The 72,089-nt window shown below is 37.4% G+C and overlaps 4 protein-coding genes and 1 long non-coding RNA gene across 5 annotated transcripts; 4 read left to right on the top strand and 1 right to left on the bottom strand.

Moving 5' to 3' along the window:
* Window positions 1–10,138: 10,138 nt before the first annotated feature.
* On the top strand, window positions 10,139–11,767 carry LOC115921377. The gene is made up of 2 exons (XM_030978808.1): window positions 10,139–10,317; window positions 11,588–11,767. The coding sequence occupies exons 1-2, from the start codon at window positions 10,147–10,149 to the stop codon at window positions 11,765–11,767; spliced, it is 351 nt and encodes a 116-aa protein (XP_030834668.1). The 5' UTR covers window positions 10,139–10,146.
* A 1,824-nt stretch (window positions 11,768–13,591) lies between these two features.
* LOC105446216 lies at window positions 13,592–31,279 on the top strand. The gene is made up of 3 exons (XM_030978809.1): window positions 13,592–13,765; window positions 26,455–26,552; window positions 27,873–31,279. Exons 1-3 carry the CDS (start codon window positions 13,592–13,594, stop codon window positions 29,200–29,202), a joined length of 1,602 nt encoding a protein of 533 aa, XP_030834669.1. The 3' UTR covers window positions 29,203–31,279.
* A 1,541-nt stretch (window positions 31,280–32,820) lies between these two features.
* LOC100891652 (kynurenine/alpha-aminoadipate aminotransferase, mitochondrial) lies at window positions 32,821–51,219 on the bottom strand. Its single transcript, XM_030978272.1, has 12 exons — window positions 51,116–51,219; window positions 49,622–49,721; window positions 44,533–44,601; window positions 43,771–43,900; window positions 42,949–43,023; window positions 41,581–41,696; window positions 40,917–41,076; window positions 40,077–40,159; window positions 37,377–37,473; window positions 35,849–35,975; window positions 35,189–35,397; window positions 32,821–34,416 (listed from the first exon to the last, which is right to left on the bottom strand). Exons 1-12 carry the CDS (start codon window positions 51,180–51,182, stop codon window positions 34,345–34,347), a joined length of 1,305 nt encoding a protein of 434 aa, XP_030834132.1. The 5' UTR covers window positions 51,183–51,219; the 3' UTR covers window positions 32,821–34,344.
* Window positions 51,220–56,919: 5,700 nt separating this feature from the next.
* Window positions 56,920–61,348, top strand: LOC115921501. Its single transcript, XR_004062912.1, has 3 exons — window positions 56,920–57,064; window positions 59,667–59,852; window positions 61,266–61,348. It is a non-coding gene; the product is annotated as an uncharacterized LOC115921501 (long non-coding RNA).
* Window positions 61,349–61,930: 582 nt separating this feature from the next.
* LOC115921378 (protein NLRC5-like) lies at window positions 61,931–66,201 on the top strand. The gene is made up of 3 exons (XM_030978810.1): window positions 61,931–62,059; window positions 63,288–63,577; window positions 64,850–66,201. Exons 1-3 carry the CDS (start codon window positions 61,968–61,970, stop codon window positions 66,199–66,201), a joined length of 1,734 nt encoding a protein of 577 aa, XP_030834670.1. The 5' UTR covers window positions 61,931–61,967.
* The last annotated feature ends 5,888 nt before the right edge of the window (window positions 66,202–72,089 follow it).

The raw sequence follows: 72,089 nt of genomic DNA on the forward strand, positions 1-72,089 counted from the left end.
ACAACAGCCGTACCAAAAGAAGCTGTAGATTCAACAGGCTTGTTGTAAAATTTGTCAAATGCCTTTTCAATTGCCCATCCGGCTTGTTTAAGGATGTCCGATATCGGTACACTTTCAGCCAAAGATGTGGATGCTTTTGATAGGTGACAAATAGATAGTAGTGCACTACACAAATGCATTTGTGTACTGCGAATAGGCATTCGATTCAAGGGCTATTTCAATATTTCCTTGTCTGCTTTGCTTAAAGGTAATACAAAGTTTTGGTATGGGGTCATGAATTTGGTTCAAATGAACATATTAGAAGCATATGCGATCCTACAACGTTCAGTGATCGTTGTCGCGGTTGAAATCGAGCCTAAAATTATGAAATTGTAAATAATAAACTCTTTATGTTATAGCTCCCTCTCAAGGTCAAGATATTAATTAAGCTAATTTCTTGACTAAAATCGACCAATTAGCTATTCCGGTTTGGAAAATATATATCACAACTAAATATTCTGAGATTTTCATGGTCGCAGCTACCATTGTACGGCCGTAGGCGCTATTTGAAATTTATCAAGATTTACCGGGAGCACCGGTAAATTTTTATATTCAATTTTTCTCGAAAACAGAAGTGTTTCAGGGGCTAATTTTTCTAGTGCTTATAATACATCCACAGGGGCATCCAAATATATCAAAATTGTTAAGAATCACTATCTACCCAATTTTCAAAATTTACCAAAACTTTGTATTACCTTTGAGCAGTTTATCAACAAAGATTTCCTCTGAATCAGTCTTAAAGTTCACATTGTCAACATTCGAGTAATGAAGTGCAATCCCTGTGTTGAACTAATGCTAGCAACATGCTGAGTTTAAGTGTCAATTCACGTAGAGGCAACTTATGAGCCGGTGTCACTTGGCGAAGATAATCTAAGACGGTGCGGACATCCCATAGGCTGCTGTATCTAGGCGTGGGTGTCCTGACGAGTTGGAACACTCCTTCAAGTATCTGCAAACCAAAGGATGCGTTAAGACTGTATACAGTATTTGCCGGCGTAAAGGCCGCAGTATTTTTGGAAGAGAAAATATCAAAAAGTCGGGGTGCGGCGTATACGCCGAAACAGTAAAAATCGCAAGTCAAAACAGCACGTCCATTATTTGTAGGCAACTTCGTACAAAAAAATATATTAACAAAATTGACTTGAAAACACATCGGACAAGATCTAGTCTGAACCACGTCAGCAGCAAATTTGAAGAAGTTATCTTTTTAATCTTTGTGCAACCAAAGAAATAAGAAGAAAACTGACCAGAAACTCGTACTAAAAATCGTACTTGTAAAAATGTCCTTGGCTAATAATAGACAGCGCATGGCCCGGTAACCAAAATCATACCTCGCTCACACACTCTGTGGTGGGGAGCTACCGGGCTGGGAGTTGCAACAAATTCAACGCAGCTCCGGAGATTCACAGCGCCCAATCGTCGGTGTTCTTAACTTTTCAGTAAGATAATTCTGAATTATAATTGAGACTATCTAATTAATTAAAGCGACAAACTAACCTCGGTAGATCTCTAATAACAATACAAAAGCTTGTTTATTTTCTCCATTTGGCAGTACGATAGGGGTAAGACCGGATAACATTATGGCCACAGCTTGGTTATGGCAGGCCATTCATGTTTCTGTATGCATGCGAAGCGCCCTCTGGTGTCCAATGAATGTGCTAATCTGCCTAAAAATCGATGAAGATTTGCCAAATTATGATCATTTTTTAGGTAAACTTCCTGTAAATTTATAAAATGATTGATAATTTTGGTATTAGTTCGTAGGAAAAATAGAGTTCTACCAGAAAATTATGATTATTTTCTTTGGTCCATTTTTTTTTTGTTTTCCTTTTTTTTTTTTTTTTTTTTTTTTTTTTTTCTCTCTACGAAATGTCAAAGTTGGGGGGTGCGGCCTATGCGCGGTGCGGCCTTTACGCCGGCAAATACGGTAGCTGCAATCATCCAAAAAAATAAAAGATGCAATGGCGCTTCTTGCAGTGTTGATGGCACTGTAGCCATAATTTTCTCTGAAGTACATTTGATTGAAAAATTCCAGCAGTCTTTTCCACCTTTGTGTGGGTCCATGGCAATTTCTGAGATTGACAAAACTTTTCCGTTTCATTAAATAGGTGTTGTAGTGTTTCTTTGTGGAGTTCCTCCAAGAAGTTCCTAAGATTTTAACTGACTCCATTTTTAGTCTGTGTGAAGCGAAGTGTCTGTTCCAAGCCTGCAACACAAGATATATTGGTTCATTGATGCGGCATACCAGATACTGGTTGTGTGAGTAATGTTTTTCGACCGTGGGAGGTGCAACGGTTTGTCAAGCAACTTGTCGTTCAAAATTGGGTTCCAAGCTTGAGTTGGCCAATTTGGTACTATTAACTTGGTACTTGTGCCCTATCTTGCCTTATTTTGTGTAGGCATCTGGGAACAAGGCTGAGCGGTGGAAATGCATAGGAATTCATGCAGCCCCAATCAAGTGTGAACGCATCTACTGCCCAAGCATCAGGCATCGAAGAAACATATGTAGGAAGTTGTTCATTCAGTCTTGATGCAAATAGGTCAATTTTGGGGAGACCACATTTCCTCACTATGTTGTTGAATACATTCCTGTCAAGCAACCACTCAATATATTATATAATGATTTATTTATTCAAAAATCACATTGCAGCCCAAAGGCTGAATTGCACGAATTTTTTACAAATCTTTGACATAAAAACAAAATTATAATGAACATTGTAAAAAGCATTACACAAGATAATAACTGCATACAAAATTAGTATCGTAATATATTCAACAAATATTCTTTTACATTTTAAACCGAAATAGCTCGGATTATCAGATGGTTTAAAGGCACATAGATTAATAGCTGATCAGATTGAGAGAGGGAGAGAGAGAATCAAGAAGGGAGAGAAAAGAAGGTGCGAGTCAGAGAGGAAGAACTAGTGTTGGAAGGAAAAATATCATAAGGGAAAAACTAAGAATCAGGAGTGACGAAAACCAGAAAAGGGCTTAAGGTATGTGTTTTTGAATGCTTCATCGTCAGATGAGATAGCAAACCAGGTACAATGAATACATGATATATTGATATGTGAATATTGTAAACAAATAAAATACTATTCATCATTAAAAAAGGTTGTATGCTTAAAATAATACTTAAACAGTGAAATTAGATAAATTATACACTATACAGAGTCCACAAATAGATACAAATAGGCTATTATTTACATTTAAAACATTATATGTTGGATGCGAGGAATTAGGCAATAAAAAAGCAAAGGCAGATGTGTATATCACAATATGTTGATGAAGTTGGAAAGCGAGAGAGAGAGAGAGGGAGGGGGAGGAATAAGATAGAAAAGGTAGTATGTGAGAGAAGGAATAACAGAAGGAGAGAATTAGTAATTTAGTAAAAGAGAGAAAATGGAAGGAGGTGAAAGAAAAAGTCTCAAATTTCATCAATATCCAAATCTAAGGTATGTGTAAATTGAACATCATCCCAAATAACCAATACATCAATAACAATGTTCACCAATATCCACAATCATGATATCATCAATGAATTTTAACAAAACAAATTCATCAAAGGCAATCATATGATTATTATTATCAGTCTTATTAGACTTTTCATGAGGTATTTAGTATGTCAATCAAGAAAGGGATGGGGCTTTTTCTGTACCTTTCTGTCCTACAGCGCATTTGTTGGTAGTGGGTTTTATTTCTAAGTGATCGGGAACCTTCATGTTGTCGCCTAAGGGGTAACCAGCTATTGAAGTGGCTAGATTTCGTGAGGGCCTGGGCAAATTTCTTACAAAGATGAACTCTTCTAACTTCAAGTTTCTCAAGACGTGTGTAGTCCAGCGCTTCATCGTAAGATGAATAAGCTGAACCCATGATCAAACGAAGGGCTCGTTTTTGCACTCTCTCAATTTGACTACTTTGGAAAAGGGTAAGACCTGGGTGCCAAACAGGGGTAGCATACTCAACGAGGGGGCGAATGAAACCTGTATAAATGGTCAACAAATCACAGACTGGGAGCCGAAACGGAAGTAGGGCGCTTAACATATACATTCTCTTGTTTGCTTTCCGCACCATTTCCTGAACATGTTCTCCCCATTTCAAATCTGATTGTACCGTGACCCCAAGTATTTTCACTGATTTAACCTGGTTTAGAGAGTGATCCGCAAGTGTTACGCTTAAGGGGAGTAGGTCAGTCTTACCAAAGTACACCCTCATAGTGTGACATTTCTTCACATTGAGACGCATGTTATTTTCATCACACCACTGCACCAGATTATCGAGTGTAGGTTTTACCTCACTGATCGCTACCCGTGTGATAGATTCAGCGATTGTCATGTCATCCACGTATTTCCAGTGGACCAGGCCGGATGATGTAAGAGCGTCATTGATCAAAATGAGAAAAAGAACCGGGCCCAGCTTAGTTCCTTGGGGGACTCTCTAGCGGTGCTTTCTACTTTCCTTGCTCATTGTGCCTCATTCAGTCATTTTCGTGATTTTTAGTAAATGTAAAAATGAAAGATCAGACTTTTTTCTTTCTAAAAATATAAGTTTTGTTCATCAATACGAAAAAATAAGGTCTGTTATTTTTGAGGGAAATTGCCGTCTTATTTTGCTGAAACTTCACGTCTTTCCTTTTCAATACACAATACAAATTGCGTAATCACCTCCGCACGCGCAGATCGGTCGATACCTCCATTCATTCTCAATCATTGTCGTCAATCATTGTCGTCTGCTAAAGCTCGGCCAATTATCAACCGAGCCATAAATAATAGGCCTAAGCCTTCGTTTTACATGGGTTTTCGACACATTTTGTAACTATATTCTGTCCAACATTATGCCATGATCTACACTAAATGCCCTTTCTTTTAAATGTGCAAATCAAATATAGGACTATTTGGGAAATGAATTTTTGAGATGAACATTGTTTTATTCTCGAAAACAAAAATAACTAGAAATTTTATTCATCATGGGGACGAATTAGGTAGTCTCAATTTTTTATGATCATTGAAAAGTCAAAAAGAAAAAAAATTGAAGAAAAAAAATTGTTGGAGACGCCATGATGCCTTTGTCAAAATGAAATATCGTGGAGGCTGCATTTGTAGAGAATTGTCTAACCTATAACATATCAAAATTTGGAAGAAAATCAATCATCATTTACAGAGATACAATCAATTTTCCAAAAATATGCTGACGTCATAATATGCAAATTGAAATTTTGAGTTCGGAGGCCATTATGATAATGTCATGAGTTAATTGAGGGTCAAATGAGACATGAAATCATATCTCCGATTCATACTCTATCAAAATATGAAAAAAAACTTGGGTTCACCTTGCATCCTAAAGCGCTACAATGGATTTTGTATAGGCATGTATGCTATGTATTACAAGAACTCGCACGCACGGACATTATCTTAAACGGACGCTCATTCCGTTATTAATGGGCAGAAAAAGGTGAACAAGGTATCAAAATGCTTGGAAAAATGTGTCAAATATGATGACAGAAAAAATTGGCGATTCTATGCTGCGAAATGCTATTTTGCGCGGAGACGCACGTGCATGCGCGTTTGCACGTTTTTTTGCGAAATGCTTTAAATGGCCTGGAACGTATGCAAAATGAATTTCAGACGATTTCAAGCATTCGGACGTACGCATGCGCGCGCGTTTTTTTGACCTGAAATTGACCGAACGGATATTGATCTTAATCATGATAAATATGAATAAGAAATTACTTTCCGTTATGAAGATATGATCATGAGTTGAAAGTACCAAAGAAAACACAAAATGGCGCCTAGATAACATCATGAAGACTTGATGACCTTGAAAATGTTCCTGTCACGTCTCATGACAATGACCTATGACTGCCAAAATTGAAAGAAATTGACTAAACTGATCTTGAGTTATCCTCGCAACAAAAAAGTGTGGAGAAATAAAAATAAATAATAATAATAATAAGAAGAAAGAAAATTCTGACAAAAACAATAGGTTGTCTGTCGTTGACAGACCACCTAATAATTGCTTTGAATGCTTTCGACTTTGATTCTCATAATTTGAAATATTCATTTTGTTTTAGTTTTTGCCTCCTGCTTAAGTTTGTTTATTTTTTCTCTATCTATACATCTCTTAAAACCCTATTTTGATATGAGGTTGCTGTATCAATAAAATATTTATTGAATTTTGCACGCATATTTGATTTGTTTTGTTTGCAATGGAAAGAGCTAAATGATTGACAGAGATAAGAACACAACCATAATTCATCACAATCATCTCTCTCTCTTTCTTTCTATTTATCTATCTATGTCGGTCTCTGTCTCCCTCCTCCCCCTCCCTCTCCCTCTCTGAATACGTCAGGAATTTCGTGAAATTGGGATTGTGCTTCAGTGTTTTTTTTTTCAGCATCGCGTGGTTATTGTGCGTTTTTTTTTTAAAGGGTGTGGCTAATACGGAGTTAATCGCTGTAGTCTTCTATTTATTCGAAAATAAATGATATTGAAAATATAGTAATTCATTATATGTTACGTAACAATAAAAAAAGACCTGCAAACAAAAACACAACAGTTGAGGTGGACAATGATGAGAAACATAGGCATACTAAAACAATACCAATATGTATAAAACAAGTAACCGCGATTCGGGGGCAAGGAAAAAAATGATAGCAATCAATAATAAAAAGCTAGTCGTACCACCACCCCCCCTTTCCGGCCGTGACAAGAAATCGATAATGGTAATATATCATGTTAATAGAACACATATGAAAAAAAACAAGGCGAAACATTTTAAAATCTGTATGGGCCTTTTATTTTTGGCAATGGGGGGGGGGATCATGATTATTCAGATAGAACTGCCATCTGAAAAAAGCCGTTGTGTGCCGTATCATATTACCATCTCATCACTATTGCCTAAATATATTTTATGGAATAAAATGACACACAAATCCCATTTATCAGGATAACCATTGAACAGCTAGACTGGTTTTGGTTATCCCTCGTGAGAATTCAATTTATTTGTCTTCGTCTCCATCTGTGTTCTCGTTCAACCTATCATGTCAATAAAACTTTGTTAATCCTCGTTTCATGATCAGTGCTGTAGATGACATGCACATGTATACATGAAATGATGATGATGATAATGATGATGCTTACATAAAAATTATTTTCTTCATCTTGCACTCGCTTTTCTTCATTGCCAGAAAACTTGTTTTTATGTTGCCTTCCATTTTTTTCAACAATGGCCCAGGAAAAGTCTCATATTCGTGGCTATACCGCCGGAGATACTCAAGACAAGAGTGATATTCTGTGGGGAGAGAGAGGAAGAGTAAGGGATCGTTTTTCATAACATAACAATGGAACATTTCATATGCCCGCTCAAACCAAGACCGGCTTTAGGTTAATCAAGATATTTTACTCAAACCTGCTTTAAAATGGTTACATGCCCTATCTAAGTTAGAGTGGTTGTTTGTATTGTCATGTAGATTGACCTACGTTTAGGCCTACATCCTCTTCTTTCAAAACGGTAATCTTCCAGAGTAGTTACTTCTTTACATTCGTTTGTTCCTCTTAGGGTGGGGTCCGGTCCAGGCAGCTGAGATAAGCGTTTCATAAAAGAGGAGGTCCATACATGAATGATTCACTAAATTGGTCAAGTTGATAACATGAAAAGCGTATTGTCAAAGTTCCGGCACTGGTAATTATAGGGAAGAATAAGTACCAAGTCCTTTTATCAATGCATATTTTATACTTACACAGTTGAGAGTAAGGTCGGTTATTTGAAGCGTATCGCAAATTTTATTTAAAAGGAATAGTCCTAGGTCTTTATGAATAGGCCTACTATAGGCCTAATAATATTATTATATGAATAACTACAAAACATCTATGGAAATGTGAGGAAAACAACGCCCTCTCATATTGCCCAGCAAAAATCATCCAATCACCGATGGAAAATCGCCATGTAATCATCTTCATCAACAAAACCAACAATCAAAAGCCTTGAATCAAGGCAAGAATATAGAACGGATGCGCGATACGTGTCCTTCTCTAGCTGTACAGGTATTTCGAGGGCCTTTTTTCGATCCGAACACTAACTTAGGGTAAAGTTGAAAAGATATCACCCTTTTCTCGATTTTTTTCCACGTAACTTTATTATTCTTTTAATAGATGAGATGAATGGATATATCTAAATGATACTTCAAAGTACTTTAGCACATAAAAGCTAATAATAAGCTGGAAAACTTTGTCAAAATACTAGGGATATATCCCGGCTTCTGTAGAAGCCTGTCGTCACAGACTAACAACTCGCTCGGCTTCTGTAGAAGCCCGTCGTCTCCAAAGTGTTAAGGCAGCATGTGGTCTCAGCCGGCTAAGCTGGTACAAGGAGTTTGTGTTTAGGTCTCCAGACATTCTGGCTTTCTTTGAGCCCAATTTTGTTTTCACCAGATCTCATTCCCCTTGAGACATCAGATGTCAGTCATCAATGAGCTAACTTAAGAAAGTGGTATGTATCTTTGCCGAAGTTGACCACCTGTAATAATACATGATACAATAGCAACATACAAGTTGCTATGTCAGACATGCTGTAACATCACCAGGAAGACAAAAGGCAATGATGATGTATTGTACATATGTATGGAAGCATGCAATTCTTTTATGAACATGTGCTAAGCTGGGGGAAATTACATACGATTGTCTATTCTAGAATATTAGTTTAGTCTGACATGTCTGACATAGCAACTTAAATGCTGATATTGTGTGTGGTATTGTAACAGGTAGTCAACTTTGGCAAAGTTACATGCCACTTTCTCAAGTTAGCTCAAAAAATATTTTAAAAAATCTATGAAACAAATTCAGAAGTTTACATATCAAAATATGAGATGTATGCAGGACTGCACACCAACAGGAATACACTTGTATTTCGATGTCATGGGCCCTTTAAAGCTAATCTTGAGCTCTGGTATGGATTTGTATGTCGAGAGAAAATAGCTATAATTCATTCTGGATTGTTTATCCTGCAGTAGATTGATTGACCAGTAAAATAAAAACAAACTCTCATTGGCACATAGTGGCCTGTTTGAAGCACATGGTGTTGGGCCTTCCTACCTTGATTTCCTTATCTTTGTATGCTAATTTCTCAGCTCCTATACATTTTCTACCAAAATCATTGGACACATGTTATTAATTTGTAATCTTGAACGTTCAGTGCAAGTTTTGTTGGATTCTGTGAGAATTAATTTTCTATCATTACCGGGGGCGGTATTCTGAACATTGTTGTTAGTTTTGTGTTTTCTTTTGTTGTATCTTCCGGAGATAATACAACGCTAATATTGGGGTAAGTTGGTATTCTGAAAATCATTTCATCCCTGTGTTATCTCTTGAAGGACCGCCTCTATCGTATCTTTGACACGCCCATTTTTATGGACCCTACCAATCACGATCTATTTGATATAAGCATGATAAGTAGGTTAACCAATAGGAGTACTTTATGCCACATTTAGAGATGCGCCCAGCGCATACTAATCTTGGGCGTAATTAGTTAAGTGAGTGCTTATTATGCGCGTCATCATATGCCCCGTGGTACGTGGATCATGAAGACAAGTCATGCTTTCACTTAGTAGTTAAGAAACATCACAGAGATGAGCATTAAAATTGTCATATCCTAGCATGTAATTCCTTAGAAAGTTCTCATCTGTGATGTCTCCGGTTAACACATAATCTTCTTCTTACTCCTCTATTGGCACAAATTGGTTCTGGGCAAGGAAGATTGCCAGCATTATATCACCATGAAAGATACAACAACCCTACCTATTGTAAATATTGTTGTAAATACCATGGAAGATAAAAGATATAACAATTTTCAGAATACCAACTATCTTGTCATATTATCTCTCGTGTGCATATGCAAATGAGGATTAAGCACATTTTCATTAATAATATGCTCAATTACAAGCGCACTAAAGTTTGAGCGCAGACGGGGCCGAAGAGATGAGAGATAAGATACGACAAAAGTTACAACAATGTTCAGAATACCAACTTTATCTTATCTTGAAAGATACAACAATATTAGAGATAACACAGGGTTTAGAATACGGCCCCAGAACTCAAGCTTATCTCACAAACAATGCAGGTCAAGATTCTCAAGCTTCATGTTGTCCAGAGTCCGACACTAGCCTCGTCACATCACCTAGTAGAAGCATTATGTTCCATGCCAAACCTGACTGACATGATGCTTGGACTGGATCTCAATGAGCAGTTCTACTCTGCATTGAAAGCAAAAGCATCATCAATACAAGTATGTGTGTACTAATGTAAATGACACGGAGAGGGTCATTGGTAGACAGAAAGAGCAGAAATGGTGATATTGTGCACATGTACATAGCTGCCAACTGTTATGAAAAATTTGGGATTGTTACGAATTTCCCACCCTCGTTACGAAATTACGAATATCCCTTCTATTACGAATTTCAACAATTTGTTGTGTGGTTTGTTTGTTGTATTAAGTGTGTGTGTGTGTGTGTGCCATTTTCAACAGCAACATGCCCATTCTGTCCTGTAAAGTATCCTACAAGCATCTCCCATTGGCAATTTGGGGATGTTAATTGGTTCATTGAACACACACGTCATGACGAAATCATGCATAATATATTCAACCAATGATCCATTAAAACAAATTCTTCCTGTATGTAGTAACTGTAAGAGGCATATATTGATCCTTTTTTTTTTTTGTAATACAATTTTTGTGAGTAAAATACAATTTTGGGGATTAAAGAATACAGTTTTTGAACTCCAGAGGTTGGCAGGTCTGACATAGATGTGCGATTCGCACACATCATATTCAGTTTTGCTTTAAAATGTTACTAATTGCACATTCCAAATGTTGGCAGCTATGCATGCATATACGTTTGTTTTTTCCAAACACAGTGCCATTCACTTGATATATCGCATTAGTAATGAAACATGGAATGAAAGCACACTACATATGTGCTGATTCAGTTGAAATTCAAGGTGTATAAGATTTACATTGTTTTGATTAATAAGCAATATCCAACTATTTCCAAGTTTGTTTGATAGGGAAAATATGTGATTTTTTTTTTTAAGAGCCAATTTTAAAATAGACTTGAATTAACTAAACTCTGTCATAGCAACAAACCTCCTAAATTTAGGGGTCTCGTGCACACAAAATCCAGGGTTAAGAATACCTTTAATACCTTAATACCAAATGCATATTTCTGGTTTTATCAATTTCAGTGTTATTAGGAGTACCGGTAGAACTTATCAATGCAAATAGGTTAGACGCCCTATAAAGAATACATAAAGGATAACAAAAATGCTATAACTAAAATGATCCTTTCCATAGTAACTTTGGTGTGTTCTTTTATAAATAGACAAGAATTGAATTTGAATATAACATCTATTTAATCTTTTTGGGTGAGAATGTTATTATGAATTCAACTATGTGATTAATGGAATTTGTGTGAAATGCAAGAATACAGTGAGAAATTAGTAAATGAATCATAAGCATGTATATATGAGCTACTTGAATATATTCACAAACAATGCAGGTCCAGACTCTCAAGCTACATGTTGTTCAGTGTCCCACACCAGCCTCAGTACATCATCTAGTAGAAGCACTTTGTTCTATGCCCAAACTGACTGACCTGACACTTGGAATAGATCTCAATGAAGAGTTCTACTCTACATTGAAAGCAAAAGCATCGTCATTACAGGTATGTGTGTCCTAGTGTGAATGTCATGGGGGTCATTGATAGACAGGAGTAGTGATGATCATATGGTGCACATGTATATGTTTTTTTTTAAACACCCTTTTTTATAGACCATTCACTTGATTTATCGGAATAGTCGTGAAACATGGAATGAAAGCAAACTACACATGTGCTGATTCAGTTGAAATTCAAGTGTGTATAAGATTGACATTATTTTGATTAAATAAACAGTATCCAACCTTTTCGAAGGCCTGGGAGTCCCCCCCCCCCCCCCTCGACATTTTCGGAGATTGCGCTGCAACCGCTTGGAATTTTGAATTGTCGTTTCATGACCTTTTTTTCCTCGGGTCTTACGCACATTCTGATACCATTTTCGTTGAAATAGGATATACCTGTAAGGTGTTACATAACAATTAGTATGCGCATGTCATCAAAAATATGCTATAATTGCATATATTCATGAACAAGCAGAAATGTGAATACTGGTTTAGATGTATTTCTTCCAAGTGGGAGATATGAATTGATATCAAATTGCTTTTATACGTTTCTCAAAGTAACTTGATGTATTCCAGAACAAAAGAACACATTAGAAATAAAACAATATATATAATAAGAAATAAAAAACAATAAAATACCAAAGAAAATAAATATTTGAAAATTGCATCAAATTTGCATAAATTATCATTATTAATTACATCAAAAAAACCTATTTTGTGTTAGAAAAGAAGTTTCATACGACTAATGAGTTTCAATTAACATTAAAAAAGTGGAGTCTGACAATTTTTGTAATGATTCTAGCTTTCTGTATATTTCCAAATTTGATATTCATGAATGCGTATTCATAATTTATGCAAATTAACCTATGAATTTTCAAATATAAAAATAATGTAACCTCATGAATTTGAGATGAAGGAAACATTTATTCAATACATTTTCAACATTCTTCACATGTCTACAGACAAATATGTAGAGTTTTCTGTAAAATGCATAAAATTAGCATTTTGCATAATTAATTAGGCTATATACACACACATTTGCATATTAGGTCAAAACTAAATATACCATCTTGTTCCTAACGTAAATATCCACAAACATGCAAATTTTCGTGTTCAGACTTTCGACGGCCAAGATCATGGGGGGGGGGGGGGGTGGGGAGGCCTCCCAGGCCCCCCCCCCCCCCCCAGTCATTAGGTGCTCAAAATAGCCCAGTACAGTAAGGATTAAATATTTTGAAGGAGATAATTTGTTTTGTATGCAATGATAAGCATAGCAAAGTTGTTTGTTCTGATGATGAATGAATGAAGTTTACTAAAGTGGTCAATGTCCATAGTAATGCTAGCTGATTAGTGCTACTTTTAGACTTGCAGCAATACACAGAATTCACTATGTTGGGACCTGGTGTTTGAAATATTGTGTATGGTCATGCACGAAGGTGATTCACTCTTTAATTGAATCACTTACCTTGGAGCGGTAGATGTATCCAAAATATGTTGCCTGATATATTGCTTCTTTAATGATCAGATTTAGTTCACTACAAATGAATTTCTCCACTGGAAATGGGTTACCTCGTATCTTGGGCTTTGGGCTTGATGACGTCACAAACTTTTGGCCAATCATAATCGTGGGAGACTGCAGATTTTCTCAGACGATTTTTGAAAGGGGGGCCCCTGGGTATAAAAGGGACAGGAAATTGGAGGGGAAAATACTTATGGACAGGCTGCTCCCATGTCTAGCCTTCAGGCAATTTTACCAGTCAACAGAAAAGTGAGTCAAAAAAAGTTTCTAATGTTTATCTCTTGTGCATCCATGTATAGATGAGCTTTGAAACAATATTCACATAAAATGCAGGTCCAGACTCTCAAGCTTCATGTTATCCGGTGTCTCACACCAGCCTCATCACATCACCTAGCGGAAGCACTGTGTTCTATGCGGAAACTGACTAACCTGACACTGCTTGCAAGGGATATCAATGAGGAGTTCTACTCCACATTGAAAGCAAAGGCATCATCCATACAGGTATATGTGTACTAATCATGGAGAGGGTCATTGAAAGAAAAAAGGGCAGTAATGATTATATGGTGCACATGTTCATACGTTATTTTTTTATTGTAAAATTGGTACAACAAAAAACATCTGCTAGATATATTACTGTATCTAAATTTTTTCATAAACAAGGTTAGATTTCATTATTTATAGCAGCCACATCCTTGAATATGCATGTACGCCTTGGCTAATATTGGAATATATCTCATATACAATTATTTTCATCCATGTTTGGTAGTGTAAAGTATTTTTCTTTTAAACTAAATACCTTGTGTTTCTTTTAAAACCTGATGTAGGCCAAGAGCATTAGGTCAAAATAGGCCTCAACCTGGACATTTTCCATAACAAGCTGATTTTTTCAGGATAGCTCCGGGAATATGTCTAGAATAACATACTAAAAGTCCTCATGAATCCTCCTTGAGCGTTTTCCGCAATCCAAGATGGCGTCCAAAATGGCCGCCATTTCCTAAATTTCTTATAGCTTTGCAACTAGATAACCCAAATACAAAATGTAAATGTCTAAATATATGTTTTCTAGCATAAGGAACTCATTAAAATACATGTTGATAAATTTTGAAACACACAAGTAGCTTTAAACCACTTTAGCCCATCCCGAAATCCAAAATGGCGCCCAAAATTGCCGCCATTTCCTGTATTTCTTATAACTGTGCAACTAGATAACCCAAATACCAAATTTAATTGTCTAAATATATGTTTTTCAGCATAAGGAACTCAACCAAATACTTATTAACACAATTTAAAACACACAAGTAGCAGTAAAACCACTTGAGCCCTTCCCGTAATCTAAATTGGCACCCCAAATGGCCACCATTTCCAATTTTATCTCATTGTATTAAAGTAGATAAGTTATGAATGCAATCAAATGTCTATACTAGAAAAGCACCATTGAAATACATATCCAGAGCTGCCAAGTCTCCCGGATCCTGCGGGAGACTCCCGGATTTTGACCCAATATCCCGTTTTCCCGACCCCATGCAAAAATCTCCCGGATTTCCAGATTTTAAGTTGTATTATTTTCATAAACGACTGTTTCACAAGACTAGCATGTTGAGTTCGTACGTACGTATACAAACACACGGCAATTCTGTAATATGAATTTTCCTGTTATCCAGTCGTCGAATATAAATTTACCGTGATATCGTACTTTATTTAACAGCGTAATAAATGAGAGTTACGCCGAACGACTGGCGGGCTAATCTAACAAACCATTGGGAACATGTGATAATGTGAGTGGTGTTTGTGTGATAGCAATTCGCCTGCTTGCTCTGCCGGGCGGCTTCCTCGCCGGCCCCCGTAGCGTCCCGGTACGTTGGTGCCGGTTTCCGATCGGTCGCGTCAGAGCAGCCAGAAGTTGCACTGATACAACAAGCAGACTTTGTCTGCTGCGATCGGCCCAAAAAACTGCACATTTCAACATCAGTTTTTGGATTGATTTGGGGACTTTTGCGATGTGATTTTTAAGTGGATTATCATTTGATACCAACATGGCAGTGTTACTGCAGAGTGGATTTTGAAGCCGACTTTTTTTTTCTGATCTCCTTTGCCGTTGGGAACGCATCGATATAACTTGCATCTTCCGAAGGCGTAAGTCAACTTTGTCCAAAACAAGGCTGTATTTTGCTCTCTGTTTGAGTATTAAAATATCATCCAGGACAATGTCGAAGTCGAAATATTATCAGAAATATAAAGATGACTACCACTTGGAATGGCCTTGTGTTGGGAAATCTACGAAAGGCGAATACTACGCATTTTGTACAGTTTGCGGCGCAGATATCTCCATCAAGAGTGGGGGAAGAAATGATGTATTTCGCCACATCACATCTGACAAACACAAGCAAACCGCGAAAGCGTGTCATTTTCATCTGTGCAATACTTTGTTGAAAAGTACCCTTGCATTTTGAACAGACAATCAGAGAATGGAGACCTGGACAAGCTTGAGCTGGAATTTGCACAATACCAGGTTGAAGACTTTTCAGGGGAACCAGAGATCCTGAACAAAAACTAGAGAATAGACAAGAAATGGTCTGCAATTTCAAAGATGGAGGATGGCAATGGCTCAAAGAAATACACACTTCTGAGCAAAGTGATGAAATCTTTGCTTGTGATACCACATTCCAATGCTTCATGTGAAAGAGTTTTTAGCATTGTTAGGAAGAACAAAACTGATTTCAGGGGATCAATGAATTTGAAAACACTTCAAGCACTCCTAACAGAGAAAATTGCCAACACAGATGTCCCATGCTACCAAAGGGAGTATAGCAAGGACCTCCTTAGCAAACTCAAGCAAGCAACCTACCAGTCACTTCAAGGAAAACCCTCAAGCACACCCCAGTCCTTGCCTTCCACAAGTACATCCCCCATTTCACAATAGAGGTAACAGGAGTTCATAGTCTGAAATATGATGTGAAGTTCATATGTTATCAATTGTATGCAAATAAAATGTGCCATATCAAAGCCTTCCATTTTGAGAAATCATTGAAAAAATGTGTTCTAAAAGGGTTTCAAAGAGGCTTAAAACCAAGAGCTTTTGGGGGCCTGCCCCCTGCCCCCCCCCCCCCACCAGGGGCACTAAAAGGCCATTCTTGGTTCCCGCCAACAATGAAGTCGTTCGATGCTGCTCTCTCAGAAATCTCCCTGATTACCCAAATCAAATGTTGGCAGCTCTGCATATCAGTACAAATAAACCTTTCAATAAATAACTAAATACTTCTTATACATAAAGTATACACACACCCACCCACATACACACACACACATATGCACACATATGGCTGCTTCCATCATCCTCAACAACATCAGACTGACAGTGTGCAACCGTGAAGAGTACTCAACGTCAGATGCCCGGGTTAGATGGAACTGAAAATGGAGACACATTAGTACCAATGTCGCAAAGGCAAAAGTCACACGGTTTCAAACAGGAAATGCACCTCAATAGCACATGCCGTATCATCACTGCTAGTAGACCAGGTCATTTCTGTCGCCAATATTGTTGGAATAGCTGTGTATAAACACCGGAAGTGTGGCTCACGTGAACAGATAGACATCTTGAGCAACATGTCCTTCATGGAGTGGTTTCATGAAAGTGGCCATGCAGAGTGACTAGTACGAGAATTGAAACTCTGCCCTTCATAAATTTAGACCCCTTTTATCTGAGTACCATCTACACGGCACTATACTTTGCACATTCACAATGTGAAAAACATAACTTAAGAATATGTGCAGAAACATTTAACCAGCCCTCGTACATCAAGGCAGCAGAGATTGTAGCTTCTTCTCAGGACCTAGGAAAATTAATTGTCCGTCTTGGTGGATTTCACCTCCTCATGTCATATCTTGGCAGCATATAGGCCACGTCATGGGCGGAAGTGTGCTTGCAGAGCTATGGGAGACAGTGTACGCCAAAGGGTCTGTCATACATATGCAATCTGGTCATGCATTTTCCCCTTCTCTTCGTGCTCACATTTTTACTTCAGCTGCCCTCATTGGCCTGTTGATGGGTAAACCTGGCATCTTAGACAGCATAGATGAGGACCATTTAGCAAATATGTATGGTGCACTCCTCAACCAGGACACGAAGGTGACTGATGTACCTGAGAAGGAGTGTGTCAAACAGTTAAAGTCAGATCATTTCACAACTCATTGCCGGGCAGCAGGACAAAGTAGGATAGGATAACTTTGGTTGCAGTATATCCGACAATTATGTGTCTCTTCTGCAATGTTTCATTCCAGCTGAAAGGACAGGGGACCATCTCAGCTGTGTGAGGGAAATGATACAAAATTTCCATGCTGCAGGCTGGACATCTTCCCTATGTCAAATCTGCCAGGTTATATTTACAACAGATGGAAGCTCTAGAGCAAACCATGCCAGGAAATGAATATACACAAGTCACAGAAAAGTGATAATTCACCATCCGCCATGTGGATTCATTCTGGGGTGGAAACTCCTCTGATCAGACCATTGAAAAGTTCCTGATGCGGCAGCTGAAAACATCTAGCAAAATGACTCGTGGACGTGGAATCACAGACAGTACATTGGCTAAGTGGGTTAATGCACTTCCTCGCTGTGTTCATACCTGTGATGAACTGGAACAGTTCACCGGAGTACACACTGGTACATCAGAGCAGCATAAAGACATACAGCAAAGTACCAGGTCAAGAGACAATAAAGATAGATGTATCTTTGTTTGATGGTTGCAGGCACATCATCATTTGCTGGATTTGATACTAATTGCCTGGTCTTCTTGTCAACTGGCATCGTCTCTGGCTCATCTGCTAATTGTCATTAACCTGTACGAATCGGCCTAGTAGCGGCATCCGAAACAAATGCATGGAAGGAAGTTTACAGATATCAAGCTACGTACATCGTAAGGACAAGGTAAAGACCATTGATGCCAAGAGTAAGAGAGAGAAAATCAGGGGACAAAGCACATATTAAAAAGTCAACCCAACACTACTGTTCAACAGAATCACACGTTTCCTGAATAACAACACTGAGATGGATTAGTTCTTTGCACACAGGCACTTTCCCTTTCAGAGGTGGGGTGATGCGAAAGCCAACAAAGAGTTCTCTAGGTCTCCTGCTGAATTCGTTCACCAAGCAATCCAACCTGCCAGAAATGGTCTCTTTGTTTAAGATGGTGGTCGCTTGCTGCAATCAGTTGTTTGGCCACAACTGTCAACCTATGCAGGAGGCGAGTTGACTCAGTCGGTAAAGCGTCCGTCTGTCGAACCAAAGATCCCGGGTTCGACTCCCACCCAGGCGGATGACTGAAGCCTGCATTGTGTCTTAAGGTGCCCCTTCCCTTGTTCATAGACGCAGGTTATGTCATTAGAAATCGCCTGATGTGTCTTTATGCTGTGACAGGGTGTAATACGGTTTCGGCAATATGGTCCACAAGAAAATTGACTATGACTTGCTTGATACATTCGCAGTGGAAGCACCATGACGAGGTTAAAAAAAGAGCTGGGGAAGCCTTTATGCGGCCAGCAGTTTTGAATATCTTGATGACTACCGTCACACTGCATACAAACGGGCAATTGGTCGCAGTTCTCTGAGTTCATCCTTTCAGTTAGAAAGTCTACCTCCAACTAGTGCTGCAGCAAAGCAACATCCATACCGCACCTATCTACAGTCATTATGTATAAAATGCTTTAGCGACCTTGGTACTAATGTGTCTCCATTTTCAATTCCATCTAATGTTGAATACTCTTCATGATTGCACACTGTCAGTCTGATATTAGGGACTTTTAGATTTGCACGTCAACAGCTTTGACTGCAACGTGTGACGTCATTTTAAGGCACTGCGCATGCGTTACGTCGTCTCAGTCGATGATCGAGAATGCGTCAACCTTGATTTTCCTAAATCTAGTACATATTGATATTTATATAGCGCCTTTACATGCTCAAGGTACTAGCTATGCCGCGTGCGCATAACATATACAGTTCCACAGGTAGACAAAGGAACATCCCTTCCCTGCTATTATGTAAAAAATGTGTAGAACAGGTGTCACATGCATAATCACCTGTTCTACACATTTTTACATAATAGCAGTGAAGGGATGTTCTTTTGTTGAGGGTAGAATGAGGAACTGGATATTTTGTCCTCTTTCTTTGTCTGTGATGTTCATAGTGTTACTTCCTGCATGCATGTATATCATTGAGTGCAATATAAAAGATTTCTAATTGTAGTCAACATGGGCAGTTAAGTACGTTGACACGCATGATCAGTCGGCGTTCGTCGTGTTCTCGTCCACTCAATCTAAAAGTCCCTATTGTTGAGGATGGTGGAAGCAGCCATATGTGTATGTGGGTGGGTGTGGGTGGGTGTGTGTGTGTGTGTATACTTTATGCATAAGAAGTATTTAGTTATTGAAAGGTTTATTTGTACTGATATGTATTACAATGGTGCTTTTCTAGTATAGACATTTGATTGCATTCATAACCTATCTACTTTAATACAATGAGATAAAATTGGAAATGGTGGCCATTTGGGGGTGCCAATTTAGATTTCGGGAAGGGCTCAAGTGGTTTTGCTGCTACTTGTGTGTTTTAAATTGTGTTAATAAGTATTTGGTTGAGTTCCTTATGCTGAAAAACATATATTTAGACAATTAAATTTGGTATTTGGGTTATCTAGTTGCACAGTTATAAGAAATACAGGAAATGGCGGCAATTTTGGGCGCCATTTTGGATTTCGGGATGGGCTAAAGTGGTTTTACTGCTACTTGTGTGTTTCAAAATTTATCAACATGTATTTTAATGATTTCCTTACGCTAAAAAACATATATTTAGACATTTAAATTTTGTATTTGGGTTATCTAGTTGCAAAGCTATAAGAAATTCAGGAAATGGCGGCCATTTTGGACGCCATCTTGGATTGCGGAAAACGCTCAAGGAGGATTCATGAGGACTTTTAGTATGTTATTCTAGACATATTCCTGGACCTATCCTGAAAAAATCAGCTTGTTATGGAAAATGTCCATGTTAAAACTAATGCTCTTGGCCTAATGTATTTACTTATTAATAACAACAAGTTTCGATACACTTAGCTTTTGCAAGGCAAGTTTGAACTAGTCACAAAAGGTAGTGCGTTAGCTGTATTACATGCTGAAACAAACCCAAACAAACACGTGATCGTACCTAGATATCATTCAAACTCTGAGAGCATAATGAAAAAGATAACGACTCGACATTATGGTGAACAGAAACATAACTTGGACAAAGTATTCAATAGTTGTCTGAGAAATTCCACAGAAATAGTGATACTCAAGGAGTTACTAGGTTCATTTTTTAATTTTATCAGAATGAGCCTGCTGCAATTTTCTTACACAAACACTGTTCATGTTGATCACTACGCTTGAATCCACTTCCACTTCGTTTTTTGGAAACCGACGCTCCGAGAAAAAAAAAAAAAATATGTAAGAAATTGCAGTTTTGCACACCACTAAAATGAATCCACCTTAAAACTTTAATTTTTACCAATAATATTCTAGCTCATCCTGAATCAATCCGAACTGCCGTTATAAATATGGGTTGCAAAGCAGTTCGCTGCATGGGGTTGTTGTTGCCAGCACAGCTAGCTAGCTACTGTACTGGCTGGGTCTCTCGGCAGGATTAATAAATCAGGTTGAAAGAAACATTAATGTTCGAATAATAAATCGGCATTCTAAAAAATACTTCTTTACAACATACCGATCAAATAATTTTTACAAGACAAAATAAATATTTTTATTTTATTTTGAACACTGCATGTTTCTTTTAAAAGCTGAAAATTACTTGGTAATCACAAAAAGTTTTGAAACTGATAGCTGTTGCAAGGCAAGTTCGATCAGACTAGTCACAGAAAGAATGCGCAGTGCACTTGATTAGCTGTAATGGTGCCAAAACGAACCCAACATATACGTGATCGTAACAAGAAAAAAATCATTAAAAACTACGAGAGCACAATTGGAAAGACAACTACTCAAAATTACCTTAAGCAGATACATAGCTTGGAGGAAGAATACAATAGTTGTCCAAGAAAAGCCACAGAAATAGTGATATTTAAGGTGTTACTATAGGTACAATTATCATCGGAATGGGCCTGATACGATGTCCGTGCAGAATTACGTGTTTAAATTGAGCACGAGGCTAGAAACAATATACCGCTCTCTACGGTAAAAGCAGTATAACAATGGATTCGAGTAGATATCTGCAGCAGGCCCCTTTCGATAAAAATGTACCCAGTTGCTCCTCGATTATCACAATTTCTGTGGCATTTCTTGGACGACTATTGAATTCTTTGTCCAAGTTATGTATCTGATTATGGTAATTTTGAGCAGTAATTGTCTTTCCAATTGTACTCTCGTAGTTTTGAATGATTTCTTGTTACGATCGCATAATTTTTTTAGGTTCGTTTTGGCACGCATTACAGCTAATCAAGTGCACTGCGCATTTTTTCTGTGACTAGTCTGAACTTGCCTTGCAACAGCTATCAGTATCGAAACTTGATTTGATTACCAAGTAATTTCTAGCTTTTAAAAAAGCATGCAGTGATTAAAATAAGAGAAATATTTATTTTGTCTTAAAATAATTATTCAATCGGTATGTTGTAAAGAAGATTTTTTTTGAAAGCGGTTTTATAATTCTAACATTCATAGTTTTTGACCCGATTTATTCAACCTGCATGAATCAAAATGGCCGCTCGAATGTTGTGTTTCTATTTTTGCCCCAGTTTTTTAACTTTAAGAAGCATGATAACGGCACTAAACATCGCCAATCATGGATGAAAATAATGTCAAATGGGAGAATATACCGATCTGAGCCGAGGTATGCATGTGTTGATTTATTTGATTGATAAAAAAGGTCACTTATAAGCGACATACTCCTGATATGCGCTTTTTATAGAGGCAAGTGGCAAATCCTGTGAGCTGATTTCGGGATACCGGGTCCCGATCGGTGCGAGGCCGTCGGGACCCGGTTTATAAAATTCCTGACATGACTCAGGCCTACTCGCATTAAATGGTTTTAACTTATAAATCGCACAATTTTAGACGGAATAACATTTTTTTTAATGGGATTGCATTGTCCATGATCAAAATTCGGGTCAGAAAAAAGACAAAATAAACATATTACGTACCAATTTGGTCGCTAGCAGTTCAGCATTCGTCACTCGCAAATACTTATTTGCTTTATACTATGAGCGCGCGCGCCGCTGGAGCTGAGCTAGTTTCTGTGTATTGTGAATGTGTGCGAACTGCGTATGCATTATCTGCACGAAACTACTGTGTACTCGCCGTATTTGGCGGCCTGGGCGCCTGGGAGCTTAGGCGGATACCGCTGCAATCACAAGACTTTTAAAATGTTGATGGAAGTAGCTGGTAGTTGGAACAGAGATTTCACTCAGACACATCAATAAATTGATTTATTAAATCCTAGGGAATATCAATTTATGGCGGGGGCGATTTTTAAATATATATCGATTTTTTTCTTTTTCTTTTTTCGCCCTCGTCTTGATTTTTACCGTGGCGATTTCAGAGGTTTAGGGGGCGAATCGCCCGTCGCCACCGTGTATTTTTTTCGTTGGTGTGTGTTTGTGAGTGACTTTGCTTCTAAAAAAGCATACCGGTATGCAATGTATCTCATTTGATACTTTCAATTCATTCTGTCACTTTCATACTTTTGCGTCGATTTTTGCACTCACGCAAATAATGCCTCCTGTTCATCCAAGCGTGGACACATACCACACAAAATGATACCAAACGATTTGGTGTATAGCACTCTTTCAAAACATGTATGATAACCTTTCGTTCATAGCTGACTTTTATAATAAATGACAATTTTCTGGGTGTAAACTTTTTTGAGCTCATGGTATAGCCCAGGCTATTTTTAACCTACATAGCCTGGGAGGGGGGGGGGGGTCTTTTAAGGCCCCCACCAAAGATCTCGGCCATAAAAAGGCTGATCCCCGCGAAAATATGCATGCATGTCCAGTGTATGGTAATTTCCATTACGGTATTTGATAAAATCACTCATTTGCATATTTATGGTGATTTATGCAATTAAGGTCATAACCCATTTTTGTCTCGCCTGCGTAGCAAAAAAGCGAGACATAGGCGCCGCTTTTCCGGTGACGGCGACGACGACGTCGACATCAAAAACTTAACCTGAGGTTAAGTTTTTGAAATTGTAGTATAATTTTGAAAGTATAAGTTCTTAGTCAATGAAACTTTGACTATAGGGTACCGTAATTAACGTTGTATAAACCGCCCTCGTGTATCAACCGCACCCCTCTTCTTATTTTTGCCGAGATTTTTGTTGTTGGTGTAAGATCATTACCGGTAATGTAAATTAAAAAACAGTAGGGGACCTAAGATAGAACCTTGTGGTACACCATGTAATAGAAGAAAAATTGGAGGAATTATTATTATAAACTACATATTGAGATCTATCAGAAAGATTACTTTCAAACCAAGATGACAGACAAATTTGAGTGTTGTTCTAGTTTCCTAGTGGCGAGTCAACACCCCGATTACTGAGCTGGGAGACATTGCCAGGCATAGCGCTAGGTGGAGGGGGAATAAATCGAAACTTAATTTTTAATTTTTTTTTTTTTAGGTGTACCGTGTATAAACCGCACCCCCGACTTTGAATTTTTTTCGGCGGCAAAAAGGTGCGGTTTATACACCGTTAATTACGGTAATCAAGTATACCCAATCATGTGAGTAGAATTTCAGATCACAACGTTAAGGTCAAAGGTCATTTCAGGTCAACAGTCTTGGACTATGTTGTAGCATTATCATCGAAAACTTAACCTAAGGTTAAGTTTTTGAATTTTTGATATAATTTTGAAAGTATAAGTTCTTAGTCAATGAAACTTGGACTATAGGGTTATCAAGTCTCCCCAATCATGTGAGTAGAATTTCAGGTCACTAAGTTAAGGTCAAAGGTCATTTTAGGTCAAAAAACTTATACTTTGTTGTGGCATCAACATCAAGATTTTCAAAATGCTTCTACTTCGTTATTTTTCAACCGATTTTGATTCTGATTGTTTTATATGATAGGGCTAGGAGGGGGATTTAAAATTCTACACAGAATCGTGAAATATATTATCTATGCTAATTTATGCAAATCTATTCGAAATCACAAAAAAGGCTTCTTCTCCTTCATTTCTCGACCGATTTTGATTTGGTTTGCTTTATATCGTAGAGCTAACTTTGGTACACTAAATTTCTACACAGAATTTTGAAATTGTTCTCCATTAATTAATTATGGTAATTTATGCAAATTTATTCCAAAAATAACAAAAATTGCTTCTTTTCCCTCATTTCTTGACCGATTTTGATTTGGTTTCCCTTATCTGGTAGAGCTAAATTTGGAACACTAAACTTCTACACAGAATTGTGAGATTTTGCCCCATTGATTATTTATGGTACTTTATGCAAATGAAATGAAATTATGTCCCTTCCAGCCTTGTTCCAGGGCATCAAATTTTTATTTTTTGACCAGTTCAAAAGTGTATCACATAAATTTGTTGTTGCAGGATGCGGATGAGCGCTACGTCATTGACGTTCTGGTTTATCATATTGAATTGCGTTATGCAGGCGAGACCGCCGAGAGCGTTTCCCTTGTTACCCATAAATCATACATTCTTCATATTTAAACATTCGTTTTCACAACATGTATTATTACTCCAAATGAATTAAAGAATATATGACAACAAAATTTGGAAGAGCCAGGTTTTTCCTTATGTTATCTATTGCTTTGATAATTTCTTTTGTTTTTCTTTTTGTTTTTTTTAGGTTATGACAAAAGGTCACGTAACTCTGTAACCGTAGGTCCGATTTTTGAAAAATTTGATCCCCAACATACAAACATTCTCTGTGTGGCCATGCCATGAACCATAATGCATGGCCGTACAGAGGAATTTTTTCCTGTTGGGGACCGTGGGAAAATGCAATGAATTATTGATAATTTGTTGCATTTTATTTATTTATTTTTTATTAGTGGGGGCTGCCCATACGCTAGCCCCCGCTGCGTACAGTCATGATTCAGTGGCAAAGCAATGGCCTCGTAACTGAGGCCCCAGGATCAAACCGAGTCGATGTGATATATTAGTGCCCTTTTGTGAGGCATTAATCCTCATTAGTGTCAGAGGAATAAATCATTGTCAACATCATTCCATAAATTGTGGTAAAAAATAATTATTCCACCTTTATGACCAACAGTGTAGATCATATAATAGATATATCGAGGTCTAGAAAATTTGAGACACTGTCTATTAATCATCGCACGAAAGAATGTTACAGTCATTTGGGAATCCCACACACCCTGCACTGTATTGTATCCGCGCTCGCTCAAAGGAACTTTATACACATAAACCAATAGGGATTTCAGCAGAATTTGTTATGCAGCCTGTGGCGTTTTCTAAAAACTATTGACCGTTAGGCGTCATGGCTAAAATCACGACTCCAATTTTGACTAATCAGATGACTAGATTTCTAAAGAGAGGTACTGTATTTGCCGGCGATAAGGCCGCAGCGCCGCATAGGCCGCACCTCCAATTTTGACATTAAAAAAAAATTGTCGGAGGCGGGATATGAACCCTCCCGTACAAATGTAGATGCGACACAAATCACCGCCTTAGACCGCTCGGCCATCCCGTCCCTGATGCTACCCTTTGCACCTTTCTCTTGTGTATATATTAGTATATAGCTCTATGATTGCGCCATAGCTTTGCTCGCGCGAGCGAGAGGATTCAGGTTGCTTTAGCTATGGCAAAAACTTAAATCTAGATCTACCAGTAGAGTTTGGTTGGTAAGTTATGAATTTTATTTACGAGATTGAAACCTTCATTCCAAAAATATATTAAACACATAATTGTCGGTAAGACATGTGTTACTCTAGACAATTATTCTAGAAATGTCCATCACCTTTCATTGTTGCCCCATATGTTCAAATTCGTGTCTTTGACTTGCAATTTTTTAATTTTTTTTTTACTCTTTCGCCGCAAAGGCCGCACCCCAACTTTTTGATATTTTCTCTTCCAAAAATACTGCGGCCTTTACGCCGGCAAATACGGTATACAAACCAGAATGAAATAGATCCACTCACTTATAACTGATACAAGGTTTACAAGCAATGTTGCTGTTATATGTTACAGGGTTGTTTTCCTCAGATCAGGAAGGGAAACTTCAGGTTCAATGGAGCTGCTCAAGCTGACTTGAACTCATTTCTTCACACCCTCACATGTTCACAAAGGTCAGTACAGTATATATGATTTGAAAATAAAATTGAGATAACAGCATGTATACTTTTCATAAATAGTGCAATACAGAAACAATATAAAGAGCCTCTAATGGAATACTAAGAAAGATACAATTACTTAAACCCCTGCTGGGAGAATGCAATAAAGTGATACTGTGTGTACCTTAACACAATTTAAGATTTCTTGTCTGACAAAACTAAATATTCAGTAACAGCTTTATTGAACAAATTCCCTCTGTAAAGTGCTTTCAACCTTAAATTTGTAGATATTTTAAGTACTCGTTTTTCTTGTCTCGCCTGCGTAGCAAAAAGCGAGACATAGGCGCCGCTTTTCCGGTGACGGCGGCGGCGTCAACATCAAAAACTTAACCAAGGTTAAATTTTTGAATTTTTAATATAATTTTGAAAGTATAAATTCTTATTCAATGAAACTTGAACTTAATGGTTATTAAGTATCTCCGATCCTGTGAGGAGAATTTCAGGTCACTAAGTCAAGGTCAAAGGTCATTTCCGGTCAACAAACTTGGACTTTGTTGTGGCATCGGGTTAAGATTTTGAATTTTTATCATAAATTTGAAAGTATACATTCCTATTTCATGAAACGTGAAAATAAGGGTTATGATTTATCAAGTATCACCAATCATGTGATTAGTCTTTTAGGTGTCAAGGTCAAATGTCATTTCAGGTCTGCAAACTTAGACTTTGTTGTGGCATCAACATCAAGATTTTGAATTTATAGCATAATTTCTAAAGTGTTTGTTCAAATTCCATGAAACTTGTACACAAGGGTTATCAAGTTTCACAAATCATATGACACAAATTCCAGGCCACAAAGTCAAGGTCATATGTCATTTTAGGTCAGTAGACTTGAATTATGTCTTTCACAACTTAATATGAGAATTATTACATCAATTTTGTGTTACCGTATTTGTTCATATTTCATTAAAGTTATCAATCTTGGTACAAATAATAGTAAATAATTCTTGTGATGATTCTTAGTGAATATTCACTTCAAAATGCTGATTATATTTAAAGGATTTTTTTTTTTTTTTTTTTTTTGGGGGGGGGGGTCTGGTTATAGGCCACCCTGCCTATAAATAATGTCCCAATCTCAATTTTTCATGATATCGAATTGCGTGATGCTGAGAGCGTTTCCCTTGTTTTGTGTGTGTTCTTGATATTTTTTTTCTTCTTCTTCATTCATTGATCAAAATGTTTCTTGAGACTGGTACTTTCAGTATTACCAATAGCAGTTCGATTTTTTATTTCTCATCTTTCAAACAGATAATAAGAATAAATCTGTTTCCTTTACAGCTTACAAAACTTGGCCGACTTGGACAACACTAGTGACTCGGATGGCTCAGCTGACTTGGGCTACTCAAATGACTCGGGCAACTCTGCTGACTCAGACAACTCTGCTGACTCAGACAACTCTGCTGACTCAGACAACTCTGCTGACTCAGACAACTCGGCCGATCTGGGCAACTCTGACGTTGTTCAGTTTCCCAGCACTCCTTACATTCCTGATCAGCCTATATTGACGTCACCTGGCCAACCATTAAGAGGCAGTTATCATGGCAACACATACAACACAAGAAATGTCTCATCAGAGCAATCAAGAGCAATGTACCAAGAAACCATGGCAAGCACTAGTCGTGTGAACTCGGTACGTGCCAACATCAGTGGTACCTCAGACACCCTACCAAGGGGGTTAGGTGCTAATATTCCAGTCTTGCAAGAGTCTCAGGACAATGTCAATGTGGGGCAACCTTTGCAACAGCCACGTACATTGAGGACTCAGTCTAGTTTTTGGCCTGTCTCTTCAGAGAATAATGCACTACCCCGGAATCCTGGGCCTAGTCAGCCCCAATTTATGCCTTCCAATCTCCAATCAGGCATGTTTGCTGGGTACCACACCCCTGCTCCAAATGAGCCATTCAGTGGTTATTATTACAGTCCTGAGTATAGAGAGGCTTACTTCAATCCTACCTACCAGCCCATTATGTCAAGTTCTACTCCGTCTCTTCACCCTCCGGTCTCAAGACATGATCAACCTGCCATGTTCGCAGGGTACCTTTTACCAACACAGTATCAACCACCGGTTCATAAGAGCACAGGTGCTACACGTAACACCATGCCTTGGTCAAATCAGGATCACTACACTCAATCCTACCATGCCTCTACATCCAGCTCTGCTTTGTTGTGTAACCCTCCAGTCTCTGGATATCATCAACCTGCCATGTCGAGACGGCACATTTCAGATACACCAGTCCAACCAATGATTGTAGAGCAGGCAAGATATAGCAGAGCTCAGCCTATTCAGGATTACTCCACTACAGGATTCCATTTAGCTTCCCAAGATCGACCAAGTGAACGGAAAAGAACAAGTTCTTCAAGTAGACAAGGTTCTTCCAGTCAGGTATCACATTCAACCAGCTTTTTGTCTCCATTCCAAAGTACAAGCAGTACTGGTAGAGATCAAGACTTTTATGTTGGCAATACATCAGATACTGTATCTCAGACACACAGAGAAGGTAGTAACAGTCGGAGCAGGCATTATAAGAGGCATGCTCCTTCTACTCAGTCAAGAGCTCCACAGGATGATCCTGAAATTCCAGAGAAGCAGTCAAAGTATGAAGTCTAGTTGATATGGTATCGGAAGAGTAAGACAGTGTCCCACTAGTAACACTTCATCATGTCTCTGTGTATGCATGATACAGGGCTTCACACTAACTTTTGTTGGAAAAGACGTCGAGATTTAACTTTTTACAGTCTGTATGCATGAGCCCTAAGTAGGAACTTCCAAATTCAATGGTCCAGACCTAGATTTTGGGTGACCATGTGTCCCAGGTGCCTCTTGGTTTCAAGCCCTCAAATGATAGCAACACATCGGGGATAAAAAGGGATAATTTTTGGCGATGTTTCCAAATGTTCGAATATTTGTACAAAGTTCTCTTTTTCACCATGGAGAGTAGAGTCCACTATTTAGTGTTGGTGTATGAATTTTACGAGAAAGAGAACATAATATTGTCACAATGTTCAAATAATGTGAAAGGCCTAATAATGTAGAAAGTGATGCAATAATAGGATACCTTATGTGAATGTGTACTCAATAAGCCCAAAACAGAGTTGCATCAATAGCCCATTGTGTATTTGTTTTATGCAGGAAGGGGGTATGTAGTATGGAAAATATTTTTGAAAATACTCGATACATCTCAAATTACTTATCAAAATGTCACTGTATTTAAGTTGATGTCATTGCACATGTTGAATAAAAATATAACTAAGGAGAATCTAAAATAATTTGTGAATTTGTTACCAGAAGTGACTTGGATGTTAAGAGCCATATTGCTCTAGTTATCATGTCAGCAAACTTGATAGAACTCGGTATACTTGAGAATTAGCTTTGCTTGATAAAGGTGTTTGTCATAGGCCTGAGTTATCACTTACATTTTATCTGACATGCATTGTTTTTTTATTCTGCAAATATGAAAATACATCTAGTTCTAGATTTTAAAATCCATTTAAGGAAATATTTTCCAGGATTTTCTTCACATCACTCCAGTTTTTTTGTAAACATGCTGGGGCAACGGGCATCTTTCTCTTAAACTATTGACCGTTAGGCGGGCATGGCTAAAATCACGACTCCAAAATCAGATGACTAGATTTATCTAACATACTAAAGAGAAATATATTTACTTTTATTGTTTATGCATGTTATAACTACATGTACATCCACCAGTACTATATAATGAATCCAGTTGAGGAAATATTTTCCCGGATTTTCTTTACATCACCCCAGTGTTTGTGTAAATATGCTGTTATAATTGTACGATACATGTTTGTTCTAATTGTATTGAGTACTGGATTTCAATAATATTGATGATACGTTTTTCCGGCGTTTCTTTGCATCATTATGTTTATGATTATGCAATGGATGTTATGATACATGTATATTTTGAACTTGTATATGTTTGCCATACTGCCTTGTAAATATGTTTAATATTTTAGTAAGTTTGCATTTCTGATTGGCCTATAAGATACAAACGTAGACACTAAATACGCTTATGAGCATTCTGTTACCTGGCCTCTTTATCACCATCGTCTTCTGAATAAGTAATGTAAATTTTTATAATCCACTCTGATTTTCATAATCATTGCGAATCGCTCAGATCTGTGAGTTTATTCTGAATTATGTCATGCAAACGGATGTACTAAATAGGTCTTTCTATGTATATTGGATGATACATAATTATACATGTATGTATTGGTAATCTATGCAAATGTGATTTACTTAATTATGATATGATAATTTCCTCGAATTGATAGATGTGGGTTAGCAATATGCATCTACTGCACAAATATTTTATTTGTCATAATAGGCCATTTTTGTGATGCAACCAAATTTATACTTAAGTGCCTTGAAATTTAGGAATTATTTCATGTACCTGTTACAAATAATTGCATTTCAGTAGCCAGAATGGAAATTCCATATATTCCGTGTTGTTAGATAGGGCAAGCCATAATGTTTGTCGTACCAAGCAACAACTAATGTATGCAATTTGAATGCTAGCTAGTTTATTAACAGGTGAATAAAATAATTCCAAAAATTTCAAGGCACTTAAGTATAAATTTGGTTACATGACAGAAAAGGCCTATTGATGTGTTTGTCATGAGCAGTCATGATTCTAAATTGAATAAACAAGGAAGATTTAAATATACCTTCTGTATCTGACTGACTGATGTGAAATCTAGGAGAGACATGGGAAGACGTTGAGAGAGAGAGAAAGAGAGAGAATGAAAGAGGGCTAGAGAGGGAGAGAGAAGAAGGGGCAAGGGAAGGAGAGATGAGAGAAACAAACGCACACAAGTATTTAGTTTCAAAGGGAGTGAGCAAGAAAAACATAAATATAAAGGATCGGAAAAGGGAGATGCCAAGATGAACAAGGATTGAAAAAGATGAGATCAAAAGGGGGATGTTTAAAGAAAATCGCAAAGGAGAAAACATGCCGGGAAATAGTGATAGCTAGATGACTTTGGAGGGAGATTAATTGAGGAAAAACTGGAGAGGGACGACAGAAAGGCAGATTGAATATAGCGTTATGAAGACTGATGAAGGAGGTTGGGGGTGGGGGTAAAGAGAACGAGGACGAGAAACGGTAAAAGGGTAAAAAGAGATAAGTAACTTTAATGATTGTAGAGAGACTGAGAGGAAAGAGTAGTAGGCCTAGAGGGATTTAACGAAGGGTGTAGAAATAAGGGAGATATATACTTGGACAAAAATAAACAGCAATATGAGCTAGAGAGAGAGCAAATAGTAAGAGATACCAGCAGAAATTAATGGAAATCGGAAGAAAGAGAGAGAGATGGAGAGAAGCAATATAGCAGAGGTAATGAGAAGGAATGGAAAGGGAGAGGGGGCAGAAATTGGACGGAGCCGTACCAGGACATAAATAAACGGAATAGTGAAGGATTTAGACGAGAAAGAGAGAGGACATTATAATAGGGATACGATTACGACATGATATATATATTATTTAGATAGATAGCTAGATAGATAGACACATGATAACCCGTACACCAAAACATTGTTAAAATTTTCGCCCTCTGGGCTTTGTCAAGTAATGATTTTTTTTTTTTTACTCTGATATTGCTATGCGGATGTCTAAGCTTTAGTTTAAGTTGATATCAGATTTGGCTGTCCGATTCAGCCCGTTATTATGTTAGAGCCGATTTTTCTTGCAACATTGCCCCGAAAATGTGTTTATTTTGGTCCGCCATGTCAGAACAAGTGTCACGCGCGCCGTAATTTATGAACGCGAATCCTTCATGATTCAGCCGCAGACCAAAAAAAACCTACACTGTTTCGGTATATTTTAAGATATTTTGTTTCATCACTTTCGTCAAATAATGAGTGTCCATCCATTGTGAAACTGTGTAAGACAAAACAAAAAAGGCGACTTGTAAGTCATATGGCTGTAATTTTTTTTTAATGAAAATACAACATTATATAAAGCATAAGTAAAATGGATGTAAGTGAGTAATAAGTATTAAACATAGATATGGAATATTATGATAACTCTGAAAAATCTCACAATATAATACAAGATAATATTCCATTTACACTTCCAGTTAGTATGAAGGGGTGACCAAAGTTCGCGGACATTTTAGAACATATTACAAAATGTGATATTCGATCTATGATTTCTCACATTCTACACAACTTTATTTATTTCAATTATTACCAAATGGACGGCAAATATGGAATATGATAATCTCACAATAATATACAAGGTAACATCCCATTTACCATACCGGTTAGTATGATACATTCCATTTATCATTAGTTAAATGTCTTAATAATGCTCAGTCCTCCTTATATTAACGTAAAGAAAAAAACACCTTTTTAACATAATTAAATATAATCCCTTTACTTACATATAAAACTGGAGATACTGATCATCATGTAATACTAGTAATACCTGATTTATTCATTACATTTGAGATTTTTTTCTAAAAAAACACACACACAGATAATATACCACAAATAAATCAAGGCTTCTTTTAAAGTGCAACGGCTTTGACTTATGGTAGTGACAACTCAAGATATTAAGGCTGAATTGTAATTCAGACTTTGTCTATACTAATCTACACATGAAATACAATTGAAAGTACTGATAATGCATTTCAAACTGTTTTCTGTTATCGTTTTAATTTCAAAAAGAATATACGCTTAAAATGTCAGTGCATTGTATTGTTGACGGCCCATGGTAAATAAAGGTCCATGAAAAATGAACTCACAAACATTAAGCCGTATTCATAAAAATGAGTAATTACTAACTATTAAAAGCTTTAAGTAAAACCATAAGCTAGATAAGTAAAATGTGTAACTTAGGTAATTGCTAAAAATCTTATTCATAACCTTTCACTTTGAATATGATAACACATATAAATTGTAGGCTAAATCGGAATATAAGATTTAGAAATATCGACTTTAAAGATTAGTTATCAACCCCGTTATTGAATTAACAAAATATTGGAAACAAATATGTTGGTAATAAATTGAGTAAAAACGGTAATGCGCTTCACCAGACAAAGGGTATGGTATGCCTTAAAAGGTAATAGGTATACGGGGGTAAAGACTACTACTTGCATTATAAAAGTAACATATTTTCATCAATGTACAGAAGTTTGACTTTAAAGTTGAAAATCGAGTACAAAAATTATAAATAGATCTGCTTGGAAAAACACTAGATACTGCTGAATTATCACTTTGGTTAATAAGCATTCAAGCATTTACTAATCTAGAAACATATACTTATTAGAAAGTAGTAACTATACTTCGGCTTAAAAATTTGGAATTGTTTACTTTTTGTTATCATTTATTAAAATCAATCATATTAAAGTGGTATATTTTCAGTCGTAATATGAACTGCTTCCGGAAACGGGATTAGCAGTGACGCCACCAAGACGTCTCCATAGATGCATGAATGTGTTGACCACGCCGTATGGGTCGCGCAAGGAAATACGCGCGCGAGTAGACAAGAAGACGCGATGACTAACGCGGGCGCGCATAGACACCTTTTAAGTTTAGGCCTGCTGAAAGAAGAGATGTATTCCTGCCGTTTGATGTACAATATTCCTTACTAAAGTGTTCAAGAGATGTATACATTAAGATATTAATGGCATGATGTAATGCCTTTTAGCATAAATAAAGCAATGCCCTTCTAGTTCTCATCGGATTGATTGGATTTTCCTAAGTTTAAAAAAAAGAGAGACAAAGAAATTAAATCGAAATCCCGACGTTCTGCTTGAACTTCCCCTCCTCTTTCAGCAGCTCAGCTAGTCTCCGAATACCCTAGGAGGGAGAAAGTAAAAAGACAAAGAAAGATATGATAAAGGAAAGTAAGACATCAATCAATTAGGCTAGATATATAGAACACATAAAAAAATTGTTGTAGTTAAGAAATATCCCTAAACACACTCTTGAGTGCAGAATTAGTTTAATTTAGCTTTATATCATATCAACAACGGCCAAACTCATCCACAGAGTATCATATCACATACTTAGCTTCCAAAAAGGTTTGGATCATTAACTGCAGGCTCTGCAGTGCCCTGTTAAACTGCTGAAGCATTCAAACAATTTGTCTTACCACTACTAATAAGTCACCTCAACGTCATCAAGTGTGATTAAAACAGATTGATGGCGTGACAAAGGAGCTTACTGCGGTTGCTGGGAATCAACCTTAATTGTACCTTATCATCAATAGTGGTGTTGGTTATTTTACCTGACTGCTAAGAAAGCATAAATGCTTGTTAGTTAGCAACCAGACGACCGACGGCTCTAGGTCCTCTCCGAGGGACCTGGTAATGAGGATTAATACCTATTACCAAAGGGCACTAGCGCATCGCCTTGGTTTTGAACCCGGGTCACCGGATTGCGAGACCTCCGCTCTACCAACTGAGCTGAGCTATCGCGCCTCCTGGGACTAACCCACTAGACAACAACACGTAAGAGAGGGACTAGATTACTAGACCACAACACATCTAAGAGAGGGACTAACCCATAGACCACAACACATCTAAGAGAAGGACTGAAATGGTATTGGAACACATGGTGTCTTTCTCACCTCATCCATATTTTCGTCGGAGCAGACAGAGTAACAGGCCCTGATGAATGGTGACGGTTTAGTCTTGTCCGGGTAGAACGCTATACCAGGTACAAACATGACCTCTTTCTCCATAGCCTTCTCGGTGATGAGTTCATAGGAATCCTCAACACCAGTCAGCTCGATCCATATAAACATGCCACCGGTAGGGACATTCCACTTGGCCAGACCTGTTAAAGCAATCATAACAAATACATTTTGAACCCATTCTCAAGAAGTTTTAAATGGTCTGAATGAACCAGATTCACCCGCAACATTCGTATTTCTCTTCAAAACAATTTAATTCTACTAAAAATTTAACTTTCAAATGTACATAATGTAGCTAACAAGGAGTGTCAATTTGTATTAAAAGGAATATAAGCTATGCATTTGAGAACATCTTACCAACTCATGTATTCTAATTAACATGTGTGTTTAGGAAATGTCCAATTCAACAGATGTCATTATTGCAGCAGAAATGAATTCGCAACATGAAGTGATCTTTCCATTACATGTTGAATATTTCTCACCAATTGAAATGAAGCATTAAATACAACATGTGTTCTCTTGTTTTCCTTCGCCTTTCAAAATCATTGAGTTGGTCATTTTAGATGCTCTATTGTGATGTCATACTTGACAGACCTGTTAAGTGTTTGTCCATAGCAGCAAGTAGGACATCTCTTTTGCGTTGGTAGAAGGCAGCTACCTTCTCTGCATGGTTCACGAGTCCATCAATACCCCAGTGGTTGAGCAACTTGTACAAGGTGAGCTGTACAGACAGAAGAGAGAGAGAATACATCTTCAGAATCATAGAGTTTGATAAAAGAATTTCAATAAACCGATCACCAAAAGGGTTATTGTGTGATTGGTTTCTTCAAACGTTTCCTTGTAGCTGTGTATGTTTGGGGTTTCATACTAGTATCCTGTACTAAAGATATCAGCATCGAATACTTCAATAACAAGGTATTGCAAGTCTGAATATGAGTACCATGTGTCACAATTTGGTAACAGAATATTGAGTGCACATGAATAAAGTTCTACAGGCACAAACGTTCACTCCAGGTTAAATAATAGGCCTTAATAGAAGCCAATTTGTTTTGGTTATTTTTAGAAATGTATTTCATGTTTTAAACGAACGGAAATGTTCTTTCATTGCGGTAATTCTCTAAAGTCATTTACAGTAATACTAGTGATGACTGATGCAAACCTGGCACCAGGGGCAAACAATGAAATTGCGGTGCAATTTTTGAATTTCCTCTTGAGCAATGAGCATACAGGCCAGTGATTTTTGATAACTTTGATGTACGAGTGTGCCATTAGTATACCATTCTTCATATCTTCTTCTTTTTACTTTTTTTTTAAACATGTGCTGACAGTGCTTTTTGACATATTTTTTTAATCAGGCACTTATCCACTAAATCAACAACAGCAGTACATTAGAAATAAAATAATACATGACTTTATCCTACATGAATAGTATCAACAAGATGATGTATAAAGCACATATGACTGAGGCACTGAGCATTTTCATAATGTATCCTTAAGTGGACAGTGTAATGTCATCTGAATCTCATAGCACTAAACAATAAGAATACCCTGAATTTTTAATATACTATTTCATATTATCAAAAGTGAAACTAAGTGTTTTTCCAATGTTTCTGACATCAATACCTCCCCAAATTTCCCAAATGTACTTGAACATCTAGCAGCTAATACCTCCTGGCATTTGAATGAATGCCATTTATACTGTGTATAATAAACTGTAATGGTCCATGCTCATAAGAATGTACATTATTCTTGACGCAATCTCTCAGCCATTACATGTATCTAGTTTCAAAATATTAAAGGCCGTCTGTACTAGTTTGACTAGAAGGGATTAGACCACCCAGGGTGGTCACTGACAGGTGGCTATTTCATCAACTCAGCTCTCAATTAACATAAGAAAAAGAGGATCATGGGGGACCAATGGTCACTGATTAGGCATTGTTTTCTATATAGAGGGAGCAAGTAGCTACAAGTAGTACAGTGGGCCTTTAATGAAAGCAAAAACTAAAATCTATAAGCAGCATTGATCTTTATAATATATCATAAAATATCAAGTACATTCATTATAAATAATCGAGAGTTAAGAAATAATAATAATCTGAAAATACTCTTGTTTCTGACTTACTTGGGTGAGTACACTTGTGTGAAGGACAGAAGCCTGCATATGCATGACGATGCGTGTCACCACTGCCTGGGGACCGGTACATACACCAACACGAAGGCTGTCATACCAAAAGGAAAACAACTTTCATTAACATAAATATCATATTACACATGAAATGTATCTTCACAAGATACTGTATGTGGGACATTATTAGTATAAAGAATGTTTCTTTAAACTATTTTAAATAAAGGGAAGCTATGAATGTATTTATATGATTCTAACTGGCTCTTCTTAAAAATTGTGCAGGTGCATTCATGGGTTCCACGAATTTCTTCTTAGTTTCATGTAAAAAAAAAAAACATGAAACATTTGTTTTGACATTTAAATAAAGAGAAATTGTTGACATCAAAAGAGTTGTCGGGCACAAAGTAGGTCCCAAAGTATTGGACTCTCTTTATGGGGACTTCTGGCATGATGACCAAAGGAGTGTTGCAAGTCAAATTTGACCTTTGAGTACTCTTTGTTTTCTTCACATAACAATATGTGGTGCACTGGCGTACCTATGGGGGGGGGCAGGGGGGCAGAGTGCCCCCCCCCCCCCTGACGGGCTCCAGGGGAAAAAAAGAAAAAGGGGAAAAAAAAGAAAAGAAAGGAAAGGAAAGAAAAAGAAAAAAGGAAAAGGGAAGAAAAAAAGGAAAGAAAGAGAAAAAAGGAAAAAAAGGAAAAGGAAAGAAAAAGGAAGAAGACGAGAAAAGGAAGAAAAAGGGAAAAGAAAAGGAAAGGAAAAAAGATGGGGAAATTTAAAAAAAAGACCATGGCCGTACGCACCAAGGGGGGGGGGGGCAGTTGACCCCAGATATTTTGAAAACGTACAGTTTTTTTCCTGAAAATGTAATGTAGGCCTTTACCAAATCCTTCAATTCTACTTTTGAAAATGCAAAAGTACCCTCATGACTAGTTCGGTCGCTCGAACTCCCTTCACTCCTTTTGCTTTTGAGATTCTTCGAAAACTTTTAACGCATCTTTCCCCCTCCCCCACCAGAAAAATATTCTGCATACGGCCCTGAAAAATTAAGACAAATGAAAATAGGAAAATATAAGTGATATAACAAATTCGAAACTCTTCGCTGGCGCGAACTGCTTGCTAGCCTATTTTGTATTAAATGTTTTCACTTGCTCGTCCCCCTGAAAAAAGAAAAGGATTAGCATTGCCTAGAATTGTGCCTGCCCCGACGGGCCCCGACTTGCAACCATGGCAACAATAACACACAATGTATGTACCAAATGTTACTAAAAGAGACTAATTCATTTTTCTCGCTCGCTACATTCGCTCGCGAATAAAATGAATAGACATTGCTTTGGAAACAATTGTGCCCACCTTTGACCTGCAACAATATAATAAAAAATGGAAGAGTTTTTTCGCCCTCTCGCCAAAAAGGAATTGAATTGCGTTGAACGCGATTGCGTCCACCCTGACCTGTACCAATAAAAACAAGTTTATTTATTAATTTCTATTAAAAGAGAATATATTTTCTTTGCTTGCTCGCTATGCTCGCTCGCCAAAATGGAATTGACACCGCTAACGTGCCCGCCCCAACCTGCAACAACCAGTTAATAATTATGTACCAAACGTTATTCAAAAAAGTTTTGGTGTGCTCGTGCTCGCCAAAACGGAATTAACATCACCTTAGACATGATTGTGTAAGCCCTGCCCTGCAACAAAAAAATCTGAAATTTATGAACCAACTATCATTACAAAAATTTTGCTCGCTCGCTACGCTCGCTCACCAAAATAGAATAACACCGCTTTTAATAATCACGTCCCTGACATGGAACAATGAATCCAAGTTTATGTACCATATTTTCCCTATTAAAGAGAAGTGAATTTTTTTTCGCTCGCTCGCTACGCTCGCTCGCCAAAATAGAAATAACACCGCTTTTAATAATCACGTCCCATGACATGGAACAATGAACCCAAGTTTTATGTACCATATTTTCCCTATAAAAGAGAAGTGATTTTTTTTCGCTCGCTAGCTCGTGGAATTATGTGCCCACCACTAACCTGCTACAATATCATTAAAAAGAGAAATGTAGGGGGTTGCCTGCCCGCCAAAATGGGATTGACATTGCCTTAAACACGATTGTGCCCGCCCCCGACCTCCAACAATGAAACAAATTTTATATAGCAATTCATTGAGAGAAAGATGTATTTTCGCTCGCTAGCTAAAATGGGTATAAAATCACCCTAAAAACAATATTGTTCCCGCGCCCTGCATGGGACAATTGAACCAAGTAAGTGGCAATTATTAAAAAAGAAGTGATTTTTTTCTTGCTCGCTACGCTCGTTTGCAAAAAAATGAAATTAACGTCGCTAACAAGTGAATGTTCCCACCCCCAACTTGCAACAATACCAGTTTACATACCAAACGTTACTTAAAGATTTTTTTTTGCTCGCTCGCTCGCCAGAAGTGAAAATTAGCATCGCCTTTTTTTTGTTTGTTTCGGTCGCATGCCCCCCCCCCCTGACGGAGTACCCCAGGTACGCCACTGATGTGGTGCACTTAGCAAGCAGAGAGCTCAAATTAAACAAATTTCAATTGTCCTGTGAAATACTTAAGTGTTAGTATTTCTCGATTATCTGGCTGTCTACAGACTACAGTACTTTTTCATGATTTAGCATTACAAAAAAAAAAATCCCCATATACAATTCTTTCAGCTTACCCTGCAGATATTATTTTGGCAAAAGAATCAAACCTGAGGACCCTTCCATCCTCATCCATGGAAAGAAAACTTGGACTCTTTTCCTGTATAAGAGGAGAATAAGATAATACTATGAGAACTAAAGACTAGAAATCAATATGATATTCAATATCATAATATGTAACTTTTCAGTTACAATTTTTCAATTAACATCATCTAAACAAAAACCAATTTGCTTTGTAAGTTTTTTAAATTTAATTCACTGATATATAGCATTGAAGTATTTTGCTTAAAACTTTACTTATGAAAAGATTATATTGCACTTGCGAGAATTTTAGTGAAAACCCTTGACTAATCATTTCTCCTTCTCCTTCTACTCCTCATCCTCCCTCTTCTCCCCTCCCCCTCCCTTCCTCCTCCTTCCAATTCCTCCCCTCCCTTCACACCCCATCCCCTTTTCCGTTTCTTCCCCCTCCACTTCCCTTCCTCCTCCCTTTTCTCCCCTCCCCCTTCCTTCCTCCTCCTTCCCATTCATCCCCTCCCTTCCTCGTCCCCTTTTCTGCTTCTTCACCCTCCACTGCCCTTCCTCCTCCTCCCTCTTCTCCCCTCCCCTCCCTTTCCCTACCCATCCCCTTTTCTACCTCATCCCTCTCCTCGTCCCTTCCTCCTCCTCTTTACTCCCCTTTACCCCCCTTGTCCTCTTCACCACCACCTCCTCACTAATCCATAATCATCTGCATCAAACTGTTTCCCTAATACCACCACCACCATAATTATCATCATCATTAGATACTAGTCCCTGCTGCCCCTAACTCCCTGTTGTAAAGTAGTGACCAATGGGTTAAGAACAAGCCGTCTCACCTTTCCAAATTGTAGGAAGTAGTAGGCATCATCTTCCAGAATCAGCAGATCATATTTTCTGGCTAGTTCATAGATTCTCATCCTCCTCTCAAGAGTAACACAGCTACCTGTTGGATTATCCCCATTAGGAACAATGTACAGCAGCTTTGGTATATCTGATCTAAGTGACAATAGTGAAGATATTAAAAGATTTGTATGGTCGGAATCATGATGTGCACACCATTACACATATAAAATAAGTGAAGGCATTGGTTCGTTCGTTCGTGTCTCCTTAGATCAAGATTAATGTATCTTGATCTTCGGAGTAGTTGCTACAACCGGCCGTGTCAGACACGTTGCCCCAGGGTGCGAGATAGGACTCTTAAGCGTGCTTAAGGCATTGGTAATAATCATCCACACAAGGAACCTTTGGATTGAATATGACAATATTGACAAGAAAGTGACTTTGGTCTGGGTCATGATGTGCACATTACTATGATTATAATATACATCACTTATGGCGTTAGTAATTAGGACTATCTACACAAAGTACCTTTGGAACAGTCCAGACCTGAGGCAATTGTTGAGGGTTTTTGGACTGTCTCTCTGTCTCTGTCTATCTGTCTGTCTCTCCGTCTCTCTCTCTCTCTCTCCGTATCTCTCTCTCTCTCTCTGTATCTCTTACCCTTCTTTCTTGGCATCCTCTGGATCCCACCTGGAGAGGATCTGTTCTAGGTGGTCTGGATTCAAACCACCATCATCTACGTTAACAGGGATAATGTCTGCCCCGAGTGGCTCCATCTGTAGTCAAACAGAAGACATGTGAAGAATGTCAGAGCTTTCCTCTTCTTTTAATAAAGTAGAGGTTCATTGATTTTAAATATCCATTTAATTTGTATCATTGCACAAGGCAAGGTTAGATCGAACAATGTAATCAAAATCCATTGCTTGGAAACAATTAAAGTAACGATTATTATCAATTTTAAAACGATAAAATGCCACCCCACTTTTGCACTTGAAGAGCTCTCCGAACACTGCCAACATTTGTGACGTACCTCAAGGGACCAAATTGGCATTTATAGCAGACAATTTCCCATTAACAATGCACACATTTTCAGTGCCTGTTTTGTTGTCTTCTCTTCACTTATTTCTCTTACTTCACTAGTGTCATTGTAACTGTTTGATCCGTTGCCTGGGACTGAAACAAGGATTCGTTTAAGAACTATAATGAATTAAACCATCAGCATACTTTTGAACACTTTTCAGATTTTAGCAAATTTAGGCGCGCGTGGATTTTTTTTTTTTATCTTAACGCATATATGTTGTCAATTAAGGTCGGAATAGGCTGAAATTTGGGCTATCCGATCCCTGCGGAAAAAACAGTATTTCTACATTCCACACACATAAATTGATATATGAGAATAATTTCCTTGAGTATAACATTGAACAAATTTGGAACAAAGCTCCATGAATTCATTAGTTATTGTTCTGTAGAATATTTTTCCTTCTCAAAGACATGTTATTATTCAAATTTATTATAAAACAATTCACACTTAAATAATGAATGAACATAAATAACCTAGGACCAAGGTTTTACAGATAAAATAATAAGTTCCTCAAGTAGGGTAAACGAACTAGTATACTCAACAAATAAAATTTGGGACAAATCAGATAGAAATGTAGATTCATTGTTTATGCACACAGAGGCCAGGTTTATTGAGTACTCTCTCAGCGGGAGAGGTTGGATTGCACCTCCCCTGCTCCAGCCATGGAGAGACCAACAATTCTTGGCACATGCATTGGATATCTTCTACTAAGCAAACCGACGAAGTTTTATATCTTAATCTTACACAGTTTTGGAATTATAGCTAGGCCTAATTATAGCCAACCCTCACTCTATCAAATATTTTCCAGATTGTACATTTATGATTTTGTAATGTGTATCAAATGTCCATTTTGGCCTAGCACAGCGTTGTCAAAGTGCAATACCTGCCGGTCCAAATTATAGAAAACTTGCAGAAAAAAAACTTGAAACATAAGATTTAACACTTACCATTGCAATAGCACCAGAATACAATGGTACACCAGCTAGCACCTTATCACCTCTCGATATAAGATCTTCACAAGCCTGAAAGTAAAAAATAACAAGGAAAATACACCGATCGGATTTGGGCCTACTGATTATCTGACAAAACTACATTTCTCTTGTAAATAAACATCTAGTCAATGATGATATGCATTAATTGCATTTGCAAGCTTGATATAATGTTTACATCTTTATTTAAAGTATTTATTTGAAGTAGAAAAGAACTGAACTAAAATGTCTTCTTATATATCCATCATGTACTGTATCCATCATCTATGTATTAATCAGTATGCAAGGCTCTCGCGCAGCTAGCAGTCTCCATGTTTGACCAGCTCAGGGCCCCGTCTTATAAACAGTTGATTTTAATCGCAACTTATTTGTGAATGATATCAATCACAAGACTATGTGATGAGATAGGAGACTGCAAACTTGCGATTGATTAGAGAACTTGCGATTGATTTTGATCAATCGAAACGCTTTATAAGACGGGGCCCTGGGGTACCTTATCAACTTGTTATATAAGCCAGAAGTATATGACATATATAGAGGCTACCGAGTATCAAATTTACAATGGGTACAATTAACCAACCAGGGAAGCCAAAACAGTTTCTAAACAGTTTCCATTGGGGGGGGGGGGGCATTTTACTAATGACCGGTCATTATCCAAATTACGCGTTATATGCTAAATAAATGCCTGGTCGCATGTACGCTTTCAACCAATCATTTGATTAGGATCCACGTCATCATCTTATAAAAACTCTGTTGTGCTGGTTATTTGACACTACATACCATACATAGTCCATGTTGACTCCCTGCTGTAATAACCATTTCAAGTTTACTCCCATCTGTTCTGCTCTGCGTTGGAGGGTTGTGTATTTTGACCTGTAGGGCCATCAGCCAGTCACGTAAATCACCAAACCTGCAAATAGTGTAGTTATTTATTGACCTACTATAGGACTATCAGTTATCATAGGATTGGTACATGTACTTTAATTGTTATAGTTAGCAGTTGTTATACCTGCATAAAGATTGATGATACAAATGAAAGTGATAAAGATGTCAATACTTCTACTACTACAACTACTAATACTACTACTACTACTACTACTACTATTTCTACTACTACTATTACCATACTACTATACTACTACTACTAACTTATACTACAACAAAGAATAATAATACTTGTAATAATAGGACTTCTACGACTACTACAACAACTACTACTAATAATAATAATGCTAATATAGCTACGACGACTACGACTTCTACTTCTACTAAAAATGATAATAGTAATAGTAATAATAACTATAATCACAATTATTCTAAAAACAACGACAATAATAACTTCCCTGATGATCCAAATGCTGGATTCTACTATCCTGTTATTAGCCAGTAATGATTATAGAGCAATTGTATCCACCATACAGTAACAAAGATACAAATGACAAGGTAAACACAACGGAAATTAACGGCAATGGGATATATATATACTAGAATATATCATGGAAAATAATTTCTGACTGAAACATGAAAGGATTTGAACAATACCCTTGTGTGACACCATACTGTTGTGCTGTCTTCATCTCCTCCGGTGTCATTATGAGTTCAGTACCATCTCTGAAACATACACAAGAAATATCACCATTAGGCAGTTAAACAATGAGATAACATGTACTGGTACTTTCTTCCTATTTTAAGCGTTATTTCTTTATTTTTATCTTCCAATTCAGTTTGTATAATTTCATGGGGTGCCAACAAAAAATGGAAGGAAAAATTGCAAATAATATACGGATCAGAGAATGGTGAGAATTCACGATCCATAAAAAAGGTGGGTTTTCAGTACATTACCGGTAGTTAAATGTGGTTTTGAATAGCTTTTTCTTTACACTTTTGACCAAAGATTCACAAAGTTATTTCCATTGTATTGAGTGCCAGCAATAACAGGCTACATCGAATGCATGTAATTAAACTGTAACAGGATTATTTTACCATTAACCTCAAACATACATGTAGCCTGCATACGAGAAGAAAAAAAAAAGAAAAAAACCCCAGAAGGAAAAACCAGTTGCAACTGGTCCAGTTAAACCAGTTAAAGCCAACTGGTAACCCTGGAAATTGAAATTGGCCAGTTGAACCAGACCAGTTGAATTCTAACTGGATCAGTTAGAATTCGACCAGTTGAAATCCAACTGGACCAGTTAGAATTCAACTGGTCAGATTCTAACTGGTCCAGTTGGAATTCAACTGGTCAGATTCTAACTGGTCCAGTTAGAATTCAACTGGCCCATTTCAATTTCCAGGGTTACCAGTTGGATTTAACTGGTCTTACTTGACCAATCAACTACCAATTGAAAACTTAATTAGTAATTAAAGGCATAAGTAGCACTTGTACTAATTAATTTTACCAATTGGTAACAACCCAGTATAACTATATCGTCTGCAATTTCCAATGTAAAGACATTGGTAATAGGTAGACTTGTTAACTAAAAATTTTGAATATACTTGTATTTTATTGAATCTATTTTAGTTCATAGTTAATGTTTTCCCTAATTCATGTTTATTTAAATGTTATTTACACGAAGTAATGAAATGTCCTAATAATTAGGTGATACGTAACGAAGTCAACGTATCACCTTTTGATTTCGTCAAGATTTTTATTATTATTTATTTATTATTATTCTTCCTCGAATTTGTTCGCAGGATATCTCAAGACTGAATAAAGCCATTGTTATGAATCTTTCAATGATGATAGATCTTAGTCTAACTTAGAACTGTGTGACTTTTCAAAGACTCAAAATCATCGTGACGTCATCCAGGCGCCATTTTGTGAAAATCAACTTATGATCATATCTTCATAACGGAAAGTAATTTTTCATTCATATTTATCATGATTAAGATCAATATCCGTCGGGTCAATTTGAGGTCAATAAATGCGCGCAAAAATGCGCGTACGCGTAGGCGCGCGCGTTAATGCGCGCGTAAAATTTTAAATTGCTCAAAATCGTCTTAAATTTTTTTTGCATACGTTTCAGGCCATTATAAGCATTTCATAAAAAATCACGCAAAACACGCATTTTTGCACGTTTTCGTTCGTCACGGCCGAACGAAAAATAATTTCTCCGCAAAAGCTTTTGACCGAATATTCCTCATATTTTTCCGGAAAATTTGATACCATGTTTAGCTCTTTATCACTATTAAAAACGGAATGAGCGTCCGTTCAAGATAACCGTCCGTACGCGCGATTTTTGTAATACATTGCATATATGGGCAAAAACATGCCTATGAAAAGTCCATTGGGATGAATAGGGATTGCCAATTTTTTTTTCATATTTAGATAGAGTATGAGTCGGAGGTATGATTTCATATCTCATTTGGCCATTAAGTACATCTTTACGTCATCATAATGGCCTTGGAAGTCAAAAATACAAAATTGCATATTATGACGTCATTGTATTTATGGAAAATGTAGTGTATTTCTCTCAATATTCATCGATTCTCTTTGAAATGTCGATATGTTGTAGATAAGGCAATTCTCTACAAGATCACTTTTCACTAAGTTTCATTTTAATGAGGTCATCATAGTACAAAATTCAGTTAAAGGCCACATGTCAGAATTTTCGTCATTTGCGTGTTATGTCTATGGAAGGTGAATTTCGTTCACATCATGAATCTACATGGCATTCATCTATGAGCACTATCTATCTTATGTGTGCTCTGTTTTCTCCCAAATTGGGGTATGTTATAGCTGAGACCATGGGCTATAAAAACGGTGCTTTTAGTTTTTTGATCAGATGATGGTATCATGTCACAATTTTCAATTGAAAGTCGAATTTGCAAATTCCGTAGAACTTTGCAGTAATTATGATGTCACGTATGTCCTATTTGTGAAATTTTAACGTTAGCAGTGTCCTAGTATTGAGTTTAATTGATGATGGTTTGATTGAGAATAAAAATAAAAGAACAACAATGCATTGCGGCATAAACGGATGAATTAGGAAATGTTTTACAAATTTAAAATACAATATATTCAAACATTCATATTAAATAACATCGAAATTAAAGAATTGAACCTGAATGAGTAAATTGTTAAAAACAATATTCAACTTCGAAATTTGTATTTCATTTTTGATCTTCCGAAATCATTTGATATAAAAAGGAGATACACAAAGTGAAGAAGAACATGATGATGTAAAGCAAAGAAAGAAAAGAAAAGTTGATGGTAAGATGGTAAGAGGATAGACAGAGGGTATAGTAACACTATCCTAAGGTATCGATATCAATATTCAAGCATTACACATCATACAAATTACAAATGATAGAGGCGAAGTTATTATGCGAATACTTATATGACAAATTGTACACATTTATATTTTCCTCTAGGTAATAGCTACTACAAGAAAAAGGTTATGTTTTATCCAAACTGTAAAAAAAGGGGAATTATTAGAAGAAGTAAAAGTAGAAGAAGAAAGAGGGAAAAGAGAATTGAGAAAAAAGGAGATGGGTGAGATGCCTTGCTGCCTTCCTCTTTATCTCTTGTTTTGTCTCGATCTGCCTCTCTATTTCTGTATAGTCTCCCCCTTTCTCTCTGCATCATCCCAGTGTCTCATTTATTAGTGTATTACATGTATACAAATCAAATCAAAGGAAATTTGAGGCAATTTCAATCGTTTAGCCATTCACTGCCATGCATACTAACAATCATTTCTAGAATTAACATCTTATAGATGTTGGTTTATGGATGGGTAAAATATAAATATCTTACTCATATTTTATATTGAATCAGGACTAAATAAATCACTGTGTTCATGTTTAATTGATAAAAAAAGGGCTTAAAAACTTTATTTGCATGTTATCTCAAGACTTGACAGATGGCACACGGAAGCATTCACATCCTTAGTGCGTTAAAACGTTATTCAAACGGTAGATCTTTCTTTCCAATACGGAACGGTCAATAAGCAGCATGAAACTTAATTAAGATATAGTCCTTATTAGTCATAATCAGCTCTATTGACGTCATTGTTGCGTATTTAGTGCGTCGAAATATCACTTCAATGATTGGTATAAGTATATCTCTGCAATGTTTAGTAATAGCAGGGCACTCTCCCTGGTAATAGTTAACAGTTATCATATATAACGATCCTCAATCGAAAACATGAAGGGGGCGCTGTGCCACTTTCAATCATGGTCATCATTTTAATATCGTCATCATCGTATTCATGAACATAATCGTTTTTTGATTATCGGCAACACTTTCATGACCAGTATTCAAAAGAGCTTATTTATGCTAGAAATATGGAAGGCATTGTTCTCAATTGCATCTCTCTCTCTCTCCTCTCTCTTGCTGTGTTTCCCTTCTCCCCTCATGTTCTGCCCCTCTCCTTTACTTGGTCTGTCTCTGCATCTCTCTCTCACTCTCTATCTCTCTTTCCCTCTCTACACTTTTATCCTCTCCCTCTCTCTCTCTCTCTCTCTCTCTCTTTGTCTTGCCTTGCCTTCTTCTTATTATATTGCTCTGTCTCCCTCTGTTCTACACAGTTGAAACTTGACTAATGGATATACCATAATGGAAGTAGTATTTAATAAAGAAAGATGAAATCGTGAAAATGCGTTCTTCATTATGTTACACACGTATCACCTAATTCGTCAAAGTGACGAATTAAAGTCTAGTTGGCAATTTGTATTTGTAGTATTTTCGAAATGAATTGCACATAACTAAATCAGCAGTAATTAAGTAATATGCTGTAAATCCAGATAAATTGTATTGAAACATAGATATGCACGCACCCCATATCCATTATGCAAATTAGCTGGTGTCAACTGGAAATATGCACACGGACCAGTTAGAATTTGACCAGTTGAATTCTAACTGGTCCAGTTGGAATTCAACTGGTCAAATTCTAACTGGTCCAGTTGGAATTCAACTGGTCAGATTTTTAACTGGTCCAGTTGGAATTCAACTGGTCAAATTCTAACTGGTCCAGTTGGAACTAACAGACCAGTTATCAACTGGAAATATGCCCACAGACCAGTTATTAACTGGTGCAACTGGAAATATGCCATGCACAGACCAGTTATCAACTGGTGCAACTGGAAGTATGCAAACAGACCAGTTATCAACTGGTGTAACTGGTCATTATAAGGACTGGTTCCAGTTAAATGAAATGCAGTCGCACCAAATATCCGCTTGATGTGCATCATGGACCAGTTAGAATCAACTGGAACCAGTTGAATCTAACTGGTTCCAGTTGAATCTAACTGGTTCCAGTTGAAGTTAACTGGAACCAGTTGGAAATTTCAACTGGTGGTAACTGGTTTTTCCTTCTGGGCCACAACATCCTTAATCCTTATATCATTGAAACAAATTTACTCCATTCCAAGCCTATGGAAGTGATTTAAATCACTGAATCTTTTAAAAATGTGGGCGCTATAAATCGCCATCTAAATTTCCATTTAAATCAAGGCCATTCAAATCGCGCCAGCCCTGAATTCAGTAATCAAAGTTTGGTGATTGAGATCAAATCAATTCAGAATCAGATCAAATAAAATAAAATCTAAAACATCCCATCCAATTCAAATCAAATTATGATATACAATCCAATCACATCACATTAAATCGAATTATAAAAATAAAACTAACTTGAGTGTAATGCTTGACTTCTCAAAGGGAAACATGTCCACGTTAGGTATACCTGGTGCAAGCGAGATCAGGGTGGGCGGCCCTGTCAACAGCACTTCAGCTACAAGTAAACAAATGTATAATCATAGGTATCATTAATAAGATGTTTGTCATCAACACGTTCTGTACTTCAACAGAAATCAAGTTTATTCTTGCTTTTATACATGTACCTTTGAAGAAATCAGAGAGGATTGCTATACATTTCATACCAATCTGCCATACTGTTAGATATATTTTTCATGAACATACAAATTATATGGGGTCTTTTTCAACACAAGCTGTATCAATAAAGTTTACTGGTCCCTACTCTCATGCACCTGTAGGTGAAAATATGTAGAAATTACCTTTAGGAAAATTCTCAATGATACATTTATAATTATTGCAATATGTTTTTTTAACAACTGTATGAAACAAACATATTCCGCCACCAGTAACTAAGAAAAATAAAGTTTATGAACTTTTCTGTACAAAGCATTTACATTGACTGAACTTACATGTATATTTGCAATTTAGGAGACTAAGTCCATCCAAGGTTATTGATTTTGTTGTGCTCAAACCATTTCGGACTCTGACCCCAGGATAAAGGAAATTGTATCGGGGCTCTGTTGACAGGTCAATTCTTTTCCCCTATTTTTGTTTTGCACAGTGATTTTATGTGGCAAATTTGTTTTGAAAAGAAAATGATAACAAAGGATCTCTTTTATTTTCTCGTTTGCATTTTTATGAGTTTGAAGATTACTTTGCTGCTAGTCTGTATTCCCCTCACCCCTTTTTTATATCTAAATTCATCCAAGGAGATATATAATTGAATGGGCCAAAAGATTCACCATTTATCTACAAAATGTTTACTTTGAGTAAACGTCCTTAACCAACAACCTCACATCTTTAGTACGTGGGGGAAAAAATCATTACTGAGCTTCTGAAATTCATTCAAAGCTTTGGAGATATCACTACAAAATATATACCACATTAATATCAAAATGAAGTTTCATGTGTATATCGATCCGCTGACAAGTTGTAAAGTCTAGGGAGCTATAATGACATGTATAGTCTATAGCATACCTGTATACATGTGTATGATATATATCATGTTCACGTTCACCGAATAACTAATGTATACGCGTAATCGTTTTTTTTTTTTTTGTTGTTTTAATGGCATTCTCGTGATATAAGCCCCTGCTCATTCACTTTGTGATAGCGGTTCATTCCGGAGCACTCTACTTCCTCTTAGACTTTACACGGAAGTGTGTGTGTGTATACACACTCAATGATCAGTGGCTTATTTCACGAGGAGGTCAACAAAATTTATCCTGGCTCTCCCACTCAATGTTATTAGGGTACGCGTATGGCGGGCGGTGACTTTGTCGCGCGAAAAAGTACCCCTTTACCGGAGATTTTGAGAACACGCATGCGGTCCCTCCGACCCCTGAGTGGGGGGCCGAAAAATTTACTTACTAAGTTGATGAATTGGAGACGGCTTGCGGGACTTAGCGACCTCATTGAAATATCGTTGGTAGTCCATTGTATTTGCTGTCGACGCTGAACGTCGATCGTGTATAGTCCCGCCCTTAATGCTTATGGCGTTCGGTGCTTGCATGCATTATGGTTGAAAAACAAGCGACATATAGTTCGCTGGTAAACAAAGGTATAAAGGTTATATTTGAAATATATTTGACTAAGGTCGTTCCATTATAGCGGCGGCAGTGGCGGATCCAGGTGGGGGGGGGGGGGGGCGGGGGCCCAAGCCTTCTCCCCTGGGAAAATAGGTAAAAATACGTTATTTTTTTTACCTTTGTTTGTAGACGGGCCCCCTCCCTTGGTTCTAAGGGGGTGGGGGGGGGGGGGGGGAGCGATTCAATTTTTTCAGAGGCAAAACAAAATTAAAAATTAATGCTCACTTCCCCCCGGGCCCTCCCCCCCCCCCCCCATTTTTCAAAATGGTACCTCTGCATGTGTGGCCATTCCTTGAACCATAACGCATTGCCTTTCAGAGGAATTTTTCTGTTTTGGACCGGGGGAAAATGCAATGCACTATTGATAATTTATTGTAATTTTTTTTTTTTTTTTTAAATCTTTGAGGGCGGCCCCGTCATGATTCAGTGGCTAAGCAATGGCCTCATTGCAATGGTCCCGGTATCAAAATCGTGTCGATCAGCTATATAGTGCCCTTTTGTGAGGCATTAATCCTCATTACTGTCAGTTATGACTTAAGGACGTATGTCCCCTAGTTGATAAGCATAGCACACACATGCTTTAGCAGTCACACAAAACAAACACTCGCAAATTATTATTCATTTTTTTCCCTTTTTTTTTTATCTGTGGGGGCGGCCCCGTCATGATTCAGTGGCTACAGTCATGATTCAGTGGCTAAGCAATGTCCTCATTGCAATGGCCCCGGTATCAAAATCGTGTCGATCAGCTATATAGTGCCCTTTTGTGAGGCATTAATCCTCATTACTGTCAGTTATGACTAAAGGACGTATGTCCCCTAGTTGATAAGCATAGCACACACATGCTTTAGCAGTCACACAAAACAAACACTCGCAAATTATTATTCAATAAAATCTGAGAATGTATACTATTATGTCGATCTATTAAGAATAAATCATTGTCAAAATCATTCTATAAATTGGGGTAAAAATAATTATTCCACCTTAATGACCAACAGTGTATTATGTGTTCTCAGAGTCAAATCAGGATATAGGTCAAATAATACAAGACCTGTTCCAAGTGATAGACATACTATGCCGTCTTAAACATGTTCATAGTGCATGGTACGGTTCAGAACTTTCACCCTACCCCCTCACCCTTCATTGAAATGCCCCCCCCCCCCCGTCAAAAGCAATTTGTTGATGGGGCAGTATATGTTGCGAAGGACATGATGTGTGTTCAGAAATGACGCAGGCTATCTGTCAATTAATACATAAAATGAAATCTGGATCCAGGACATAGTCATGATTTTCAGTCCGAATCATGACAATAATGGGCGAGTGGGAAATACTATTCAGTTCAGTTCAGATTAATATTCTACTTTCTCATATTACATATTATAATAAAACATAAACAAAACAAATCAGTGCATTACCAATATCGGTACAATAAAAATATTGCAATTATTTAATGAGGTACATACTTCTTTAGTGAACATTAATACTTTGCATCATTATCAAAGATTTGTATAAACTATAATCATTCTTATTACATCTTAATTTGAGAAAGAGTGGAGGAACCTGTAAAAAAAAAAAGCAGAGCTTGTGAAGCTATATAGGTCCTCTTTTAGAAAAAAATCTAACTAGTATTCAACAATGAAAAAGGGGGGAAATAACGAGTTTAGTGCAAGGACATCAAGGTAAAATTAAAGGGAATAATTATGATAGACAAGGAAGAAGGAGAAGGTGGGGGAGAGAAAGACAGAGAGAGAGCGAGCTTTAGAGGGGGGAGAAAGAGAGTACGATTTACAAGAAAGAAGAAGGAGAAACAATTAGTGCAAGAACAGGATTTACAAGGGGGGGGGGTTTAACATTTATAAATCGGTCCGAAAATTTCGCAACGACTCAGCTGACTGCTGAATAAGGGGGGGGGGGGGGGGGGGGTAAGAGGACACTTTTTTTTCTCGAAATTTGGAAATTTGACATTTTGCTCAGTTGGGGGGGGGGGGGGGGGGGGATAAGGTCACCTTTTTTAGGTCGGCCGTGGGAATAATTTGTTTTTTTAAATTTATTAAAAAAAACAAAAAACAAAAACCAAAGGGGGGGGGGGTTAGGTTTTTTTTAGGGGGGTTTACATACATAAAATTACCAAAGGGGGGGGGTTAACCCCCTAAACACCCCCCCCCCCCCCCTCCTGCGTACGCGCCTGGGTGGGCCTAAAATTCTTACAACCCCCTCTCCGTCGCTTCCTTTGCTGAGGTAATAGGGACGTACATGGCGATAGATCATCATCATCCCCTTCATGCATGGCAACGCTGCTACACCACTTATCCCCATATAGCTCCGTTTAGTCTCATTTGACAATGCCCCCTATCGTCAGAGTCAGCAGCCTAACATATTAGCCTATGGAATTTTACAACAACAAAAAAAAAAAAATCGTTAAAAATTCATTTTAAACGAAAAGCACATCCACCCCGACATACGTTATCACTAGCTCTTTCATTGGAACCCTCATGTCTCATTGACTTTTGAAAGTTCACCCACCGTATATTCATCAAAATAGTTTTTTTTTGTTTGGGGGGGGGGGGAGGAGGGGTTAACCCCCTTTTTTTTGCTCAACATCACAGTGCGCAATCTTCAAGGCCTTTGAAGCAGCACTTTTTTTAATATTACCCATCCTTTGACAATACCCCTCCCCCGGAAGAGAATTACCCCCGAAAAAAATATGCTTTTATTGAACAAACTTTTTATCAGTTGTAAGCAGGCGCGTACGCAGGTAGGCGGGGGGGGGGGGGGGAAGGTCGAACCCCCCTCAATTTTTTTTAAATTAATGTGCTCTTACCCCCCCCCCCCCCCCCCCCCCCCCCCCGCTTATTCAGCGGCTGGCTGAGTCGTTGCGAAATTTGTCATCAAATCCTGGAACAACAAAAAAAAAAAAAAAATGTGCACTTACCCCTCCCCCCCCCCCACCCCCCCAACCCCACTGCGCCTGGTTGCTTATATTATGGTGACTTCCCCTTTCATGAACGGGGGGGGGGGGGGGGTTGTGCTTAATTGGGGGTAATTTTTCAGGGTGTGATTCTCCAGGGGATAATACTAGTTCTGAGATATTGTACTAGCTAGCTGTACGTGTATATGCGCTATCGCTCTGCGCACTCAGTTAAACCATGCAGCCATGAACAGAAAGCGGGAGGAGTTTCTCGTTTCTTATCCAGACTGTTGATAAATGGTAAGATTATTATTCAATTGTTTTAATAAGTCTATTCCTTTTTTATTAGATTTTGTTTGTGGGGCTTTGGAAAATTTAATACAGGTGCAGCGAGTGAAACGCGGGGATATTGAGCATCCAATCCATGGCCATGCATGATTGATATAGCCCGCGACAGAGGTAGAGAGTCACAGTTCAACGGGCTCTTGGTACTGGGGCGCGGCTAGGGCGAGCGGTAGAGTTCGGGTGGAAGACTGCTCGTTGGCATTGCATTGGCCTAGGCTTGGCCCATGTACACTATAGGCCTTAGTTACCGGTAGAGGTAGTGTATCCCTTTGCACTTTGCAGCCAACATCAAATTCTGTAGAACTTTGAAGGAATTATGAATATGACAAGTGTGCCATATTACATTAGTGAGTATCTGTGAAACTTAAACGTTAGCAGTCGCCTAGTATTCAAATTATGCAAGGAAGCCGTTTACTTTCTACTCTACTAGACTTCATTCACTGTCATCACTGACAGTGAAGTGACAGTGAGTGAAGTGTCAGACACTAGGGCCTTTTCGTTTGTGTGGACGAGGATACTGTTCCTGTCCTGTAACGATGCAAATTGGCTGCAATCAACCCGTCCTGTTCACTACTTTATAGCCCTTTTCGCTTGTAGTCGACAACCGTTCTCTATAAGATAATGGCCCCACTGCGCTTATTCAATTTCTCTTTCTTTCAGTTCCTATGTTATTGTTCGTTTATTATTCTATCATTTTTTTCTATCTTTTGTCATATTATTCTTTGTTTTCCTTTTATCATTTTATCTTCCTGTTTTTCTTATGTTATTCTTTGTTTTTCCATCTTTCATCTTCTCTTTTATCTTTCCATTGTCTATTCTTTATCATTTTCTCTTTCTATCTTCCCTCAAGTTGTTCTTCGTTTCTTCTATCACATTTTCTCATGTAATTCTTTGGTTTTATCGTTCTATCATTTTCTTCCTACTATTCCTTATTTTATTCTTTGTTTTTCCATCTTTCATCTTCTCTTCTATCTTTTCGTTATCTAATCTTTATCATTTTCTCTTTCTGTCTTTCCTTATTTTATTCTTTGTTTCTTATCCTTCTATCACCTTCTCTTATGTTATTCTTTTAATTCTTCTATTGATTTCCTCTTTGTATCTTTCCCTACGCTATCCTTTGTTTTTTCCTTCTATCATCTTCTCTTTCCTTATGTTATTCTTTGTTTCTTCCTTCTATCACCTCCTCTTACGTTATTATTTGTTTTTATCATTCTATTACTTTCTCTTTCTGTCTTTCCTTTATGAGTTATGCGTTGCAAATTGCTGAAATGACGTCACATCTTTGACGTGGTCTATGTGGACGTGACAAACGAAAAGGACCTAATACTGACTACTTTTTTTTCTTTGGTAATAAAATGCATAATAAGAGCTGTAAAAGGTACATGAGAATTTGAACGCATTAATAGCCTATTTCTTATAATGGCTAAAATTAAGCTGATTGAATCTTTGCAAAGCACAAAACGTACTTCAATATGGTACGATACAAGGGTCTGAAAGTCAGACTATTTTCTATGCCTAATTTTCAAAATGCTTACGGTTGAAATAATTTAACATAAAGTCAATTACCAGTTCTAATCTTTTCAGGGGAGTTTTGAGTTGGTGTTATCTCTTGTTTACCATAGGATTCACACAAGTTTACAAATTATATTTTCAGCCTGTAAAAGGGACACCCCACCTTTAAGAGCTAGGTGATAAATGTAACACGAAATATGATATTGATATACCTAGCCTGAATTGACACTCTACTTTCTATTTCTACAAAGCACTTTGAAATCGGTCAAGAATTCATCCCAAAAATGAGAAAATTTGATACCATACCAGAGCTAGAGAGTTTGTGATGTGAACACTTAAATAATTGTTTTAAAGGGAGGCTTTACTACTTCAGCCAGAAGGGATTGGCCATCCAGTGAGCCAGCGAGGTCACTGTGACAGGTGGCTATCTCATTAACTCAGCTCTCATCTAACAGAGGAAAAAGAGGATCATGGGGGACCAACAGGCACCAATTTGGAAAGTTTTCTATATAGAGGGAGCAACTAGCTACAAGTAGGACAGTGTGCCTTTAATATTGCCAGTTTGATACCTACTTTAGGATAGTAGAGATTGCCTAGTGTACTACGGCACATGCACTAAGTTAGCTAAATTTAGTGAACTTCCTGCATGTACCTTATTCTTGTTCTTCTTCTTGTTCTTCTTGTTCTTGTTCTTTTTCTTCTTCCTCTTCTTTTTCTCCTTCTTCCCACCTTCTTCCCACCTTTATTTGTTATCTTCATGGTTCAGATTTGTCAGCTAGTCTTATTGATATATCACATTAATCTTGTGTTTCTCTTGGTTTTTTTTACACTGTACCCTTATCTAGCTAAAGGGCATGATTGAGGTGGAATGGGATGGAATCTTCATCGGCATCTGAAGGAGCTAGCCCTGATGTCCGTCCTGTTATCTGTGAAAGTTTACAAGATCTGACTGACTGGGGGACCTACTGGGTAAGACTCAAAATCAAGCTCATATGTCTTGTCATTTTGTATTGATTATTATTTGTTAGTTTTTGGTAAACTGAAAAGAGAGCTCTAGTGAAATTTAAAAAATAGAACAAATATTGCTCTAAGAAAATTTCACTTTTACGTTATAAAAAAAGAAAAAAGAAGAAGAATCAGAAAGAAGAATACAAATTCTGTTACAAAGTTACCAAAGCCTTTTCTTCTAAAAAAACGGTTAAAAAAAAACTTTTTTAAAAAGCTGACCGTAGATTTCAAGATTTTAAGGTTGGTCGCAAAGGGCAATATAACATCTCTTTTTTTTAGGCCTGATCGTAAGTTTGGCTATCTAATTGCCATCCTGATGCTATTATACCCCGATGCCAGCTTGCCTGTGTTGTAATCCTGCCTAAGGCTCGGCATACACTACACGATCAAACTGCAATCCGGTTGTGGAAAAAATTGCCACAGCATTTTACATGAACATTCAAACTTGTAAATTCTTAATGATGGAGGATCTGAATAGTCATGGGATTAATGAAATTAAAAAAATTTGGCCTAAGGGATTGCAAGTTTCCATGAAGGAGGAAAAGCAAAATCGGCTCAGAATTGTAGTGACGTCGGATCAGTCATACGATTGTTTACTATTTCATGCCGATTCAGCATTTATTCTGACTAGAAAGCTTAGAGGCACCAACATTTTGGTTGACAGTATTCCTATCATTATTTACAACCTAAATCAGCAAAGCGTCCATCGTTTAGATTTCCATATCTAATACTATTGTCATTTCTTCAAGAATCGGATCGTAGTCAGATCGTGTAGTGAGTGCTGGGTTTAAAAGATCATGTATTTAGATTGTACATGTACTTGTATGTACCTATCATTAGCATACTGTGCATAAATACAGCAGACCTCATTCAGACTCGAGACAGTAATCTGCATAAAAACAATCCCTGGGGCTTAATCTATGCAAGATTTTTGAAAGAGGAGCATGCTTCTTTATCTATAACGCAGAGATATACATGGTATGAGTAGGCTACACATTCTGTAGGTTGTTTTTCCCCCCTTGCTTCCCTTCCCTCCCCCCCCCCCCCAGTCCGGGGTCGGAGGGACTGCATGCGTGTTCCCAAAATGTCCGGTAAAGGGTTACTTTTCATTTTTATTGCACCAAAGTCCAGCTTGTAGTACACAAAAATCCGGCCTTTATTGACTTTTCACACCGGACTTAGGGGGATGTTTTCAAAAGGAGGGAATATGCATATGCGTACCCTAAATAACACTGAGTGGGGGGGGGGGGGGGCTACCCTTCCTCTTCGTTTTCTGGCAAAGCTTTGCAGCTGCACTTTTTGAAATGGGTTAGTACTGCGCCGTGTCTTACTTGGCTTACGTGCAGGTACAAAAAGTGTCATTTGGATAGCGAAAGGGCAAGGGAACATTGGATTTATCCTGGCAGCCTAGAGCACTTTGATCTAACGTACGAGGCACTGATATATGAGTATTGGAACAAAGTGTATCCAAATATTGACGTCCATATTTGTGTAAATAAACTATTACTAGGTACCTCCCTGAATGTTCCAATACTCGGATAGTGGTACCTCGTTAGTTTGATCAGGGAACATTGGATTTATCCTGGCAGCCTAGAGCACTTTGATCTAACCAAGAATTATCAAACGTACCAGGCACCGATATATGAGTATTGGAACAAAGTGTATCCAAATATTGACGTCCATATTTGTGTAAATAAACTATTACTAGGTACCTCCCTGAATGTTCCAATACTCGGATAGTGGTATCTTTTTCATTTGATCAAAGTGCACTATAGGCTGCTGAGCTAATTTGGTTTCATGCTCCAAACATTGACATGTACCTTGACCTCGTAGAACAACAACTACACAGATGACGAATTGCGTTCGTTCATGCATTTCATGCATTTCAATCCCATTCATATAAATTCATGCATGTCCAACTGTAAATGTCTACCAACGTTAAACTTTCAGTTAGGACAGGTACAAATTCATTAATTCACTTTATTCTTGCAGTTGATAACTATGTAGGTCCACTGCAGCCTTAGGAATCATCATGCTGTATGGTTGCCGATGGGTCTTGTGCTTATATAGTTGTCAATTTTGAAAAATAGACCTCATTTATTTCTAGATCGACTTTGATTTCTGCCGGTAGGCAGTATGGTATAGCCCTTGACCTCGCCTTGTTCTTGTTTATAATAACAATCAACAGGATCATCATTTTAACGTTAACATTTTATGAAAGAAACTTGGACTATGTTTAGATCCAAGTATGATCTTGATTGAAATCTAGATGTAGATTTAGTCTACATGATAGATCTAGGGTAGATGTAGACCTAGTCTCTACTGCAGCCTTTTTAGTATTGTACAAGACTAGTCCTAGATCTGGACCTATAATCTAGATCTAGACTACTGTATTTTTGTCAGATATAAATTAATAATAGTTAGGTCTACATGTAGTCTACACATAACACTAACAAGTTTGATTCTAGACTAGATGTAGAATTTTATATATGGTAGTAGGTACCGGTAGGTGTATCAAGCTCCATATTATTATTTTTCTTGGTTTCATTTTTTCTTTTGACAGACTCAGAGATAGAGTGGACCTCGAGTCGTATTCACCAAATAGACCTTTAGTCCAAGAGTTCTCTCCCGCCATGTCTCCATCATCTTGAACTTGGTTCTCATAGTTGTACAGCTAGATCCTACTGTGCTAAGCAGCCTTGCGACATGATCTTCTTAGCAAAATTTGAACACAAGCATAAAATCAAAGGTTAGTTTGTTTGTTTTCCTTGTGGACCTAAATATTAATAAATTACTAATTTGTCGTTAAGCGTGTAATCTTGATTTTCATATATGATTAAAGGGTTAAGGTCCTGGATTTTATTACATATATAAAGTAATAAACGGCTGTGGGTATATATGTACTGCTAATTCATTCAATCTGGACTTTCATCCTTAAATTATTGTCTATCTCTTCAAGTTGATAAGATTAATACTATCGGTTAACATAATTGATCTTATCAGTATATTCTGTGCCTGTCATTATTGCCATACCCCTACAGCTGTCATTAAAAAAGAAAAGACATAAGTCGGGACAATTTTTCATAATCCTTGTAAGAAGTCTAATACACATCTTACTAATTCTGTGGTATATAACATACAAAAAATGATTATGAAAGGACTTTTTTCTCCAAGGCAAACAAATGAATTATTTATAATCTCTTGTAACTAAGCCTGCTTATGTCTCAATGCCTCCGTTACGAAGTTGCTGGAGGCATTATGTTTTCGGGTTGTCCGTCCGTCCGTCCGTACGTCCAGTTCTCGTGATCGCGTTATCTCAAGAACCGGCTGATGGATTCCTGCCAAAAAATTTTCCTTTCATGACTTTTTTCTTGTGAGTCTTACGCATCTTTTAAAACAATTTTTCCAAAATCGGACGTATCGAAGTTACAAAGTCACGTGACCTTTTGTCTTCGCATGTCAGCCCGAAAGTTGCTCATTTGTGAACAAAACATATGGAAATGTCATTTTTCCTAAAAAGAGATAAAACAGTGGTTATTTAGTCTTGTTTAAAGTTTAGGTGTTTGTTTTGGGGTCAAAATAGTCGAATTGTAGTTATAAATGAAATAAAACAACAAAAACAACGAAAACAATAAAATACATAAGTTAAAAAACAATGAAATACATAAGAAATTATCAAAACAAGAGATAACATAAGGAATAACCTGGCTCTTCCAATTTTTTGTGTTGTATTATTATTCCAAATGGTCTAACAAATATATGTAGTAAAAAAGAATGCTTAAATATGAATAATGTATGATTTATGGGCAAAAATGTGAATTTGATGACCTTATTTGCATAAATAACCATAAATATGCAAATGAGTAAATTTTTCAAAAAATTGAAATTACCATAGTTTTCTATACACTTCACTTGACATGTATGCAAATTTTCGCGACGATCGGCAGTGAAACGGCCGAGATCTTGGGGGGGGGGGGGGGGGGTCAAATTTTCCGCACTTTGAGTGCTAATCGTACCGCCCCCCTAAAATAAAATCCTGGCTACGCACTTGAAGGAGACAAGGTTAGGCAAATCGTAGGGAGAAAAGAGTAGTGCGAAAACAAAACAAAGAAAGAGATATTATTTTTCACAAATTATTGTTTTTCATTGGATTATTTTACAGGAGAAATTCCAAAAAAACAGTGCTGCAAATCTTCCACACAAAACTCTACTGCTGGTCTCCAGCGTCATTCCTAGTGTGATCCACACAAGTAAGAACATTGCTTAATCCAGCTGCTGGAATAACAAAACAAAAAGATTTATGTAGTTAATTTGATTACCGGTACATTATGAAAATGGCCTATTAGTATGATCTGTGCTGACTCATAGTCAGCCGGCCACACTCCAGTGTCACTGTCGTTGATTCCATTCCTGTGCCACTTTTTGCCACCGAGGGGCCGACGGGCCCTGACTGCTCTCCCGGGATCTCTATTGTGCAGTACATGATAATGCTGTGAAAGAATCCTGGGTGTACCCTGATTGTCGACTACAAAATATCGCAAACACATTGTTTTCTGCCCAAATACAGCGTTTCTTGAATATGAACCCTGCGAGGCACAGCTGCTTGGCTGGTCCCAGCCATTCTTCCCAAGGGCGGGTTTCGGGAGGCAGGGGCAAAAAAGTTTATGGAGTTGAAAACTCCCTAAATTTTTCCCTACTATTAAATATAAATGTAGTGAATTGAAACCCTCAAGGATCTTCATTCAATCTGTTTTATGTACGCAATGTAGATAGTTCTGAATATTGTTTTCATGTCTTGTTGCCCATGTTATCACCTTTTTCCAGGAAACTACACGTCTGTCAAGTGAAAGGAACATCTTACACCATGGGTGGATTCTGCCTTCTCTACCTGCTCCTGATCTTCTTGATGAGATCTGGTGATGTTGAAACCAATCCAGGTCCTAACACTGCAGAAAGGTATGCATATACTGGCTTACTTGGAATCATCGGGTCATCGCGCCCGGTTGAGTGGTTGTGTTACACAACCTTGCATGAAACCAAAGATCATGTAAAGATGCACGTTCAGGATGTGATCTTTAGTAGATTTGCTGTAGGGTTTTCACAAAGTGTCTGGTAAACTGGACCAGAGGGCATGTTTTCACATAAGACCGGGTAAGCTGCCCACCATACAGGATGCGATGACCCAATGACTCAAAGTAAGCCCATATACTAGTAACCTTTGAGGTTTAACAATAACGTTTAATTCTGATCTCGCATATAGGTGTAACTGTATACCGTTTGGTTTTGGAATCACAAAATTATGTTTTGCCCAGTCTTGTTATAAGTCACATGCACTGGATAAAGAAATGTGTATATGGAACTACACAACCATGTGGCATGAAAGTATGTTCCACAACAAATTATTTGTCATATTTTGAATATGAGGGTATTTGAAGAGCCATCTTTTTCAAGGAACAATTTTTCTATGATACTCTTCCACACTAACAAAGACAAACTGAAAATGCTCACACATTACATAAACCTTTCCCAGAACTCAACCTTCTCTTTATATGTGACACTGTAAGTTATCATGTGTATACAAAATATGCTTTTAGACTATGCATGATACAAACAGGCGCGAACGCAGGATTTTTTCAAGGGGGGGGGGGGGTTTAACATTTATAAATCGGGCCCAAAATTTCGCAAAGCGGGAGGGGGGGGGGTATTGGTATAATTTTTTTTTTTAATAAAAAACAAAACAAAAACAAAAACAAAAAACAATTACCAAAGGGCGGGGTTCAACCACCACCCCCCCCCCCTGCATATGCGCCTGGATACAGATAATAATCATGAGGAAGGTAATAATGATAATAATAATAATAATAATAATAATAATGATAATGATAAGCTAATGATAATAATAATAATATTAATAATTATAATTATAATAATAATAATAATAATAATAATAATAATAGTAGTAGGAGTAGTAGTAGCAGTAGAAGTGGTAGTATAGTAGTATATTAGTGCAGTCAAACCTGCTTTCGTGACCACCTTTATAGAAAGACCATAGGTCTGCCTATAATGACCACATTTTTTGTTTCCCTGGAATTTGGTTTCGCATTGAAATCTGTACATCTACCAAAAGAATCTGTACATAGTGACCACCCTATCATACCCAATTGATTTATTATTCATTTTACAGTTCTGTCAGTGAAATGGAGTTCCTGAAGCTGGCCCAGGATATCGATCCATCTTTCTACTACAATGTAGGGATATCTCTAGGGTTCTCCCATGCTCATCTAAAGGCAAACCTGATTGAGAATGTGAAGAACTTCAAAGATGCCTTTATGGATGTCTTTATGAAATGGAATGTCAAGCAGCAACCTCCACACTCAAACAAACGACAGCTTTTGGCAGACAAACTACGACAGATTGACTTGGGTGGCCTATCAGACGGATTACTGAATGGACCTCCAATTCCAAACAGCACAGGTAAACAGATACTAATTCTTGCACCACCTGAAGACTGACATAGAAACCATGCATAAAAGTGAAGTCGTTTTTTACTGTTGAGATAGTGAGTGCTCTGTGTTCTAGAAACATTTGCCACAGATTACATAAATGTTATATACATGCACATGTACTACAAACAGATTATATTCTTTTGCTTAATTCCATAATGATAATTGTAATTATGCATCCGCCCACATAACAAAATATGTTTTGAGGTTGTATGTTCATCCATTCTGCTTTTTTGCTTTTGCAATATCTCAAGAACCACTTGAGGTATGAACTTCAAACTTGCATCACCATAGGAAGATAATCTTGATTAGATTTGAGTGTAAGTGGGTGATACTGATAGACATATTACAGGTTTCAGCCTCACGATATATCAAGAACCACGTGAGCTATGAACTACAAACTTGGTGTTAGCGTGCAGCACCAAAGTGAAATGAAGTTACAATATTTTGGGATAAGTAGGCCAAACGCTAAGGGCCATGATCGAGGGTCACTTGTAATACATTTAAAGGGTTTTAGCCCCATTATTGCAATGTCTCAAGAATGGTTTGAGCCATGAATTTCAAATTTGGTGTTTGTATGCATCCCCAATCAACATAAAGAGACAAACTGACATATTTTGGGTTAAGAAGGTCAAAAGTCAGCAAAATGACACAATTATCATAATATCAATAACCTCTATAAAGCTATTTGTGCTGGATTTTTTTTAAAAACTGCACATGCTATGCATCACCTTAGGGCGACAAGTGATCAGATGTTTGATTGTCAGGTCAAAGTTCATAAAGAAAGATCAATCAACATGTATTTATATATACATATATATTGGTTTTTTGTTCTCATGATATTTAAAGATTGATTCGAGCCCTGATCTTAACTTAATTTAGGCAGAGGCATACTGGAGATGCAATCATATTTGTATTGGTTTTTTCATCAAAATATGATGTGTGGTTGTCAGGGAAACTCTGCTTTGCTGAAATGTCCTAAGAAAAATCATTCCAGTGATAATCATCTACTAGTACCTATAAACACAAATTACTTATATTTTAAATGCCCTTAAAATTGAATTAAGTTTTATAAATTAAGACAAACAAGTAGGACTCTTTGAGTACATGCACCTACATAGTGGTACATTGTAGGTCACACTAGTATAGACTTAGGCCTTTCCAACCCTTTCAGATGTATCTTGTAAAGATCAAACTATGTTTATTTATAACATGTGAATATGGATTATCTATGTGTTTTTAGGAGGGCCATCAAGACTGCTCGAATCTCAGACCAAACCACTTTCTCCTGAACTGGTTGAGCGGTGTGCAAATGATTTCAAGTTCAAGTACAGGTCAACTCTCTGTAAGATAAGAGCTGATCCTCTCAATCCTGCTTCCACTGTGCAGTTTAAAGACATGTATACTAATCTCGTCTTACAAGAAGAGCATGGGACAAAGAAGCGATTGCTAGATTACAATGATATCCTTAAACTCGAAGTCAATGGAGAGTTCCCTAAGCGGATCATGGTTCAAGGAGAGGCAGGGGCTGGAAAAACCACATTTTGTGCTAAGATTGCCTGGGACTGGGTTGAAGGGGGGCATTTTAGTCGCTTTGTGTGGGTCTTGATTGTTCCTCTTCATGACTTTAAGCAACACACTATTGGCGAGATTGCAAAGTCTTATCTGTCCAAAAACAATCCAGCAACGGTTTCTCAGATTACTGAGTATATCCAGTCAAATCCTGACAAGGTATTCATTGGATTCGATGGGCTAGACGAAGTCAGTGGCAAAATCATGAAGACAAGATCCTGCGATCAAAGTCAAGACTCTTCAGAGGTATGTGGAAGCTCATCTGAGACTGGTGATATTGGACTTGAAGATATTCTTTGTTCAGATGAACTAGCCTCTTGCCCAGTCTTGGTCACCACTCGCCCATGGAGAGCACTAGAGATTAGATCAGATGGTGACCTAATGAAGCTCTACACATTCATTCATGTGGAGGGTTTCAACAGAGAGAATTTGGAAGATTACATTCACAAATACTTTCCAGAGGATGATGATAAAGCAAATCAGCTTATCCAGTTCACCAGTGAGAATGATGTCATATCTGAAAACATGGCCCACTATCCAATATATGTAGCCATGTTGTGTCTTATGTGGAAAAGACGTGACAAGCAAAAACTAAAGGAAATGAAATCACTGAAAACTTTCTCTCAGATATTCAAGGAAATGATTGCGTTTCTAAAAGAACATTATGTTCAGAAAGAGGTGAAGAAAGTAGGCAGCCCCTCACTTATTGCCTATTTGAAAAAAGTTGATGAGCTCCTTGGACCGATTGCCAAACAGGCCCTCAATGGTTTGCTAGAAAATACATTGGTGTTTGGTGAAGCTGATTTCAAAATATGCCCAGAATCCAAGGAGACTGCCTGTCGGGTTGGGATTTTGTCTCAGGAGGACAGAATAACTGCTGACATGCACATGAGAAGAATTCTCATGTGCAATTGCCAGTCTTCTTCCCTCACAAGCTGTTTCAGGAGTACATGGCTGGAGTCCATCTTGCTTTCCTGTATGAATCAGATCATGATGAATTCAAGAGGCTTATTGAGCAAGTAGTGCTGCCAAGAAAGGAGGAGTTTAGGTATCTCCTGTACTTCACTGTGTCACAAAACAAAAGTGTTGCAACCCATGTAATGAAGTCTATGCTACTGGGAATAAACATGCATAGAGATTTCATTGTTGATGTAGCCTTTGAGTGTCCTGACCCAGATGTAGCAGCCTTGGTGAAGGACAGAGTTTCATCAGAGGAGATCATGCTGAACATATCCAGAGACACAACAGCGCACAATGTAGCTGGTTATGTTTTCATTGGACTACATGTGGTAAGTTTGATCATACAGTGTGAGTCAAAAAGAAGTTTACACCTAGAAAATTGCTAATTATTTTAAAAATCATCTATGAACAGTAAATTATTATACATTTTATGAAAGAGTGTTCTATCCCAAATCATTTGGTATCATTTTTGTATGGTATGTATTCACGCTTGGATGAACAGGAGGCATTGTTTGCAAGGGTGTAAAAATCGACTTGCGCCAAGTTACTTACCGGTATGTGATGTTTCAATAAAACAATTGGGATTTGGGTATTAATTCGGTCTTTGCAGATCCAAATAATATCCCTAACAAAATTAATCATGCCACACATATCAAATATCAACGAACATTTGTGCGCGTGGGTGTGTGTGTGTGTGTGACTTTGCTTCTGCAAAAAGCATATGCAATGCATTTCATTTGATACATTCAATTCATTCTCTTACTCCGCTAATCCCAACATAATACATACTGTAGGCATCACTTTGGCACAAGTCGATTTTTGCACTCTCGCAAACAATGCCTGCTGTTCATCCAAGCGTGAACGAATTCCACACAAAAATTATACCAAATGATTTGGGATAAAACACTCTTTCATAAGATGTATAATAGTATACTTTTCATAGATGACTTTAAAAATAATAAGCAGTTTTCTAGATGTAAACTTTTTTTTGACTCGCACGGTAGTTTGATAAACAAAATTAGTTCATCCATTTTTGTACAAGCTCTTACTTTTACATCTTTTGCAATTTTCTTTTTACGGTATAATTATGGAAGGGCGGTCTCGACTAGCACTTGTGCTATTAACTGGCCCCTTTTACCAACCAATAGTTTCTCTTCTTGTATATATATATGTTAATACCGTTGTATGAAATGTACTGCTGTTGGTAAATAAATCAAATCAAAGAGGTTTGAACAGTAATAATTTCTTTGAGCAGATAAATAAAGCAATGAGATGATCCTATATACACGACACGCAGCAAGATAAACATCGTTTCGCACTATGGTTTCCCATATACTTTGGCCTACATGGCCATGCATGCTTACATACCAATATGTGACGCATGTACTATTATACATTGTAATGCTTGTAATAATTTGGAAACTAGAACTGCAATCGTACAACAATATGCATGCATTGATGCCTGTATGTCTATTTATTTGAGCAGATAAATAAAGCAATTAGATGATCCTATATACACGACACGCAACAAGATAAACATCGTTTCGCACTTATGGTTTTCCATATACTTCGGCCTTCATGGCTGTGCATGCTAACATATTAATATTTGACGCATGTAGTATACATTGAATGGCATCTAAATCGTCCCACTTGATGGATTTACACAATTCTTCAAGAAGCCGGTGGTTGGCCACCCAGACTAAATTGCGGATACAAAAGTGTACTCAACTTTGGTAGCTCCTAATAAATAGTCATAACCAATATGACTATGAAATCTATTTCATGATGAAGAGTAACTTGTTTTGTCCCATGATACCCTATTTATAATATTTCTGCCATGGGTGACTGAGCACCATGGTCTTTAGAAAGTGTTGTCAAAATTGCCTTGTATCAAGTTTGGGCTGATGGAACAAATGTGGATTAGGCCAAGTGCATGTGCTTCTTTGGTCTTAAATCCTTTTTAAAAGTTCAATCATGCCTTTTGCGTCAGTGCTTCATTGTCTAAAATGCTGTAATATATCTAGGCTTTCACATAACCTTGTCTGAATCAATAGGATAACCTTGAATTATTTTGAACAGCCTACTAACTTCTTGTCTCATGATATCTAAGTTCTTTCTGCTCACTTGTCCGCTGCGCTATTCACACGCATAAGGTAACATAAGGTGTTTATTTTGAAGAGTGAATGAAAACTCATATGTTATTTAACCAAAGTACGAGAAAGAACACATTTGATGATAAGTATCAAAGAAATTGACAGTAGACTTTCATAAAAAGATGACATCTAAACATTATCCATTTTGTATCACTCGATGAGAAGGGTTACCTTAAACAAGGGGTGTGAATGAAGTCAAGATTGTAATCATAACAAAGATAATACCATGAATTTTACTTGTAATAAGCATTTCCTTGAGTTTGAGTTGATATATTAAGCCTATCTGCACTAGTTTGGCCAGGAGGGATTAGCCCTCCCTGCATGGACACTTGCAGGTGGTCATCTCATCGATTCAGCTCTCAATAAACTTAAGAAAAAGTGGATCATGGGCGATCAACGGGTATTGCTTAGGCTTTGTTGGCTGTATAGAGGGCGCAAGTAGCTGGAAGTAGTGCCTTCTTTTTTTAACTGCCAAATAGTTGATGTAAATAAGTGAATTGTTTTGGGAATGAGATTACACATACACACATGTAGATGCTGCTGGCGTTGACATATCTTCAGAAGTTGTTCGTAACCTCCGCGTCACTGTTGATAATGTACTGAATATGAAAAACATATCAGGAATACTTGTCGGAAGGCATCTCCAGAATTAGTAAACTTCAAAAAGTGTACAGAGCGATTGATCCATGCTTTTGTAACTTCTCATTTAGATTATTGTAAACGGATTGTACTTTGGCTTACCAAATTCCACCATTTCACCATAGTTTTAACGAATCAGAACGCAGGAAACTATACAACTATACAACTTTGACTATACAATTTTGTATGAAATGTTGTGGCAATAGTTCTTCAGCCTGTAACCTCATAATCTCCTGAGTCCCTCTTACTCTCTGTAGTTCAAGCAGCACATCTAGGACAAACGCTCATTAAGCTTACACATTTATGTATATACCTAACATCCAAGTGAACATCCATTTTCTGTATCACATCAGTAATCCCTTTGTCATTTTATCCAGGTTAAGCTCCATATTGATAAAGATTGTGGACCTACTATGTCACTTGATGTGGCAGAGATAATATGCTCCATGTCCTCTTTGAAGGAAGTTACTCTTCTTGGAGGTGCATTCCATCATTGTTTTTTTGCAACACTTGCAAGGAAAGGAAAAGAATCAAAGGTGAGCAGTTCATCCACAATTGTGATATATATGTGTAAGTGTTTAATTTAATTCCATTCAATCACCATCTCTTTCTCTTTGCTTTTCTTTTGTACATATTACTTTTCTATAATTCCATTAAATGTCTCATATTTGCTGTTTCTTTTAACAGAAGAACATATCAATGGTCTTTTTAATTAATAAGGCTACCACATGGTGTTACCAAAAGCCTTCAAGTGTGAATACTTACCATGGAAGTATATACAATGAGGGCGGGGAGCACCATGCGTTATGCTTATACGACTTCAATGCTATGATAGAAACCCTGGCGCTTTATCGACGACTACAGAAAATCACAAACTCTCTGTTTTCTGCCCAAATTCAGCATTTCTCAGAATATGAACTCTGGGAGGCACACCTTCATGGCTGCTCCCAGCCAATCCTCCGAAGGTTGAGTTTCAAGAGGGCGCGGCAAACAAGTTTATGGCGTCTTATAGCCAAAAACCCCTTGAACACGCTATTAGTACATATATGATTATGTCCCTGTGTAGGATGCCCAATTTCCATTGCGTGTCATGTGTTTTGCTGCCAGTATTTTCACAGCTCATAGCACAGGGAGATTATGGTATTAGTGATTATATGATGCACATGCATTGATTTTTTGTTTTTAAAGGCCATTCTCCAAAGAGTCATGAAATATGGAATAAAAGCAAACTATGCATGTGCTGATTCAGTTGAAATTCAAGTTTGATTGATAGGAAACATATGTTATATAGTTTTTTTAAGAGGCACTTTTAATTAATAAAGACTTGAATTTACCAAAATTGTACCATAGCAACAAACATCCTAACCTGTCTACATGAAATCTATTATTAGAGTTATGGATACCTTTAATAAAATAACTGGGTATTATTAATTTCAGTATTATTAGGAGTAGGACTTATCAAAGCAACCAGGTTGGAAGCCTTATAAAGAATACATATAGCATTTTGTTTATCACTCTTACCATATCATTCTCCCCACAGAAACTCTATAGAGTCTTCTTCAATTCCAAGAGAAAAGAGTTGTAGTTGAAAATAAATCTATTCAATAATTTTTTTTGAAAATTTTATTAGGAATAAGAATGTAACTATGACATAAATAGAATGTTTGTAAAGTCTACAATGATAAATTAGTGAATAAAACATATTAATAGATGTGCTGCTTAACTATGTTCACAAACCATGCAGGTCCAGTCTCTCAGTCTTAATGGTGTCAGGAGTCCTACACAAGTCCCAGCACAATACCTATCAGAAGCAATGCGTGCTATGCCAAACCTGACTGACCTGCGTATGTTTCTACTGGTATGTGTGTCCTAATGTAAATGTCCCGGAGGGTCATTGATCAACAGAAGTAGCAGTAATATGGTGCACATGTAAATATGTGGGTATTTTTTCAAATACCCTTTTTTAAAGGCCATTCACTTTGTATATTGGAACAGTCATGAAACATAGAATGAAAGGAAGCTGCACATGTACTGATTCAGTTGAAATTCAAGTGTGTATATAAAGATGAACATTGTTTTCATCCATATACAATAACCAACCTTTTCCAAGTTTGATTGTTTTTGAAAAATATGACTTATAGTTTTTTGAGAGCCAATTTCCAATGAAGGCTTGAATATACCAAGCTGTACCTTAACAACAAACCTTCTGAATTAGGGGTCTTATTGCACATGAAATCCAGAGTCATGAATACCTTGAATACATTAAAAGCAATAAAATGATTATGGGTGTTATTAAGTTCAGTGTTATTAGGAGTAGGACTTATTCAACGCAAACAGCTTGTGAGCTCTATACAGAATACATACAGATTTTTTTAAAATTTACTCTTACTATATCATTCTCTCCATATAAACTTTAGAGTGCTCTTTTACTTCAAGAGACAAGAATCAAATTCAAAAATAAACTCTACCTGTAAATCTCTGTGTATAAGACGCACCCCTAATTTTAGGACCAAGAACAAACGAACATCGAAGCCAGCAAGCCAGATTTCAGCGTTCGAAAGGTATACCATTCGGAAAACCCAGCCAGGTAATGCAGGGAAGGACTTTTATTTATTACGAGGCACAGTTGAAGTGCTTATGAAATTGTCACAAATAATAGTAACAATGTCGTTTTTAAAACTAAAGATGACCTACAAATTTTCCTCTGAGTCCAATTTGAGAATGAAAAAACAAACAAAAAAACTCTCTTCCCTTCAAATTAGGAACGTAGGTTAACTTTAAATAGTAGATCCTATTCTTTATTTGCATTATGTTATTCATGTTGAGATACAGAAATTTTCGAAAACCACTAAAAAGTAGTATTTTGAGTGCTCAAATATCCTGTACTTGTCTATAAGACGCACCCTCGACTTTCGAATTTTTCCGGCGGAAAAAAAGTGCGTCTTATTCACAGAGATTTAATACGGTAATCAATTATTTTTGTTCAAAATGTTATTATGAATGCAACTATGAAAATAAAAGAATTTGTGTAAAATGTAAGTATACAATGAGAAATTAGTGAATAAAACATGCATATATAGACGTTCTGCTTAACTATACTCACAAACAATGCAGGTCCATGCTATCTGTCTTAATTGTGTCAAGTGTTCTACGCCAGTC

The sequence above is a fragment of the Strongylocentrotus purpuratus genome, unplaced genomic scaffold, assembly GCF_000002235.5.
Source record: "Strongylocentrotus purpuratus isolate Spur 01 unplaced genomic scaffold, Spur_5.0 spur5_scaffold_1, whole genome shotgun sequence".
NCBI classification, from domain to species: Eukaryota; Metazoa; Echinodermata; class Echinoidea; order Camarodonta; family Strongylocentrotidae; genus Strongylocentrotus; species Strongylocentrotus purpuratus.

Coding starts and splice junctions, on each gene's coding strand:
- LOC100891652 (XM_030978272.1), bottom strand. CDS start 51,182: ATGGACTACCAACGATATTTCAATGAGGTCGCTAAGTCCCGCAAGCCG. Junction 49,722..51,115: donor GTCTCCAATTCATCAACTTA/GTAAGTAAATTT, acceptor GTTTACTTGTAG/CTGAAGTGCTGTTGACAGGG. Junction 35,398..35,848: donor TATGGACAAACACTTAACAG/GTCTGTCAAGTA, acceptor TTGCTTTAACAG/GTCTGGCCAAGTGGAATGTC.
- LOC105446216 (XM_030978809.1), top strand. CDS start 13,592: ATGCAGGTCCAGACTCTCAAGCTTCATGTTATCCGGTGTCTCACACCA. Junction 13,766..26,454: donor CAAAGGCATCATCCATACAG/GTATATGTGTAC, acceptor TATATGTTACAG/GGTTGTTTTCCTCAGATCAG. Junction 26,553..27,872: donor ACCCTCACATGTTCACAAAG/GTCAGTACAGTA, acceptor TTTCCTTTACAG/CTTACAAAACTTGGCCGACT.
- LOC115921378 (XM_030978810.1), top strand. CDS start 61,968: ATGGGTGGATTCTGCCTTCTCTACCTGCTCCTGATCTTCTTGATGAGA. Junction 62,060..63,287: donor GGTCCTAACACTGCAGAAAG/GTATGCATATAC, acceptor TTCATTTTACAG/TTCTGTCAGTGAAATGGAGT. Junction 63,578..64,849: donor TCCAATTCCAAACAGCACAG/GTAAACAGATAC, acceptor ATGTGTTTTTAG/GAGGGCCATCAAGACTGCTC.
- LOC115921377 (XM_030978808.1), top strand. CDS start 10,147: ATGCAGGTCAAGATTCTCAAGCTTCATGTTGTCCAGAGTCCGACACTA. Junction 10,318..11,587: donor CAAAAGCATCATCAATACAA/GTATGTGTGTAC, acceptor CAAACAATGCAG/GTCCAGACTCTCAAGCTACA.